This window comes from Toxotes jaculatrix, chromosome 3 (assembly GCF_017976425.1).
Source record: "Toxotes jaculatrix isolate fToxJac2 chromosome 3, fToxJac2.pri, whole genome shotgun sequence".
Lineage (NCBI taxonomy): Eukaryota > Metazoa > Chordata > Actinopteri > Toxotidae > Toxotes > Toxotes jaculatrix.
The window spans coordinates 27,252,550-27,323,844 of record NC_054396.1 but is presented as its reverse complement, the minus strand read 5'-3'; the positions used below and the strand labels follow the sequence as shown (position 1 = coordinate 27,323,844).

Genomic DNA, 71,295 nt, shown 5'->3' with positions numbered 1-71,295 from the left:
ATGTTTGAGCAGGCTTCAAAGCTCGAGATTAGGTAGCTAGCTGAATGTTAGTTAAATAGCATTTAACAGGACTCTGTTATAGTATTGACATTATTTTAGCTGTGGAAATGTACATTATGTCCAACATACCATGAAAGATGCTGGAGTACAAATTATTCCACCCACCTCATTGAATCTAATATGGCGTTTTGTTTTGTTTTGATGTTCTTGCAGGTCACAGAACATAGAACAGGTGTTCTAGCAGAAAGAAAGATGACTCTTTTAAACGCTCACACACACACACACTGTTGTGTGACTGCCATCGCCCCCTCTGTTGACCTCCCCTTGTTGAACTTGCAGACATATCAATACCCTCCTATCGCATTTTTCAATACTCCCCACCGCTTGATAACATTATCAGATTCACCAATCGATACCCGCCACTGTTGTATCAAATTATAGCTCTTTGTTATCAATACCCAGGAGTGTGTGTATTCAATTAGAAAGAAGGGACGATCAATAGCCGCCAGCTAACGAAACCAATCCTGAAGCCTTATCAATGCCAAGCGTCATCCTGACAAATGATAACGCACCCAGAGCAATAGGTTGCACTGATGATAACATTGCTTCACTCCTGGACCAGCAGATGGAGGCACATGCTGAGATACAGTACTGATACAGTTTTTAATCCAACCAGTGGTTTAATTTATAAGAAGTCAGTGTAATTTTAATATCAAATTGTGAAAAATGAGTTTTCCCTAATCTTTTTTGTATAAATATATTCTCTTCATTCACCAGTGTGAATTTTGGTCTTAATCTTTTGATGAAAATGATGATTAATTGTCTTAGTTTTAGTTACATCTTGGTAACTAAATGCAACCTGTATGTGAAGCATGCATTTGTCAGATCATCTACACAGCTGAAAAAAAAAAACAAGAGGGAATACTGGGAGTACTGGAGTGGCTGGAATCTTAGAAAAATCTCATCTGAAAGAAAAGGTATAAAGAAGTTGCTAAACTCTGAAGTGGTTGACTCAGTTTCAGTTTTAACTGTGTGCCTGGAGTACAGCTACACTCAGAGAGAAAATGGCTTCACGATCAGAGGAGGGTCTCTCCTGTCCTGTCTGCTGTGACATCCTCAAACATCCTGTTGTTCTGTCACGTAACTACAGCTTCTGTAAAGACTGTCTGCAGAGATGGTGGAGAGAGAAACCAGTAACAGACTGTCCAATTTGTAAGAGGAGATCATTAAAGACTGATCCACCTTGTAACTTGGCTTTAAAGAGCCTGTGTGAGGCCTTCTCACTGGAGAGAGACCAGAGAGCTTTAGCAGGGTCTGAGCCTCTCTGCAGTCTGCACTCTGAGAAACTGTCTGGACCATCAGGAGCCAGTGTGTGTTGTCTGCAGAGATTCAAAAACACACACTGACCACAAAGTCAGACCCATCAATAAAGTTGCACAGGATCACAGAGAGGAGCTCCAGAGAGACCTGAAACCAGTAAAGAAGAAACCGAAGCTCTTTAAACAAGTTAAAGGAAACTGTGATCAAACAGCAGAACACATTAAGGCAGATTAAGGAGCAGTTTAAGAAGCTTCACCAGTTTCTACAAGAGGAAGAGGAGGCCAGGATCACTGCTCTGAGGGAGGAAGAGGAGGAGAAGAGTCAGATGATGAAGGAGAAGATTGAGGCTCTGAGCAGAGAGATAGCAGCTCTGTCAAACACAATCAGAGCCACACAAAAGGATCTGAGAGCTGAAGACGTCTCATTCCTGCAGAACTACAAGGCTGCAGTCAAAAGAGTCCAGCAGCGTCCCCTGCTGGGTGATCCAGAGCTGGTCTCAGGAGCTCTGATAGATGTGGCCAAACACCTGGGCAACCTGACCTTCAACATCTGGAACAAGATGAAGGAGATGGTCTCCTACACTCCTGTGATTCTGGATCCATAGGAAACAGCCTTACAGTGTGGTTTACGGAGAATGCTGTTCTATAAAGGTGAATACAAAGCGTGCTCACTGCCAGGTACAGAAACTGTTCTGTCAGTGAAGAAGAAGCTCCAGAGGATCAGAGTTCATCTGGACTGGAACAAAGGAAAACTGCCATTCTCTGATCCTAACACACACATACACACCTTCACACACACGCTGTTTCCATACTTAACCACTAACAAAAACTTGCCACTGATCACTATACACGATTGACTTGTTTTCCATATTGACTGTTATTAAAAGTGACGAGGACTTGTGCTGTAAATTATGTACGTGTTCTATCATCAAGTCACTGGGAATGATTAAGACTGAAAAGACAATGGATTTTTTTAATTTACAGAGTATGACTTTATAAAGATCGTACTCTATGTATGATAAGTTTTCATTTCAAATTAAGTCACACACACAAGGCTGCAGTCAAAAGAGTCCAGCATCGCCCCCTGCTGGATGATCCAGAGCTGGTCTCAGGAGCTCTGATAGATGTGGCCAAACACCTGGGCAACCTGACCTTCAACATCTGGAATAAGATGAAGGACATGGTCTCCTACACTCCTGTGATTCTGGATCCAAATGCAGATCATGCAGACCTCATCCAGTCTGAAGGTCTGACCAGTGTGAGACGTGGAGAGACAAAGGCAAACTGTCATTCTCTCATCCTGATCCAACAACAAGCTGTGTCCGTATTTTGTAAAAGACTGTACAAAATGTCCTGAAATGTCCGTCCACTGAAGATATTACTGCCTTTGTAATAGCAAAACAGTGCAGTTAAACATCATGATGATTATGTGAGTAGTGCTGTACATGGCTTCAGTTTACCGTGTCTCACACACAGTTGACACATTAGTTGTGGTCCTTATCTAAAAGACTGGATCGAGTTGGCTTTTGGTTCTGTGTAACCAGACACCAAAGGCCGCCATGAAACACTTAACCACTGGGCTCACAGTGAAATTGTTTTTTTTTTTTTTTAAACTACTGTTTCCACCTAGCTGGATTGGAAACAGGACCTACTTGGATTGTTGATTAAAAAAGACAGACATCACATTCTGGTCCCACACAGGAAACAATGAAAATAATGAGACGGTTACAGAATTAAAGGAATAGTTCAACATCTTTTGGGAAACATGCTTACTGAGGGGGCTGGCACATATTTGTATGGATTAAACAAATATCATGTGTCATTCTCTGTGTCTTTGTGTTCCCGGTGCAGCTCAGTGATGACTGATTGAGGACACCTGTGTCAAGGTGTGAGCTGGGTCCATATAAGTGGCTTCTTATGCAGCCCACACGCTCTCTTACACCCCAGCACAAGACCCAGCTTTTTTGTTTGCTCTCTTATTTTACCCTTTTGTCTTTAGTTATAATCTTTTGCACCTAACCCAGTGTAGTGTCCCTCCTTCAGCTGCAGCTTTCGAGTAGTCATGATTAGTATCCAAGGTCATGAATAGCGTCAGAAATGAGGCTTAATTAGAATGAGATCTGTTAAGAAAAGGGACAGGGTTTTGATGTATAATACAAAAAAAAGATGAATTCCTAATGTGCAAATCAAACTCATTTGGGCTGACTGTCTGAACATGGAGGCTTTCACTTCTGATCTGTTTGCAGTGGAGGGCAGTAAGTAGCAGAAACCAAATAAAAGTGGGTGTGCTCTGAAGCTTTGTCTTCCTCTCCTTGGCTGCTCGTCCCTGTCAGGTTGTATTACGGGCAGCAGGTCGGCTGTTCAAGGTGACGACGGCCTGCAGAGAGATTCAGGTTCAGTCTGTCGGCAGCTCAGGAGATTTAACCTGCAGCTGTAATCACTATCGACATCAACAGCAGCCTCCTCCTTCCTGCTGTGTGCCTGAGCGTTTAAGTGGGCCAATTCCCACCAATTACAGTACTGGTTCTCCCCAGGCGCACTGCAAGATGAATTTGGGGGTGGGTGGTGATTTACGGCACCAGGTAAAGAAACATTTCTGCTGAACAGATGTATTACCATGTCTACTGTTTCAGGTTTTATCTCTAATTATGGCTTCTTTCTTGTGCCCTTGAGAATTACACGATGCCTACATCATGACATATGCAACACCAAATATATGTTAAACCAGCACTGAAAATAGTCCCCAGCAAAAGCACAATTTACTCCTGTTTGAGTTATGATTGATAAAAATAAATAAATAAACTTGGGGCAGAGTGCCACATGACATATGTTCACAATGAGAAAAGTATAGCATAATGCAGTGTACAAGAAAATATATAAAGGACACTGAAAAGCTCTGTCACTGAAAGTCTGTGTGGCAGGTTATGATACTGGTGCTCCTGGTAATCTCCACATATCCAAAATGTTGTCCAAAGTGTTGTCTGCCAAACACCTTTACATCAACAATCTGACAACAACAACAAGCAAACATGATCATAATCAAATTTAAATGTAAACTTCATCAGCCAGCAGTCGTGTTTTGGGAGTGGAGGTCCCCTCGCCACGTGGACCACAACACAGCAACAAGTGCCAGCTACAGATCGCACACAGAGCAGCCTGCACTTTAGTCTTTAAACCAAGCAGACTAAAACAAGCAACAACAGCAGGATGGAGTATTGAACATCATTATGAAGTGAAGACGGAGGGGAAACAGGGAAATCTAAGAGCTCAGCAGCAGCAGGAATTTTTTTCATGGGAAGACAGTCTGGGAAAAACACAACTACAGGAAAGAAAAAAGAGACAGAAGATACTGTAATAACAAGTATTAACCACAAAATATTAAATAGAATTCAAATAACTTTTGTAGAGGTCAGAGATCAGAGGACATTACTGAATGGATGTACAGATACAACAAACTGATTCAGCTACAGTAGCTCTGACTCTGCTGTGGTCGCTGGAGACTCATGCTGACACAGCTGATAGGAAGGATGTGTCTGATGCATCTGAGGCCTCTTTACAGTTGCAATGTGTGGTCATGTGCAGCATAACAGTAGAAAATGAGGATGACAGAGTACAGAGTGCGCTGTTACCTGTGAATGTGTGTGCTGCCACCACACTCTGTGCTGCTTGAGTGAAAGCTTCTTCCTCTTTATCTGTGTAATTGTATGACCTAAGGGGCAGTGTGTTGTGTGTGTGTGTATGTGTGTGTGTGTGTGTGTGTGCGTGCGTGCGTGCGTGTCAGGTGAGGTAAACAGACCCTGACAGCAGTAACACTCTCTGTAATGGGAACAACCGGCACGTCACAGTGGTGAAGTGGAAATGGTGAACTGCTCTCAGCTCCAGTTTGCTTTAATGGCTGAATGCAATTAAAAGTCATCTGTTTCAGTCGACATGGCTGTAGGTCTGATGTGCTCAGTCAGGCAGTGGGGCAGAAGACAGAAACAGAGGGACTGGGGACGAGCTGGAAGAGCACCAGTTACCACAATTTTTATTTATTTATTTTTTTTTACTTTTATTCTTGTCCTCATGCTTGGAACTTAACAGGAACAGGACTGAAAAACATTCTTGACAGTGGTGAAAGTGGGCAAGGATGAGGTTAATTTTATGATTTTCTAGTGAGAACTGGTCTTTTAAGGAGAATTTGAGGATTTTGAGAAGCAGTTAAATCCAGTAGCTGGCAGTAATGCAACTTCATGGATGCCTGCTGATGCAAAACCTTAAAGAAGAAGTTTCACCATTTGGTTTTTTTGTGACGGACTTTATAACTTGGATTAAAAGGGTTTTATGTATAAAGAATATTGCTTAGATTATTGTGCACAACATACACCAGCTGCATCACATGGCATGCATAATTTGATGCCTGTAGCATACAGCAGAGTGCCACAGCTGCACATCCTGCCGAGCTGACGCACATCAACAAGCCCTTAAGTAAGCATGTATGCCCGAACGTGTCCTGGCACACAAACATACCTTGCAAACCTTGCAATGAATTCTCACATTTACTGAAGACAAAATATGCATTTTTGTTGCATATTTGTGCTCAGGTTAGCCCCTGAGTTGGGTGTGGTTCATCTTTATGGTACCTGAGTGTTCTTTGTCACTCAAAGAGGAACCATGCCTGTTAGCTCAGAGTGCAGAATTAGCTGTTAGCTCCAGTGATCTGGTCAGAGCTCCAGGTTTTATGAAGGCTGTGGCCGGTTTTACATTGAAACTGCAAGAATAAATGTCACTTAAGGTCAGACTGCTCACGGGGTTACTGTGTGTTTCAGGCTCTTTAATGAACTGAATCAGTGAAAGATCAGCTGATTGAGGAGCAGACTGGCGGCTTTGGGTGGAAAATGTGTCACACTGTTATGTTTCCAATGTTCTAGACAAAAAGATATTGAGTCTCTTTTCACGAGCCTGTGTGGCTGATCAATAATAGTGATTAAATCCTGTTTCGACACTGTTTGATAGGAGTGAAGCTTTACCGCTAATAAATTAATTTAGCACATCTGGCAGATGTCCATTGTCTGGTATGTTTTGAGGAAAGAGCAAGATTTTAATGCATACGGATTTAATATAATACATATTATAGATAAATGAGAAACGATAATTGTGTGAGAAGGCCTCAGTACTATTAAGTTCAACCCCTGCTGTCAGTCATTTCTCTTGACCTGTAGAGCTAACTGTGTGTATGCCTTTGTTTAGCAATATCAATTCTGTTAGCTGCTGTTTCTCAGTCAAACATGTGTCATGTTAGCTGCCACGGCTGTCTGTCAAAGGCTGCGTACAGTTACAAAAAATAGGGGGAAGAATGTGTGTTTTATGCAAATAGCTGCTTTATTTCTTGGTAGTGAAAATGCTCACATATAAGCTGTTATGACTGTGGAAACCTGTTTTCTACGCCAGTGCTGTGCATGCATCTTCAGTTGTTTCGGGAGACCTGTCTAATTAATTTTCAAATTATTTCACTCTGCTTTCTGAGTAATTATGTTTTTTTCCTTGAGTCAGATGTGGCAGATGGCTCTAAATCCTACAATACCCATGAGCCTCAGCGGGACTTTTATGCTAAATGAAGAGATGTTTGGTTTAAGCACACCTTGGGAGTCTTACTTAATTTCTCTCCTTCGGTTTCTGTGCCCTCAGGCACATTTGACTTTTTATCAAAGAGCCAGACATTTTCTAAAACATTTGTTCATCCTTTCTACAGATGATTCAGAGTTTCATGTCCATCCAATTGTTCAAATGAAGGAGACATTTACTTAACTTACTAACTAGAACAGTGTTCTGTGCCTTGCGTACTGATGTGGATCAGTGATATAAGTTTTGACCACTGTGATGTTTGGTGTGTCTTGATAAATAATTTCAAAAAAGAGTCTTAAGCTGTTTTACTCAAGACAGCTACTTAGACAAACATATTAGGCTGCCCAGACCTCAGTGTCACCTCCTAAGCAGCGACGTTAACAGGTTCTGAAAACTGTATCTAAAAAATAATGTTTCCTAACCATAGGGCAACCTGATAAAATCAGCAGATCCACTTAAAGTTGTCAGACTAACATGGCGAGACAGACCATCAGTTGGGGCTGTGGTCAAGTATGTTGAATTTTAGTTTTTTGCATCCGTCTTGCAACCAATTTATTTTTATGCTCACTATTCCCAACAACCCAACTGACTCCACATTCATTCTTCAAGACACAAAATCCACCACTTTGTCCTCAACATGCCCACAGTTCAGAGGTGGCGTCCCTAATCACAGCAACTGTGTTAGTTTGGCTCAAAGTCCCACATCAGCACAGTCTTCCAGCGGCCTGGGTCCATCCTACCTTTCCTGCCATTCTCTGTCCATCTGAATAAAACATGCTACTGAGTCAATTAAATTCAAAACCACAGCAGAAGATTAAAAAAACAACCCCTGGTTGAATCCCAAACCTTATTAGTTTGGAGTATCCATCTTTTATGTATCACATCTGGTTCAGAATGGGCAGCGCACTGACATGTTGCACCACATTTTGTGGACAGTTTAGACAGTGTTACAGACCAGAAACAGTGGTGGGAGAAAGACTAACGTGTGTGTTAGTGTTTTTGTCTCTGGGTGAGTGTTTGATCAGACGGAAACACAATGGTTTTAGGGACTGCACAATTATAGAATGTCATTGCAAAGATGCAGACAGACAAATAGATGTAGATGCAAACACACTGAAAGCATTTTAGAAATGTTAGCACATCCTGAAGCTTTATACATCAGCTAACAAAAGGAGATGAGCAGAAAAGAAGAGGGGTCAGGGGTAAAAGAACAGAAGCAACATAGTTCTCCGAAAGTTTTGAGATCATTCAGAGATGGAGCAGTTACACACTGTATGTGTGTTCGTTGCAAACGAGCTAACAAGCTCGTTGGTTGTTCGTGGTGTATAAATTCAGTATGCACAAACAGTCCAGTGGTAAGTAGTGTGAGAAGCAATTGAGCAATCAGTCAGATCTTTGTAGGGAGGATCACGAATGGTTATATCTTATTCCCACAGTTAGTTGCCAAAGCTACATCAACGAAAAATTCTGAATGAAAATTTGATGGACAGAGACAGACAGGCTGATGTAAGTCAACTTACAGAAATAATAACTCTTAAATTATATATTAAATTGTGACTTTTTCTTTTTCTTGGCTGAAATGAACTTCAATAGAATAACAGTGCAACAATAATGATTATTATTTAAAAAAATGTGAAGGAAATGTTATGTTAAGAAAGTCATTGGCAGTGATGTAAAACTATTGAGAGCAATGAAAGTGGAAGTCCTCAAGGACATGAAGGTGTACACCTCCTGCTGTCTGGGTTTGACTCTCACATTAACGTCTTGAACTCTTTAACACTATTTTACCTCTTGAATAAAACAAGCACTTGGAACAACACAACTACAAATTAAACCACTTTAGAAACAAAACAAAAAAACAAAACAAAAGAGAGCTTGTCAAAAGTAGCGACTCCCTCCTCACCTGACCTACACCCAGAACCTCCTAACCCTTCCCCACCTGCCCCAGCCCCCCTCCATCTCACTGCTCTACCTCACCTTCCTCCACATGATGTTCGTCTTGGAAAGCAGGATTTAATTATTCAGCGATGTCGTGGGAGGTGGAGGAGATAGCTTGATGCTCACTCTACTTGACTGAATTAAGAATCCAAGGTCACGAATACAGAATGACCAGTTCATTAGTTTCAAGGATGCTGTGTGGTGAGCAGACCACAGTTAGCAGCACTCATTAATAAATGTATTGATCTGATATCTGCACAACTATGAAGGTCTTATAACTCTGCAGAGAGTCCTGTGCAAGGTCGCTGGTATTAGGAAGGGTCTGTGCATGTCCAACAATCTTTCATATGTGCATGTAGGAATGTGCAAATGTGCATTCTTCACCTTCTATTCAGCTATGATTATTTTTAAAGGAGAGTTAGATGAGAAGATCAATACCACTCTCACGTCTGTGCATTAACTGTAGAGCTAGAGTCAGGAGGCAGTGACTGCGTTCATATTTCATGCAGGAGAAATCTTTAAATCTCCTAAGCCTTGGCAAGAAGTGAATAAATTACCAAAATATCAGCTATATTACATATATTATTACTATTCCTTTAACAGTTGGTAAACTGCTCTGTGGCTTTGGTCAGCCTGAATCCACATCATTTACAAGAGATTCCAACAGTACAACAAGTCCCAAAAGATTGTTTTTTAACTTTGTCAAGTAAGGTCTTCTTTATATAGCACAAAATCACAATCACTGAATTGACTTCCAAATGTCTGAAAATAGCATGTAAGTCCTTTACAGAGAGGAAAGATGGATGCTATAGCTTAGACAGCTACTGATGGTGTTGCCAAGATAAACAGTTAATTGTGTAGCTATTTCTGCATTATACCATTTTATATGTTAGCCATATAAACTCAGTCAGCCTGTCTGTGCTGAGTTTTTTTTTTTCCAGAATCAAAATAATAAATTTTTTTTTTACTTTAATGGGTTTTCACATAACCCCCAGGGAATTAGTCTTTGTAATGTGGTATACAATAGGCTAGTTAGAATATACAGAGACAGATAGGGTTCCACAAAACAGTCATAAATACAGACTATTTCATGAATAAAAATACAGGCTACAAACATCATCATCAGTGCTCTGTATGTTGCAAAATCGACCCCCCCCCCCCCCCCAACACACCCACATGCGCGCGCGCACACACGCACACACAAAGTTCCGGGAAACGAAACGGCCGTTCACAGTAGGCCACCGGAAGCTATCCCGGCTTGCACTGAAGCGGCTAGCAGTTAGCAGCAGGAGATTGCAGCACAAACCACCATCAGCAGCAGCCGCCGCAGAAAACAATGGGTCGGCAGAGCAGCCAAACCACGCCGAAGCCGACAAAGGCGAGCGGACACAGGCGAAGCCGACACCGACGAAGCAGCAGTGTTCCAGTACCATAGACTGTATAAGACATGGACGTAGCACCCGTGACGTTACCCATTGGTATCGGGGAGTCGCTTTTGTGACCAAACCATGGGCATTTGAGCTGCGCCATCTTGGATTTTAGTGGGAGCGTACTTTCCATATTTGGCGGAGAGGCGGTTACTCTACGGGTCAGCCGGCCGAGAACCCGGCCACTTAGCTCGGAGCAATATTTAATATTTACCGGCTTTCACCGCTGCCTCCATCAACTATCCACTTACAGTTACAGCAACACACAAACAACTGCAGCCGCTTACTGACGGAGCTACTCTGTCCATGCAATGTCGGACTTTTTAAACAGAAAAATGAGACGAAATAAAATTGTAGCCTAGTATTCCCGCAATAAACGGACTCTGAGAGCACGGAACACACCGCAACAGCGTTCCTAACATTAGCTGCTCCGGTCCTCTATCTGTATCAGCAGCGACCATAAATCGGCAAAATCTGCAAAAGTCATAAGCCAGCGGCAAAATATGCTAATACATGCTAATTAGTGCAAACATCCAGGTAAAATAGTGAGAAATTTACTTACCGAAAAAACTGCAACACAGACTCCTTTGACGGTCGGTTAGTACAGTCTACACTACAACAAGCCATATATGTCACAAAAACCTATCCGAACATTGGCAAACAAACACGGACACTGCAGCCCCTGTCAACCGCTGGAGGTAGCCGGAGGCCTCTGGATGTAGCCGCCTAGCCCAGCCGATGCTTTAGCAAAGAGCTAACCAGCCAGTGCCTGTCTATGGAGCTGTCACTCAACGTAACCACGCCCTAATTTATGTAAGAATTTTAAGCCTAAATAACAGTAAAACGGTTGTGGTACAAAAAAAAAATGTAACTTAACTTTGTTGTCCAGGTGACCCGAGCCGTATGTCCAGATCGGCAGACGTCTTCCTCTAGGAGGGGGGGAGGAGTGAGGAGAACCGGGATTAGCCGCCGCCTCGGACAAAGCGACAAACAGGCACCGGGACGCGACCACAGCCAGGAAAAAGAGCGGCAGTTGCCACGGCGTCAGCGGGGCCTGCACTCGGACAGAAGAGGAAATGCAGCACTCCGGAAGTGAGTAGACCTCGAGGAGGAAATGAGAGAGACAACAAAGGAGGAAACCAACCTCTTTTTATATCCTCGCCCCCTACTCTGATAGGCCGATGAGCCTGGCAGTTCCCGCATAATAGAAACACCTGCATTAAACAGCAGCGGCAGAGCATGCCGCTACAGAAAGAAGAAAAGATCTGAACGTCCACACGTGTACATTTGGCAGAAAAAGCAAAGTTGGAAAAACAAGTTGTGATTTAAATACAATCTGCCTTAAATTCACAACTGGCCTGCTGCTGTGAAAGAAAACTACGTATAATTTGAAAAGCTTTTCATTCTTAAATCTGAATTATTTTAGGGCTCCATGGAGCAAACTCCAAAGCAACTGTTCTCCATCAGCCACTGACACAACTGAAAAACACGGTTAACACTCTTTACTCATGAAGTCTGTCATTTCCTCACTTTCTGAAACTTTAATCAGGAATAAAAATGTGAATTATTATTATGATTTTTTTTTTTTAAAGAACAGTAGGCTGTGGATTACAGCTAATTTTGTAGAAGGTATACAGAAAATCCAAACCAGCATGTGGCATAGGCCTGTGCCTGTTTATGGCAAAGACTACACCACATGTAGTGGCATATTGTAGATTAGAACCAAATCTCTGTGAAGTTAATTCGTGGACTCGGTTTCTGCCTTAAGAGTATCCAAGTGTGGAAAATAAAAGGCAGAAAAGGGGAAAAAAAGACTTTTAAAAGTAGTTTGGGTGAGCAGAGATGAGATGTGATTCACTAAAGAGAACTGAACTTGAAAAGAATATACATAGAAAAAGAAAATTATGCATAAGATGTAATACATCAGTACAATGATGCGCTAATGCTGCTTGGTAATCTTGGTCTTTGATCCAGATCACAGGATCTGAACAAAAAAACAACACAGAGCAACTTCAAACAAAGTACACCACTGAGGATTCATTGGCAGTGACTTATCTGGCCTCGGAGGAATACAGTGCATTTAGTGCTCATACTCCATAATGTGCTCTACATGTATTTATGAGAGTTATTTTGGAGTTTCTTTCATGCTTGTACACCAGTAGCCAGAAGGGAGACATTTCAGTCTGGATGAGAAGTCACTCTGACACTTACAACATTTATCACTCACCACAGAAACAAACAAAAAACTTTAGGCACATCAAATTACCATTTAGATTTCAAATATGTGGCCGATTAATCAAAATAATACCAACTTATTCTGAGTCTGTTCATCCCAGTACCTTTAATAATTTAGCAATGACACTGACGTCTCGATAGGATTTTAAACTCTGCCCCTTGTGGCCAGAAAACATGAGGAGAGGCTTGAATAGCAGTGAAATCAACCAGCTGCTCTTTTCAGGCTCCAGCCTCTTTATCTGCACGTATCAGTGTAATTAATGCATCAGACGTCATGGACTTGGAACGCAGATACGTTTGGCTGTCAAGAAGCTCACTGTGATTTAAGCACCTGACACGACACAAGTGACGCACACAGATTCAGACAAGTGCATGGATCTCTGCAGAAACAAACCGAAGACACACACGACTTCGTTAAAATGCACAAGTCACAACAACACACGCTCACACAGGGAGTGATGTACAGCCTGTAATCTTCATGACAGCTAGCATGTCCATGATTACACAGCATGTCCGTGGCAGTCATTAAAAAGATCTGAGACAATTACTTCACCTGTCAGCTCTGCTCACCAGTGTGTAAATGTTGATCTGTCCCAAGTTTAAAAAACAATCTATTCTCTTCATGAATCCATCGTGATAAATGAATTCAGTTACAACTTGTGCATTAACACTTTTAGTGCTGATTAAAAAAAAAAAAAAACTTTTGTCCCTGGGCACACAGCATAACACCATAAAATATGCAAATATATCCATTACTTCAGCTGTCAGCATGTGAATTTTAATCACGTCTCTTCTCGTTTTAATTACCCAGATCTCATTTCTTTGCAGATCTGCACTAAAAAACAATATAATGCTGATTGAAAAGCTCAACTTTAGACTCTCGGGACTACAGCTGCACAGAATCCATGAGTGCAATTGCTTTTTGGTGTAAACATCACAACATTAATCTTGATTTGGGCTCAATCATTTTTTAACGAACCAACTGCCATCGCACTATAATGAAGAGCAACAAATAGGCCTAAATAAAGTGATATGAATTCATAAATAATGCAAAAATGAAGTTGTGCCTCCCACTGGCCATGTGCAGAGAAAGAGAGAGATATCCCCATGGCATCTTCAGATGCTTCTTTTTACCTGCCAGTAATGAGCTTAGCTTGGAAGTTGTAACATGTGGGAGGTTCATGTTTCCCCACCTAACCTCCCAGCTCCACCCTCCCACCTGTGCAGACCCACATGCCCACTGGTACAAGTTGCTAGTGCAATTATGTTAATTGTAATATGCAACCAATCACGAGGCACCTGTACCTACACAGGGGCATTTTTTTTATCAGATCAGACCAAGATCAAGAGTTAAAAAAAATGGACTTATAGATATGAAAATTTGTTCCAATATTGAAGTTGTTTTTTTGAAAAACATTGCCACAGTACGCCCCCTGAATGCTGGGGAAGGTTGCAGCCATGTGGCATTTCTCAGAGAAACCAGATCAGTGCGTATTATTTCCCAAAACATCTAAAAAAATCACTTGTTTTCTTGATTTTATAACTTTATATTTTATTGTTTGCACATTGTCGTCCTCTTCTATTTCTCCTTTTTCTGTTCTCTCTTCTGTAAAACTCCTTGTTCCCACTGTTTTGAGAGGATGTGTTACATAAAGTTTACTTTCTTGACTTCAGGGTTTTAAGTTTGCTCTTCTGTTTCCTGTTGTTGATGTTCTAAAAGTAAGGTATTTCACACTTTTCTGGTTTTTATAATTCACCCCAAGTGAATTTTAAAATGAACCCACCCCAAAATCAAGACCCAAAGTTGGAATAAACTTGCATTCTCCCTGTGGCCATGCATAAATTACATGCTTCATCAGAATAGCAGCACTGTTTTGAAAAAGTAAGACAGTTACTGATTAGTTATTTTGCAGCAGTTTAGTCCAGTAAACAAAGTCAGCCTCAGGGTCTCTGCTCACGTGTGATTTCTGATGAGTTTGGATTTGACTCTTTCAGTCTAATTTGAGGCTGTACCTGTTGTCATATCGCTGTACATCTGGAGTGCTGGCATGCACAACACGTACCTGGTGCCAGGGTCACAGAGAAGACCTCCTGTCATGCAAACATGACAGGCAATGGCAGTCACAACTGGGGCTGATGAATAGTTTATTACCTACCTGCTGTCAAACCTCAAACATCCATCTGCAATTACACTCACAACCAACTTCAATTCATTCAAACAAGCAGGGTGTTTTTATGTACCTTAATATTTCAGGCGACATGTTTGTTCTGTTCATTATTTAGATTGTAGTTTCCTTCTCCATCTTGTGTCTCTGGTAGATAGCTACAGTTCTGGCTACAGTTCTATTTGTCTGAAAAGATTTGGGAGAAGTGTTTTATAGAACTTTTGCTTCATTTACATATTTAAGTACCTGATTCAGGCAATTAATTCCTGCTATTACCAACCAAATTTACCCACATTGATACACTCAACAACATCCTTCTTCTTTTCTTACACTATGGGACCTGTGGATTTGGAGTGAAAGCAGTTTCCAAGTTTTGTTCCTGGTTATCGCTTTTGCGTAATTTTGGATTGCCTGTACAATGGATTACCAATAATGGTATAATGTTAGTGTGCTGAAGACTTCAAAACATCAAACAACATAGAAATCTGGAGCACCATTATGCTACAAGTAACCATTAGAAGATGGTAATTTGTGGTCAAACATTACACCACCACCGCCCTGGACTGTTGACACAAAGAAAGTTGGGTCCATGCTAATTCTGACCCTACCATCTGCAGCCTCAGCAGAAAACCAGATTCATCAGACCAGGGTGCATTTTTCCAGTCTTCAGCTGTTCTGTTCTATCATCAAGGCTTTTATGTTCACAAAACTATATCCCTGTTTTATTTTTTGATGCTGTGCTTCCACCTTCTGAAGAACACAGGTATAACACCTTCAGCTTTGGTTTTAGTCTCTTTTGTCCTATGTAGGATTGTGATGCAGGAATAAAGTTGGGTTCCCACGTCATATTACGTTGGGTGCTGGCTCATTGTTTCATTAATTTCTTGAACATCTACATGGTTATTTTATCTTTTAAAGTCTTTTTCTGGTACAGAAACCATTTATTGATTAATCATTTAATCAGTCAACAGAAAGATTCATTACTTAAAACATTCTCTGGTACCAACTTCTCAAATGTGAAAATTTGCTGCTTTTCTCTAAAATGAATCTTTAGTTTTAGATTTGTACTTGGACAGCAAAAGCAATTTGAAGATGTCTACAGCTCTGTGAAATTTTGATGGGCAATTTTTTTTTTTTTTTTTTTTGGCTCTTCACAGAATTAAACAATCAAGAGTTTGTTGTAGACCTGCTTTTCAGATACCACATTTAACAAAGTTATCTACTTCTAACAAGAAACAAGAAAAATCTTTTGGTAAAAGGTTTATTTGTTTGTGGTGAAAAACCAAGAAAGAAAGAAAAACAATAAACTATGGATAAAACAAATGAGAGAATATGCTGAGTGCCCAGATCTACATGTTGTCATCTGTTCAGTTGTTTAATAAAGTTTCTCTTTCAAAGTTACTTGAGGTCAAGGGCTGATGAATGAACTGGTCTTGTCCTCACTTCCCCTTGTCCTCAGACTCAATGTTAAGCAACTTTAAATAGCAAGTGGTGTGGGTATATAAAGTATTTCAAACTGATATTATGCTACTTTTGAGCTACAGTTTGACAGCAACTTAATGTAGGTCAAATGTTATGAAGAGTCATGAAGTCGCCGCTGGATGGAGACTTCACACAGCCCCAGAAAATCACCTTCACATCTGATTTATTACAAACAGACTGGTCATTTAACGAATATAGGCGTTAATCTATTGATATTTTCCTTTTGTTGTGCAATATGTTACTAAACAATGCGAAAAAAAAGGTTGTGTAAATCCAAGTTGTGTAAGCCTTCTGTCAAGTTAGCCAAAATGAGCCCAGACATGTAGTTCCGGCCGGTGAGGGCTACCTTCAAAATAAGAGCAGAGTTGAGCCTGAGAGAGGGCATACTTAACGCAATTAAGTCTACAGAGCAGGGGTCAGCAATTAGGTTTAACGGTGATCCACTGGTTTTTAACATGACCCCAAGACTAAAAGAGACATGTGGTCATATTTTTTTTTTGTCTCTTTGTGGTTCATTTTGTGTATTTTTGTAGTCATTTTGGGTCTCTGTTTTCGTCTTGTGCCTCTTGGTTAATTTATGTCTTTTAAATGAGCTCTGTGACTTTCAAACAAGAAATATTAACAGTCACTTCATACAGAGGCACTGGCCCAGGTTCCCTCTGACATCTCAGTTCCCTGAATATAACATTTAATACTGTAACACTGACAGACCTCACTTACTCAAGATACAGTTTTCTGATAAATTGTGGCATTGTGACCCCTGTTTATGTAAAAACGTCTTCCACCACTGGCACTGCTCTCGGAGTTTTACATACTGAGTTGGGAATGCGTTTCGGTGGTTTTATTCTGACAGTGGTGAGCGGGACGTCCCGTGTAAATAAAATCCGGCACGCTTCACGCATGTCGTTTTTATTTTGAAGGTTCAGACCGGAAGCATTCTGTGCCCGGGTCGTCGCTGTTCCAGCAGCTCCCTCCAGCTCAGAGAACCGTGGACAAGATGGCGGCGCTACGAGTCGCGGTGCGATCGGGGAGTGGGAGAGCCCTCCTCAGCACGCCGAAAACTATCCAGACGCCCAAGGTACATTGATAGATTTGTAGTTTATTAATCACCCAGGGCAGAGTGTGTTTATATCCACAGTTTAATCCAAAAGCGCTGCTGTGAGGCGTCCTGGCACCGAGCTAATGTTAGCCTGATTTCTGTCAGCGGGGAGAGACAAGGTCACTCGTGTTCTCATTCATTTTTAGGATATTGATAATGACTGTGCTGCTTACTCCTCGCATATTTTATCGTTCTTAAAATGCAGAGACCGACACGGCGTCAGAAATTGCTGTAAGATGCACTATAGACATGTGAACCTTGGTTGTCATCGCAAAATGCAGCAAGCTAACCGGTTAGCTAACTCATGATGAAGTGTCAATCTACCGGCAATTTGACTTGCTTACTAAAGTTAAACTTCTACATCAGCGGACGGTACGTGGTTACAAGTCTGAAGGCCAGAGCGTGTGATCGCACTGTTTGTAATTGCCTCAGTCTAGAAACAACTTTCAGAAATGCAGCAGAGCTAATCAGTTTGCTAGCGAGTTAGCATTTCAAGGACTGAAAGGACTTCCGGCGACGAAAAGCCTCTTCAGTCGCGTGTAGTGTGGTATCCTTTATTCTTTATCTTTTAACAAACTGCCTTCTAAGAGTCCGTCCTGAGAACGGTTTGAACTGCCCGTGTTTCCCTGCTATGTGTTTGTTGATGTCAGCCTAATAGCAATAATACCAGTATGAAAAAACACCCTCAAATATATCCTATTTTAGAACTGTACATGTATTCCTAGCACAAGTATTAAGTAACATAAATTGGAAATATCCAAGCGACGTACAAGCACCTTTAAAAAAGCACTAAGCACAGCATTTGTGTTAATGTACTTAGCTTCTTTCCACCTATGGTTGACACTTAATAGGGCTGAGATAACTTATGTAGTTAAGTGCCCTTATGTCATTTGCAGAGTAACATCAGTTGTGACCTGGTTGAGATACAAGTAGAAGCTGGTCAACATCAGTATGTAGACGACTGTTCTTTGAACTTAATATGTGCTGATTGCACTTGTCCACTGGCTGATACAACTGCACGTTTTTATTATTATGTTAGTTATTTTAATTACAAATCAGTCTGCTGATTATTTTTCATAGACGTTCAGATACCTTGTCCTTGGCTGGAACAAACCAGGAATGTTTCAGTCTCAGTATATGATGTATATCTTAACACCTGTGCACCCCTACTTATAGGATTTAGAACAGTTTTAAACAGTTACTTGTCCATTGGCTGATGCAACTTTCCATCATTTAAGACTGCTTGGAGATAGTGGATGGATTGTTTGTGTGTGTGTGTGTGTGTGTGTATTCGTGCAGGGATGCTGTCACGTGACACCTGCTGCCCGGTTACAGAAACACTACTGAAGGGCAGTTTCATAAGGATGACTAGTGTGCACCCCTCAATCACGCACTATAAGCGAGGACATTAAGATGAACTGAACTTTTGAAACAGGATCCTCAAGAATAAAAAAAGAAACACACACATTTTTGCCATTTAGAACACAAGATAACGCAAGATAACGCAACACGTGATTATTAATCACGTGTTGAATAATCACCCATACCTTATCATACAAGGATGATTACTAATTGATATCTCATTTTGCTCCTGTTCCTCTGTAGGCCAATATGTCCTTCGCCAGCCTGCCGCGCAGCCAGAAGGTTGCCCTTACAACGCTAGGTGTGGTCACAGCCGGCGGGGCAGGACTTGCTCTGATGCTGCACCAGTCCGTCAAAGCCTCCGACCTGGAGCTCCACCCTCCTCACTACCCCTGGAGCCATGCTGGACCTCTGTCCTCTCTGGACCACGCTAGGTGTGATGGATGAACACACACAAACACACTCTGCAGTCTGCGGTTTTTGACCTGATGTGATAGTGCTGTTGTGTTTGTCTTGCTTTCACCACATTTTCAACCTTAACTGTTTCTCCATGTTCTTCATGTCCCTTCCTGCCCCTACAGTATTCGTCGTGGTTACCAGGTGTATAAGCAGGTGTGTTCAGCCTGCCACAGTATGGAGTACCTGGCCTTCAGAAACCTGGTGGGAGTGTCGCACACAGAGGCTGAGGTTAAGGCCATTGCTGAGGAGGTGAGGCTGTGTACACATAAAAAAAAAACAGTGACTTTGTTTTGGTTATTTTTAGAGCTAAACACTAAATCCTGCTAGTAGGTGGTGACACCTGACGGTGTCTGCTGTTACATTTCTAGAGTTCAGGCTTAAAAGATGTCTTCTGTGTTGGGTGCAGGTTGAGGTGGTGGATGGACCTGATGAGAGTGGAGAGATGTTCACTCGGCCAGGAAAGCTGTCAGACTACTTCCCAAAGCCGTACCCCAACCCTGAGGCGGCCCGGGTTGCCAACAACGGAGCCCTGCCTCCAGACCTTAGCTACATCGTGAATGCGAGGTAACTCCTAAAGAATAGAAAACCTGCACAGTTAATACTGAAAGGCATGAATTGGCCCGAAATCTGCGTATCCTTGGTATTCACTTGTTGAGTTCCCCGTCTCCACTCAGACATGGAGGAGAGGACTACGTGTTCAGCCTGCTGACAGGATACTGCGAACCTCCCGCTGGAGTGACAGTGAGAGAGGGACTCTACTACAACCCCTACTTCCCCGGCCAGGCCATCGGCATGGCCCCGCCCATCTACAATGAGGTGCTGGAGTATGAAGACGGTATGTAAAAATGTGTGTGTGTGTGTGACCTGTTCTTGTAATGCTGTGCGTTAAAATGAGGCATCTATACATTTTGCTGCAATATTTTTGCTTTAAACAGTGAGTAACGAGTTGAGTGGTCATGGTTCACTAGAAATACCTCTTATTTTCAGTTATTTAATGCACTAGAAAATCAGATTTTCTATTCAGGCAGCTTTATATACCAATACACATTCACTAAGAGATAAGATAAGCTTTTAATAGTCCCACAATGGGGAAATTACACTGTTACAGCAGCAAAGAGCAGATGCACACCTGCAGTGTCTAAACATGAAAATCATGGTGCTGGTTGTTATTTTGTCTGTTTCCATAGGAACCCCCGCCACCATGAGCCAGGTTGCCAAGGATGTGTGTACCTTCTTGAGGTGGGCCGCTGAGCCAGAGCACGACCAGCGCAAACGCATGGGACTCAAGGTACAGCGTACAGTGTATACCATGGATTGAATCTGGGCTGAGTACCATTTGAAATGTTCAAGTTCTGGCTCCTTTATCACAATTAGTTTGGGTACAGATACAAAACAATACAGTCCACAAACAGCCCGAGATGATGGAGTGCAGTTCTCTCAGTCTCCACATGGTGTCTCTAAAGCCGCTGTAGTGTGTAGTTACATTCTTGAGGAGGCACACGTCAGCTACAGGGTGGCCTACGGTGAGGCCACTGTGATTAAATACGTAGGTCCCTGTGCTATGTTGCAGCCCCATATCGCAAACTATAAAGAAACAAACCGTGAACATGGAGCTTGTCGAAGGATTAAACTTTCTGCTCTCATTCTCTTTCAGCTGCTGATGGGCTCAGCCATCATCGTCCCTCTGGTCTACTACATGAAGAGACACAGGTGGTCTGTGCTGAAGAGCAGAAAGATCGCCTACAGGCCTCCCAAGTAAAAGGAAACAAACACACCCCAGTCTGGGCCTAAAACCTACCAGAGAGGGCTGCGTTCAATGACCCCACAACGCTCACCTCACGATGATCATATGGACACAGAACAACTGACAAACACACACATGCCTTTCTAAGAGGGGGTAGAGAAATAAGGGTACATATATACTATGTTTATTCCTGCAGAAAAATGCCTTTTTTTGGTTGTTGGCATGGTAGAACCAATTGTGTGACAGATTTTGCTGTAACTGGAGTTTTGTGGTGCAAGTTTGTGTCGGGGAGTTGTGGTGTTCTTGAACGCACTCTCCACAAAGTTTGTTTGTTTGATCTGCATCGAGTCATTGCTGGTAGCAGTTCATGTCATGACATCTCGTATCAGAAACTTTTTCACAATTGACTGATAAGTTGATTGATTGCCCGTCTTTGTAAGATACTCAATAACCACACGAGCGCAGAGAAATGGTTGCCCTCAAATTTTATCCTGGGTGTGTTTGTAGATCCATCCTCCCCAGTCGTCTCCACGGAGTCACTCAGTGGATCGAATGCAACCTCTGAACTTCTGTTTTACTGTACAAAATAAATTATGTTAAAGGAAACTTTCCTGTGTGGCGGTTTGTTTTGTTTCTAGCAGCAGGAGTGGACGTTACTCACCAAGCTTTCCACCACTGCTTGTGTCATTCTGACTTTGTCATGTAAATATTTAATAAACACATGAACTGACAAAACTTTCCTATGAGATTAGAATTTGTTAACCTCCAGACCTCAGCATCATCACCATGCTGTAATTAGCAGAATTTTGACTGCTTTAAAGCACATGCACACAATAGCATTAACTTTTATTTATCCATAAGCTTAATTAGGGTTTTTGTTGTTGTTGTTGCAGTAGTTGTTTGCGGAGATTGCGGCGGATGTGTACAGTTGCGGTGTGTTGTTGCCAACCTGCTGCCTCTATCCATGATAAGTAGAGAGCAGAAAAAAATTACAGATTAAAATTATATAATGTTTTGTTTTCATGCAAACAATCAGGACAAAACAACAAGAAATCTGAAAATAAAAAAAAAAACAAGTTGGGTTGAGTTTCATGGTTCTAGCACATTTCTCATTGGAGGAATTAGACAGTGTTGACTGTCAATTGCTGCAACTGTCTTCAACTTTACCACTGTAAACTCGATTCGTATCAAACTCGCAATGTAGTTTAAGAATACAGAGTCCTCCTCCCATCAGTGGTTAGGATCATTGTAAGGCAGACAAGTTTTCATTTGTGCTGAGCAAACATTACTATGACGACGTTCTAATACTTGCTCTGAAATAATGCTGTCAGCATTTATGTTGTTTTTAATACAAAGACCGGAACACGCAGGCCCACCATTACCACTGACACTGACATATTTATACAAGGCATCCTGTTGGTTTATCTTTTACATAAATAGAAATGGAAAAACAACGGTTTGTGGTTTTACGGGAGATTACACGCTTGAACTATTTCTTGGGAAACAACAGAGCGAACAGGTGCAGGGACTGAGCACAGCTTGCTGAAGTCTTGTTGTTACACTGAAGCCTCCAGGTTAGCTGTGTCCCTCTTCTTCCAAGTCTTTATGCTAAGCTAGGCTAATAGCCTTCTTGCTGCAGCTTAGTACTTAACGCACAGATATGAGACTAATATCAATCTTCTAATCTCTTTCTCAGGAAGACAGTGAATAAATATATTTCTCCAACTGTTGAACTGCTCCTTCAACTGTGCTCCACCATCACAGTGAGGCAGAGTTTAGGTGGCCTTCCTCTTTACCTCTCATCATCACGTCCCGACATCCATCCTGCCTTTCACTGAGGGATAAATAAACAAGTGTGCTGTTGGTTTAAAGCTGCCGCAGACCTTCATTAGGAGCTAATCTGGTTCTGAAAAGCTTTTCCTCCCTGCTGCTTCAACCTGCATTCAGACACTACAGGCTTCATCTGCATCACAACACACACAGATTAGGCTAATAGCATTAGTGGATCTCACTGGATCATTATTATTGTCATCATTATCATTATTATTATTATTAATTTAAACTCAGTGGCAGACCTGGAACAGAAGGATGGACGTATTTTTAGTGTGAAAACTAAACTGATTTTCTACTTTGGTAATTTAGAATAAAAGGACTCTGCAATTCTGTTTTGTCTTTGTGTCATGGTGGCGGTTTTTTAAAAAAGCCTTGTCGTCCTAATCTCACACACACACATTCAGAATATGGCCTGAGGGAAAACTCAGAAACAGACACACACTCTCACATGTACGTACATGATTACAAAAACGCATTATGGTTAACTTCTTTTATTTCCTGAAAACGTTGCAAATGCTCTCTTTTTGCAGAACTGTGGCATTTAATTGTGAAACTAGGTAAACTACAAATTTAAATACGTCGTCTTTAAGTAACTCCGACACACATGCTCAGCAGAGATTAGCTGCTGTATGGAACCTCAGGGAACCTCATTCACATGGAAAACCACTTCTTAATTCTAATTGGTGGCCAGTGTAAATCCTCCACTCCCATTTAAACCAGCCGTCAGCAGACTAAATCATCCATTCACTCAGCAGTTTATTTTATTCCACACACCCAAATTCAAGGACCTACAGCATCAGTAAGATTTTCACTGAAGGCAAATCGACTTGTGGAACTAATTATTTTTTTCATGGTGAAATCAGAATAACTTTGTTTTGGTTGTTGTCAGGAGTTTTGTTAACACGCTGTGGGCTTTCTGCTCTCAGGGCTGTTTATTGATCAATTAGTCAGATCAATCATTATGGCATCCACTTGGGCTCCTGTGACCTCAGGGAGCCAGCCAGCATTTTCCATTGATCGGATTCTGGGTTTGGAGCTGGAAAGACCTGGAAACTGCCTGAAACTCCACCGACCGTGGGCAGGTGAGGAGCAAACGTTTTGAATTTGGACCGTTTTCTGCACAAGTGAAGGGTTAAAGAGAGATGGGTCTGTTTCTGTTTCAAGAATCAATCATCAGTCTAATAGGACTTGTGAGGATCTTATTATGGAGCTAAACACATTTATGCAATTATGGACACAGAATCAGACCATTATTATCGTGTATTTATAATATTTAAGTGCCATTTAATTCAGTGTTTTTGTTTATTTTAAATAAATGTACCATAGCTGACATCAGAAATAATGGCAAATCACAGTTTAAGTGTGGAAAGATCATCTTTGTAAACATTAACATTGTTACTGTACTCTTTCTGTTTATGAGGGTAAAATTAGTGATATAAAAATCTACTTTACTGAATGTATAAAGAGGCTCCTACAAAATCTTTACTCAGAAAAGATTTTGTAGGAGCCTCTTTATACATTGTCTTTATACATTGTCTGTTCATTCAATTCAATCTTCCAATATTTTTCTTTGCCTGAAAATGTTCAAATTGAAATGATGGTCTTGGATACTGACCACTGGCAACAGCCCACCTGTAAATCAACCCATGACTGTTAAAAATCCAGTTCCAATAATCTGACTGACAGGACAGAAATATTATTCAAATTACATGAGAAAATGGCTTTACTCTGATTGCTCTGTGCTCCCCTGTATACCTTCATTTTTCTGCGGTTTGGGGACAAGACCAAACTAAACAAAAAAAACAAAAAAAAAAAACTCTTTTTTTTAACTGCACCAAATTTTTATTACTGATGGTTAAATAAACCATCAAGGCAAATTCAAATACTAATCTTTTCATCCAAAGTCTGTAAAATTATCTTGATTTGGTTTAATGTTGTGTTAATGATAATTTCTTGTAATTATAGAAAGAGTTTTTAACCTGTGACGTTCTGCTCTTTTAGCAGAGAAAGAGAACAGAGTAAATGGTGCCTGCTCCAAACAACAACACAGTTATCAACAAAAACAACATCCTCAGCAGATGAATTCTCAAAGACCAACATCAAACTGGTATGTCGGACGCAGACCACGCACTGCCTTCACCAACAGCCAGGTAATCAAATGATTAATCAATCAATCAGTGAGCTAGTTAACTGGTCATTTAGATAGATCCTAAGATCGCTCCTTTGTCTTTAGTCTTTTAATATTTTTCCATTTCTCATTCTGTGATTGTGTGTGTCCTACAGGTGAATGTTCTAGAGACAGTGTTTCAGGTGAACTGCTATCCAGGTATCCAGCTGAGGGAGCAGCTGGCAGGGAGACTCGACCTGGACGAGGACCGAATACAGGTTCAGACAGCACACACTGAGAAATTAACTCTGAAACTTTTATTCTGAAATGATGATAGTTTTGCTGCTCTTACTAATTTTAACCCCTTAAATCTACACGCACAAGGTCACTGCAAAATCTCTCTGAGTATGAGCGTAAATAAAAATAAAGAAAAGACAGAAGCAGCAGATCTTCTCCCGCTAAATGATATTTCCTCTCTCTTCCTCTCAGATCTGGTTTCAGAACCGACGGGCCAAGCTGAGGCGTTCCTTCAGAGAAACACGTCTGCAGCTGGTCCAGACGGCCGTGGCTGACCTCGGAGTCAGACAACTGAAGCCTACAGGGGAGGTGCAAGGTGACATGGAGCTCGCCCAGCGGCTTGCTTCCCGTCTCCAGCTTCAGGTGGAGGAGGATGAGGAGGAGTGATGATAAAGGACTTGCATTCATCCTGTTTCTGATCTTGTGCATGATTGTTTACATGTAAATGTACTGTCCAGACACCATCACTTTCTTCCATCTTCTGACTTCCCTCCTTCCAAATGTGATGATGGGCAGATCCCAGTTTTGTCATCTTTGATCGTCAGGATTTGATGTTACATGAGGTGACACGAGACAGGATCCCTCTGACTGTCAGTGATACAGAGGAAGTATGTAAGCCTGTTGTCCTGAAGATTCGGCAGTTTGGGGATCAAACTTTGTAATGATGACATCTGTTCTGGTCTCTCTCTGTAATATAATAGTGTCATATCATGTGAATAGGTTTCTGCTTTCGAAGCTGTACAAAGTCTAATTAAAGTACTTGAATCTTGTGCCTGTTCCTTGTGCAACTTCACCATTTTCATTTAGACATGTCAATAATCAGTGTGATGGCTGTCATACGTCTTGTAATCGATAATCTTATAAGGGATCAGCCAAAAAATGTACTTAAATGCACTCTCAAATAACACTTCAATACACTTCAAGTAATTAATTCAATACGTTTATTTTCTTTTTTAAATTTTATTTGTTTTGTGTACTTACAGGTTTGTTTGTTTTCTTTTCACAAAGACATTTATTCACTGTGCAGACCTGTGTGAACAAAACAAACAAACAAAACAAGGTAAAATAAAATAAAATAAGGGGACAAATTACGCGGCCGGCTCTGATTGGTCCAGCCGTGCCCCGTGTTTGTCCCGGAAGTGAAAGCGGAGGACTGATGTGTGTCTGGAGTGCAGGAATCTGTCGGTAACATTTGTGTTCGGCGGTGGTTTTCTGCGTTGCAAAATGGACACGTTAAATAAACTGAAGCAGTTTGACGCTTATCCCAAAACTCTGGAGGATTTCCGAGTGAAGACGTGGGGAGGAGCGACCGGTGAGAGGCTTTAAATTTATCAGAGAGCAGCAGCCATTCAGACACACAGGCTGTTAGCTGCTGCGGCTAACAACAAGGCTAACTGATTCATTTCACGTTTTTATTTGTGTTGATTATCGGATATATTAAAGACATCAAGTCACAGTGTGAAATTCATCTTTATAGCACCGAGTAAACGTGAACAGCAGCGGAATAGACTCTTAAAACGTTTATAATTCAGCAACAAAGCAGCATTAATGCCAGGCTAATGATAAAAAATTAAATATTTTTACTAACATTAAAATACGTTTTAAAGAAACTTTCCTTTTGTCACCGTATATTTTCTTTAGAGGATATCACCACTGGTTTTTCACGTTTCAGCCCATGTATTTAAACATTTAACATTACTGCTGACTATTTTACAAACCATGCTGCTTAGATTTTAGAGGTGTATTTAAGATAAGATGAGATTTTATTGGTTCCCAGGGATCAATAATAGTATAGCAGCACAGAGTCAAGCCAAGAGGTAAGAAGACAGAACAGATGAATAACTATTTTATTAAAACACACACACACGTATATATGTATACATAAAAGAAAATTAGAGAGGTGACATTAGGAAAGCTGAATGTAATATATACATTTAAATACCTTGGACTATAGAGCTGCAACAATTAGTCAATTAAAAATTTATTTTCAAATGTGAGGACCTGATGCTTGTCTCTGTCTTATATGACAGACAAACTGAACACCTTTGGGTTTTGAGCTGTTGGCCAGACAAACTCTGGCAGCCATCATGTGTGAATTATAAAGTAGGTATAGGTATGAATAATAAGTACAAGATTCTAGGGCTGCAGGTATCACTTATCAACTCAAGATAAAAGGCTATAAGCTGTAGAGGATGGTGTCTTCTAAAAAAAATGAAAAGCAAACTACTGCATTAATGACGATCATTCTATAAAATATGATTTAAAGAAATGGTGGAAAAATGCAGTCACACTGAGTTTGAACCAGGATTCACACAAAGACCTGAAGAACTGATCTCTGACGTACACACTCTCCCCGTCTCTGTAGTGACTATCATCAGCGGCGTCATCATGTTAATCCTGTTTGTCTCTGAGCTGCAGTACTACCTCACCAAAGAGGTAAGTTCATCCTCGTTATCTGATATGTTGCAGGTGGAATTAAATTTGACAGTTAACTAAAATACTCTTGGCTTTCATTGTCTCAGTGTTTGCTACATTTAATCAGTTAACATTCTGTTTAGAGCTGCAGTGATTGCAAGGAAATTATTTTGCGTTTATTTTGGTCGTCTATTCATCGTTTGAGTCGTTTTATTGATCAAAAATGCCAAAATATTTGCTGGTTCCAGCTTCTCGATTATAAAGATATACTGCTTGTTGTTATCATACATGATGACAAACATTAGATGTGTTTTGCTTTTGGACTGTTGGTTGGATAAAACAAGCAATTTTAGCTCAGCACTTTTAGTCTCTGTGAAGCTGTGGTGGGTGTTTTTCATCACTTTTGGATGTTTCACTGACTAAATGATTAAAATGAGAAAGTAATTGGTAGATTCATTGATAATGAAAATAGTCAGTAGTTGCCACTCTATTTCTGACCACGTGTTCTGTGAGTTAATGGTTTGAACACTGACAGCAGCATTTTACTGGTTTGACAGAAAAAGTCAACTAACTAGCTTGTTCTCATGGTTTCAACAGTATCTCATGGTTTTTATTATCAGATGGAGTTTGCTCACTTGTCATGGAACTGGAGGTGTTTTTGGGAGCATTTTTAGGACTTTTTGTCAAGTTCAACTTTTAGGCCAGCATGGACGAGAGGTCCCAAAAGTGCTTAGAATAATGAAGATGATGCTGTTTATGTTTCCAAGATCAATAACTTATTTTATCCTTATTATTTTGCCGGCGATGAAGGGTTGCTTAGTAAATTATCCCAAATGAATAAACATAATAAAGGCTGCCTAGAGTTTACACTAACCATCTTTCTGTGCTCAGAGGTTTTTCCTGTCAGACTTGTCTGCTGAGTCCGATCACACAAACAATGAACGTAAATATGCTGAAGGTGTAAAGTCAGAGCACACAACTGTGAAATCATTATGGCAATCTTTGTCATTGTGTTGCCCATAGTTGTTAAACATCATAACAAATCTCAACAATTATTTATTTTACAGTCTGCAAAAAGTACATCAGGTTTAATTTGATGTTTCATGCATGACGGAACTAAAATCCTGTTTGTTCCCTTTAGGTCCACCCTGAGCTGTACGTCGACACATCGCGAGGAGACAAACTAAAAATCAACATCGATGTCATTTTCCCTCACATGCCCTGCGCCTGTGAGTAGCACTGCTGTTACCATGCTGGTTAAGCTAACACTTGAATGATACAAGTGTTAACCCTCGACCTTCCTCCATTTGTTTTTTTTTCTCCTATAGATCTCAGTATAGATGCCATGGACGTTGCTGGTGAGCAACAACTGGATGTTGAACACAATCTGTTCAAACAGCGGCTGGATAAAGACCTCAAACCTGTCACCTTCGAGGCAGAGAAACATGGTATTGACTTTGTACTGACTTTAAACCTTCTGACACTGTTTGGCAGCTGTTGGCAGGGATCCAGGCCAGAAATGGTGCTCAATTTAAAATAAATAAGTGAATAAATGAATAAAAGAGTGAGGTAAACAAATTAGCTAAGAGCTAAACGCTACAAACTACAGGGTATTCTAACTGGAAAGCGTGGGAGCATGTGTTTGATTTGCCAACACACTGTGTTGACAGATGACACTGGAATGCATGGCAGCAAAGGCTGAACCAGGATTTCTGCAGGACAACCCTGCATTTTTTATCCAGAGCCTCTGCATTGGGAAATTTTAGAGTGAAGAGTCTACCTAAAATAAGTTTGTTTGTTGACAATGATGATGATAATTTTGTGTTTTGTTGCGTAGAACTTGGTAAGGCTGACGATGGTGAAGTGTTTGACCCCAGTACACTGGACCCAAACAGATGTGAGAGCTGCTACGGAGCTGAGACTGAAGACCTCAAGTAAGGCACCCACCCACACACACACACACACACACACACACATTCTTTGTGTTTTCTCTAACACCTGTATTTACTTGCCTTGTGTCTGCCTGGTGTGTGTGTGTGCAGGTGTTGTAACACCTGTGACGATGTGCGGGAGGCCTACCGGCGGCGAGGCTGGGCGTTTAAAAGTGCTGACACCATCGAGCAGTGTAAGAGGGAAGGTTTCACACAGAAGATGCAGGAGCAGAAGAATGAAGGCTGCCAGGTTTATGGCTTCTTAGAGGTCAACAAGGTACCAATGTTATTATCTGTGATTTATTATTAGTAGTAGTATTTTAAAGATGTCAGTTTTTCTGTCTGGAGGACATTCAGCAGAGTTTGGGAAAAGTTTTCTTAGTTCCTAGAGTTTAAATGTTCAGAGGAAGGATTGAAATTTTCTGAAAATGAAACAGCATGACGTCGGTGAAATGTGGCCAGAATGAAATCACTAAGACAGGAGGGACATGCAGGTGCATGGAGACAGAGATGCATGCAGATCTCATAGGAAAATGACTGCAGTCCAAACGCACCAGGAAATGCTGTAACTGTAAAGTATGGATTATCTGGAAATGCTTAATAACATATAGCACAGCCTTCTTATGATTCTGTGCCTTTATTTGTGCAATATTATGACCTATATCTCAAACTTTCGTGGCTACCTTCTTGTACCTGTAATGTATTTTCTTTTTCCTGACGGTGGCCTTAAAGCTCTGTAGCATTGTAGTGGTATCAGATTATTTTTGTTAACGCTCATCTTCTCTTTACACTGTAGGTGGCAGGAAATTTCCACTTTGCTCCAGGAAAAAGTTTCCAGCAGTCTCATGTCCACGGTAAGACCTGCTGTCCATTCACTCTGTTCATACACAAACATAACCATGCAAAGATTTCTTAACACCCTGTGTCAGTTTTCTGTATCATGGCGTCAGAAACATGCCGGTGGAAACACAAGCAGCCCGTTCTGACCACAGTTCTTACCGTCTCCATTTGTTATCTCTGTAGCCTCCGTAGCCCTGATTTGTAGGCTCTGGAGTTACGCTGTAACCCCTTAACATACAACTTGTAAATTCAGATTAAGTTTGAGACCCCCCCTTCATCTGACATGTCCCGATTATAAAAAAAAAAGTATTCTTAGTTCACTGTTGCCTTTTCCCAACTAATATTTTTGACTAATAAATATTAGTTGGGAAATTGGAATTAGTTTTTGACTAATAATGATAAAGGGTGTTCAGAAGCTTTTGTGTGTTCATCAGTATCTGTTTATTCATCCATAAACAGATGGATGAATAAACATACGTTTGGTCTTCTACATAGAACCATGCATTCACATCCATTAGCAAACCATTCATTACTCATAACTCGGGGCTGCACAGGATCAGTTCTAGTTGCATCTTTTAATCTTAGCAGCAGTTATTGTTTCATTCATATTAATGTGCTAAAAATAGTGGAATTTTTCAAATGTTGTTGCCTGGTGTTTAATTGAGAACATCAGTTGTAGTTAAATGGAAAAGATGTTGGTTTAGGATGGAGGACAGTAGACAAAACTGTGCAGCCCTGCGCTCAGCTGGTCTCTTCAGCTTTGTGTCAGGCGCCAGCTCAGTTTACATCATCCTGCTAATGGTCATGTTCACACACACTCTGTTTACATGTCAGCCATTGTATTATTAACCCATCCGTTAGACTGAGTTGATTGAGTCCTCTGGTCTGAGTTAACAATGATGTTTCCACGTTTCACTGAGCTGTTAGCTGTGAAGTTCTTGAACTTTGATTTTGAACGCGTTTCATGTATTTTGCTGACATGGTGAAGCTAACCTAAACATCATGAGCTTAGCTGAAGGTCCTCTTAATATCTTCTCTTGAAGGCGTAAGCCACATCTCACATTCATCATCAGAGAACGGAGCATAATTTGGTTTAAAAATAAATGACAAAGAAACAAGAAATATGAAGACGTGTATTTCGCCTGACACCACGTCTCACGTCATTTTTCATACAGAGCAGGAGGGTTTGACTGATGCCAGGTTTCTAAAGCTGATGCCGGGGATTTCTGACTGATGCAATATTCTGTACCTAGTGTTTCTGTGCAGAATTGTTTTTCAGTCAAGGGTCAGAAAGACTGAGAAACATCATTTAAGCCACAACGGGGCTCTACAACTACACTGAGACCAAACTGATTAAATTCTTCTTTCTGCTCTGACGTGCAGATTTTCTCTTTTTTTTTACTTTAATCCAAACGAAATGCTTGATACAATATTAGTTGAGCTCTAAAATCCTCACATTTTTGCTTTTCCCTTGCATTTGTCTACATTTTTATCTCACTGCTTTGTTTCTTCCTGTCACCGCTGCTGCTGCTGCCTCTTGCTCTGCCATCGCTGTGTGTTTGAGTTTTATCTTGACTGGACTGTTCTGTTTTGCCTGCCTGCTAAACGTTTACCTCATCTGTACCTTAAACCAGAGCAGGAAATTAACAGCAAACAGCCATCACATGCTCAAATAAATCTTCTCTAGCAGCTGCTTCAGCAGGAAAATGCCACAATTTATGGGCTGCTTCTAATCTGAACAAAACAGAGGTTGCACACTAAAATAGAAGAAAAATGGCCTGTAAATTGGATTACTTTCCAAGCAGTCAAGCATCAGCTGAAAACTCAGTGCTACAGTAAAATTGTTGTTTGGTTGGTGAAAGTGAAAATGGCCGAAGTTCAAGCTGCACTTTTCACGTTGGCTGTAAGTTTCCTACCCTGAACACAACAGCATCCTCTGATATTTGGCTGAGTGACGTGAGATCAGTTAATCTGACTGAATGTGTTTGGATTTATTTGGTTTGATGTGATGCCTGAATGCTTAACAGCAGAAACAAGAGACAAGAATCACGTTTGCTGAGGATTTAAACGCTGCTTTATGTGTTTGGGGCTGCGTGATCACTCTGACAGAAGTCAAACACAAGAGGCTCAAATTTTTTCTTTTTTTTTTAGCACGGAAAAAAATATAATCCTCCTCGATGAGATTTTCTGCTGTTCCTGGGCTTGTAAATCAAACTGTACGTTTGAGTTGAGCTTTTAATATTTTGAAACCAACCAAATCATATCAATCAAACACAAAAACCTCTTTTTTTTGCCCCTGAGGTAGGTTTTAAAAATGTCCTCGTGCATCTCCGTTCATATCCTAATAGAATTAACTAGTAAAAACTATCCGGCATGCAAAATACCGAAAACCTTTTGTCGGAGTCGTGCAGCCCCTCACACACATTAACGTAACATGGTTTGTTGTCTGCCTGCGTCATTATAGTGACTCTTCTCTCTTCTTTCTGCAGTGCACGCTGTGGAAAGTAAGTCCATCTTTCTTTGCAGATTTTTCATTGATATCATTGAAAACCCTTAATCCAGCGTAGTAACCTGTTTGTTGATATATGGGGAAGTAGTGCAAGTGTACAGCGACTTACACCGCAGCTTATGCTGTGGAAAGTATGCAGCTTACTTTGATTTGTGGTTTCTACTTTTTAATAATAAATATTACTTCTGTCTCAGCATGTGGTTGAGGAAAAAGTGCAAGGGCCTCAGAGAGTGAAATGAATTGTAAGGCCAATGAGGTCAAAGGTCAGAGCCATGGTACCTGTGGACAGGAAGTGTGACATGTAGCTTCTAACTCTCAAATAAACTTGTGTGTGACTGTTGGCTTCAGCTTTATTTGCTGCCTTTCCTCTGTAAACTAATCTGACTGAATCAATGTCATGAGGACAGTAATCCGTCACAAACTGACCGATGACTCACATTTCTGACAGGTCTGTAAGTGAAGACACATTCACATCCCTTTGCTAAATGTGTGTTTCAAGCGTTTGTCATTAACCAGTTGAATAATGTGATGTGTTCTGTTTGTTTGTTTGCAGTACATGACCTGCAGAGTTTCGGCTTAGACAATGTAAGTAAAACATACAATATGACGATGAAAAAAAAAAAAATAATACTGCAATTTTAAGATAATTTTCTTTGCTACTTTTTCCTTCTGGAAGTCTGTGTAATTTTAGGAAAATCATGACCCAAAAATTGAGTTGACTGGCAGGTATTATATTCATAATTGTATATAATAATAAAAGTCTTAGTAATGATAATAAGAAAAGACTTTTGAGATAACAAGCTGTTCAGTTACATAATATTATCGTCAGTGGAGTCTTCAGATGATTGTCCCACTACCATGATCTTTCAGGAAAAAGAAAAAAAAAAACCAAAACGGACAGAAGACATTTTTAATGGACAGCCATCTTGATTCTAATTATTACAAGGGGTTGCTTAAGTTTGTCAACTAATCTTTGTGTCTGTCGTCCTGCAGATAAACATGACCCATCTGATAAAACACCTGTCGTTTGGTAAAGATTACCCCGGCATCGTAAACCCTCTGGACGGGACAGACGTCACAGCGCCACAAGGTCAGTCATTTAATGGTTTTACTCTTTTCAGCATGACGTTGGTAGGAGTAACACAATAAGCAATAATATAACAGTAACATAGAGTGTTACAACAAAATGCTATAAAACAATACAATGATAAATTTTGCACTAAATTACAATCATTTCCATGCTTAAAAGGAAACCTCCCCACTGATAATCAGAACTCATGCAGGTCTTTAGGAAACCAGATTTCATTGCATAGTTTACAGCGTTTTGCCAGGAAGAGACCCTCTTGCTTTTAGCACTGAAGGAGGGGTGTGTTTGTTTGGCTGTTGAGTTCACAGATCATCAGTCTTTCTCCAGAATCACTTACTCCACATTTAATGGTTCGGCTTCTCAGTCAGCGATTAAATCTCTCTGCATGTTTAACACTAACGGAACAAGAGGTTTGAACTGGCAGGAAAAAGCCCACTCCTGGTTTGACTCAACCATTTTTGAATAATCCTTATCAGCACAAATTTACAAAAGAAATCGTAACAAACCAGTTTAAGTACTCACACTAACAAACAAGGATGATGAATCAGGGTTTGATTAAACAGAGGAACTCACATTTTCTCTCCATGTAAAACCAAATATCTGGATAGCACAGGTCGACGAGTTCTCCAAGGATTGTTGAAATTCATTCCAGCTGATGGAGAATTTTCGTGTGGTCACTCTGAGCAGGATGCTGGAAGCATCAGAAATTATAACACGTGCACTCTGAAAACCCATTTGACAAATCAGAATTTTTATTGACAAAACTGGACTGCAGGTTGAGAGTGTGACAGCATCGAGCGAACAGAAATCTGTGGTGGTAGTTTTTTGAAAAGTCCCATAGCTGTACCGAGGTGCGGAGGTGGAGGGGGTCGTTCCTTGTCCTCCTCAGCAGCGGATGCCCATACCGATGGCCATAAAGGTGCCAAATGTGCCCCCGCTCTGCATCATGGTCTTCCCTACTCCTCCCATTAGCTCCCTGCCCCGCATTCCGATCCTGGGTACAGAAGAGACAGTGTCAGGATTTATTTGATCTCGAGCAGACAGGCAGACACACTCATATCTCATTCCATGAACTAGTGAGGAAATTAAACTACCAGTGTTAATGTACTTTAGACACAGAATGTTATTTATAAAACTCTAATAGTGAAGTTCAGTGTTTTCATGTTGTTGGAGTGTGGCCAATTTTCTGTTCAGAGTGTTAGAGGACCAGTTACAGCTGACTAATTGGTTCACTTGCTGAGTATTGTTTGGTTCACACTGGGTCCTGGACTAGAGAAGCAGGGAAAAACAAGTCCATATCTTCAGTTACATCAGGGACTGATAAGCTTGGAGCCATTTGACTCCGATGATGAAGCGAATTTGCATCCTGTTCTCAGTCTCTATCCCTAATGTACCATTGCTGTTTCTATAAAAGCAGAGCAGTGTAGCTGCACTCTAAACTAGTTCAGAGTTACCTGAGACAGGAGAAAGTGCCAAACATGGCCCCAGCAGCCATTCCCACTGCAAACCCCATCATGAAGCCCATTTTGACCCGATCAAAACAGCTGGGCTGGGTCTGGCCATACGGACCTACAGCCACTGGCATCTGGAGAGGACAGAGCAACAGACAGCAGGTTAGAGATGAGGCAGATGTTTTCAGTGTAATGTACAAGTCGAACTGATTGCACAGGCATCTAAATGCAGAGCAAAATATGAATTAGTATGTGAGGTTAGTATGGATTTCAGAAGCAGTGAAGCAGAAAGGTCAAATCTTTGCTCCAACTTCTCAATTGAGGATACACGCTTTTCTTTGTCACCCAGGATGGTAAACCGAATATCTTTATTAACTTTTGCGGAACCTTTTCACTGTTTCCTGGCTTATTTTATAGACTAAATACTCGATTAATCGAAAAAAAATAAAAGTAAATGATGGAAACAGCCATTAGTTGCAGCTCTGCTTTGTGTTTAGCTTGGTGCTAACCAACTTTCTCACGACAGTTTACATTAATCAGTTTACTTCTAATCACCTCCTGCTGACCATTCAGCTGACCAGCGATTACTCGGCTGACATCAAAGCTTTGAACGTTACCTTAACTGAAGACTAATGGTTGTTAAGCCGCTGGTTAACGCTGATCACCTGTGGATAATGATTTATGGCGTTAATCGTGTAGGTTAATCAGTTATTTAACCTGTAAGCTAGGCTAACGTTATCGAGCACGCTTATGCTAACGTTTCCGGTGTTCGAGCTGTTTTGCCAAAGCCCAAATAACAAGCGGCTGTGGAGCTTTTCTGCTGATTTCAAACATCAAACCTGTAACAACGTTAAATCTGTCAAGTTCACTCTTAATCCCACAGCATCGTTTGTTGTGTTAGCTTAGCATGCTAACTACTCGTCGCACGTCACCTGTGGCCTTGACAGATAAACACGACACGCTTCCCCCCAAATTTTTTTCTCTTTTCTCAGCATGTTCTCGATTATTCGTCCGAATTAGACCTTACCTTGAATTAAGTGCTTAAAACAGCGTTGGGTTTCTGATTCCTGACAGGAGGTTTGTCGTATTTTTGACCGCAGCTGCGTTTAAATGTATTTCTAGCAGACCTCCATAACCGGATAGAGGAAGGAGAGAAAGGTCGACGAGGTAAATAAAGAGGAGAAATAACCCGGAGGAGAAAATGAACAGCGCCGACCCGTGGCTGGTTGCGGTACTAGGAATGAAAGATTTAAATGATTTGTTCAATATGAGAGTGATTTTCATAAACTCACTCAGCTTTTCAGAGTCAAAACATAAGACTAACACACATAAGTCACATAAGTCAAACTTACATTTTCTGTTCAGTTGTTGTCACCAGCCAAATTCATGCACAAAAACTAATTTCTGTCTCTGTATCTAATGCTCTTGTTTTTGGATACCAAGTATATTGCATCAGTATGTATTCTTATCCTGTTAAGAGAGAGCTTTAGTCATCTCCAACCACTTATGTTGGACTATCACATTGTTTTTTTTAGTTGGAGCCTGTTTGATTATACACAACGATTTTAGTTTCAAAACGATTTATTTTTCTCCCACAGCCTCAATGATGTACCAGTATTTTGTGAAAATCGTTCCCACGATTTATGTGAAAACTGATGGAGAAGTAAGTCCTACATATCATCTTTTTCTTTTTTTTTGATGATGATTTTCAGTCTTTAATCTATCTAAATGTATAATTGAAGTCGTCTGAAGCTCAATGTTGCTATTTAACTACAAACAGCCCAAATCACTGAGTGTTCTGTTGCCATTTTATTTTTCCAGGTGGTAAAAACCAACCAGTTCTCAGTCACCAGGCATGAAAAAGTGGCCAACGGGCTAATAGGAGACCAGGGGCTGCCGGGCGTCTTTGTTTTATATGAGCTGTCGCCCATGATGGTTAAATTCACGGAGAAACAGAGGTAGGAGACACTGGAGGATCTCATATTTTTTGATGATGTATATCAATGTAAAAGTCACATATATTTTTAAAAAGACTGGAATTAGATATTAAGTTTTGGTTCAAGTAGTGGGGAGAGTCAGAAAAAAACTTGAAGTGTTTGTGGTGGAGACCACACTTCAGTGTAATGGTTTAAACACGTTTTAAAAAGAAATTTTTCACTCAGCTTTGGTAAAGTTATTGGAACGTGTCAGTGAAAGAAGGATGTGAACTAAATAACTCCTCTCTGTCTCTGTTCAGATCATTCACACACTTCCTAACAGGAGTTTGTGCCATTATTGGAGGTGTATTTACAGGTCAGTCCGTCTGTGTGTCACCTGAGATAACACACTACACTAAAATGTGGGTAATCGAAGCGGGTGAGGTCTGACACTCTGTCCTTCTCTGTTTCCTGTCTGTGTCGCGCAGTGGCTGGTCTGATCGACTCGCTCATCTACCACTCAGCTCGTGCCATCCAGAAGAAGATAGAGCTGGGCAAGGCATCCTAACAGCGCCCCCGCTGGCCTCCACGGTGCAACACAGACCAAGACACGGACACAGAGACAGGAAGGCAAAAAAAGAAGAAGGGCAGACAGGCAGAGGGAGAAGTCTGGAAACTGAAGCAAGCAGTTTGTTTTCCCTCCATCTCTCTCTCTCTCTCTCTTCTGTCAGATTGAGTGAGAGAAATGCAGACAGGTTTTAAATAAGCCAAGTGTCTTTTATATCTGGAAGAGCACTGGAGAGGATTTTAGGGGCCTCTTTGAATTTTCCTCTCCACTGTTAAATTGGATGCCAACAGGACAGAGTCAGAATCAGACACTGACAGGAGACTTTGAGATTGAACTCATGGAAAAAGGGAACGTCCTTTCCTCCATCCTGTTTACGCCCTGCTTCGGCGCTGGTCACCACTCAGATCATCACACTGAATGTTTGTCAGCAAATCTGTGGTTGAGCCTTCCATCACGAGGAGTCAGGAAGAGAGGCCAGGAGAACTTTTAAAGGAACATGTCACCCAAAACGTTTAGGTTCCTCATCAGTTAGTTACCCCACCTAAGCTGGACCAGACTGATGAAGACATCAACACCTTTTCAATTGTGTTTTCTCACAATAACACAAGACAGTTGTTTTGCAATCTATCAAACATATCAAAATTATTGTGATCACAAAATGATTATTTTGGTTATAAATAAAGGATACATCTGGTAAAATTCTACATTTTTCTTACTGTCAACAAATTCCATGAAAAAAACAAAACCAACACTGAATTTATTCTCCTAACAAGTATCATCGGTGCATCCAAGGCCTGATATGTCCTCCAGGTGCCATGAAAGCACATGAGTGAGCCATACTGTTGGACTGGGTGACATGTTCCTTCATCATCATGAACACACATGCTGTAGTTTATTTTAACTCAGATTCATTGACAATAACAAAATATTCTGTCTTATAAATATTTTACACATGCGCTCTTTATATCCATTTTTCTAGACCAGTCAGTAATTTAGTTATATGTCAGAATATTGGAAACATTTAACAACCCAGTCCTACCGAAAAAAAAAAACCTATGTTCAAAGCTGAGGAGGATCTGAAAACAGTATGAGAACACTGGTATACTATGACAGGTTTTTATGTTGTGCTTCTCTTGTGAGTCTTTGATGAACTTTGTGAAGCTGATTAATCAGGCCTCAATTCGTGAGTCGATAAAAAACATTTTGGGTGACTTGTTCCTTTAAAGAGTTGAGACACAAAAGATACTTGGGGGGGGGGGGGGAAGCTGATTTTCTTTTGAAGCAGTTAAAATAAGGACACGTATTTAAAAAAAAAAAGATTTTTGAAGTTGATCAGTTTAAAGACGTGTAGGACTTTTATGTGATATAACATTCTGATGGCACATGAAATCATCATCATCATCATCAATCATCTCTGTGTCCCCTCGTCAGATCTGGAGGTGGTTGCACACTTTAGTCTGATAATCAGAATGTTGTCATGTCCAGCGTGTCCCTGTCTGATCATAGACACTGGTCCAGCAGGTCAACACCAGTTTAAACTCACTTCATCTCGATGCAGACTGTGTCCAACTGGTGATTATCAAACTAACTTTAGCCCAGTGTCTGATGTGAAGTGGCGTGTTTTCACACATTCCTGTCTGATTGTGACTGACTTGGATGTCTGTCTCAACTTTGCTGGGACTATGTCCCCATTTTTAATCCCATCCAGGGAGACAGCTGTCTACGAGCACAACGCCACAGTTGTTCAGATCACTGGGAAAAAAAAGATGTGTGCAGCAATTTAAAGGTCTGGAACTATTTTCATGTTTGTCTTTTTGAAACTGCTGCTGGACGTCACCAGACTCATGAATTTTTAAATCCTACAAAGTGGCTTTAACATAAAAGAGATTTTAAATCTGAATATATGAAAAAAATAACTTGATATAATCAGAAGCTGAGAATCATGACGTTAAAGGCACCTGCTGTGTCAATGTAGCCAAGTATTTAAGAAGCCAAGCTCCTTCAGAGGACAGTCAGCTTTTTTCAGTTATGTGGCGGTTGAAGCAAAACCAACCATCTGCTGCCAAAATATTCAGCATGAGATTCGGTTTCTTTTGTCCATCGTCTTTAACTTCGTCTCGCCGGGCTGCAGCGCTCTGCCTTTCTTCCTCTCCTCTGCTTCTATCCTCACCTGCAGATTTTAGTCATTTAACTGAGTCACTTGAATGCTCAGTTTCCAGCACATAATGTTTTAAGTTGATTGCCAATAGGAAAAAGGATGCAAAGTGACCCCTGTCCTGGCTTTTCCTCATGTGATTTTACCTCTTTTTGTCTGTGTGTTCAGGAGTGTAAACACATCCACCGCTGCCTCAGAGAAGGGAGGGAAAGAACTTAACACTACATGAACCCCACCAGATTGAGTGTTGCACTGTCAGTGTTAAAAACTCAGATGAGATTTTCTAAGAAATGTTTTTAATATGGGCTAAAGGGCTGCTTCTGTTCTGATTTCTGTTTTTTCATTCTGTGGAATAATAGAACACAATCTGCTCTGTTAGACCTGCTGTTAACAATAAGCTTATGTTTTTCTCTTTCTTTTTATTTGGCCTTTATTTGGATGTTTAAGAATCATAACACAACCAGTAGCTTCAGATGGCCATCATCCTCTTGTGACCCTGTGAGTCTTTCAAACGCATTACCAAAAGCTTCAGTAAGTAAATGACAGGGCCGACAGGGAGGCAGCAGGAAGCTCCAGACCGCAAGATGACAGCGTGTAAATGTTGGGTTGATTCTGACTTTGTTCCTGACTCACATCTTGAGTCACCATATGAGATCCAGATGTTTCTACCAGTTTGATCTTCACCTCATGTTTATTTTTGACTGTCCTGAGTGTTAGACAGACAGAAACACACTCGGGCGGTGAAGATTGTTGGTTTAGAAAATCTTCCCTGAAAAGACCACACCGATGGTTTCACAGTTTTCGGTTCATTAGCTACAAATCAGGCGTCACTGCCATCAGTTTTATATTGAGCCTTTCATTTTAGTTCATTTCAACATGATAAGAGAATCAACTTTCCATCCAAAAGTCAGTCACCTTGTTTTTTGGCCATTAAAATAAAAGCTTTTGCTGTGTTCAAGGAGAATTGGAAATCCAAAATCTAAAAAGAGAGAGTCATTTTAAGTAGTTCAGTTTTAGCGAACTGGGTTGTTCAAAGTGTTGTCCAAACAGTTCTTGCCAAAGTCATTGCCAGAGGATTTTGTCCCAGTAATTATGTATATTTATTACTTAAAGTACAAAATCTTAAAACACTTGAGGCAGTCAGAGCTTGCAACACTGGATCAAACCTCTTTTTGTATGGTTTTAATGATGCTCACCTCCTGTTTTTACTCTCACTCAGTTGACACGGTGTATAATAGCAGATGTGGCTAATATCAGGATGGACTGAAAGGATGCGAAAAGACGTGGGTTCATAGTGAATCTGTGACTGAGACTAAAGATCATGTGACTGTGGCAGATTAACAACAAATATTCAGAGTATTATGGCTGTAAAGAGGCACTTTGATGATCATAGGTATCAAAGAACCTCTTCTCTGTGTTTAAAAAGCTTCTGAAATCTGGATGATGCTGTTTTATCATGACACTTCCTGATGATTCAGTTGTTGATGGTTGGTTGTTGCACCTTTTATCATCTAAATCAGGGGCAGGGGTTGTGTGTGCGTGTGTGTGTGTGTGTGTATATGTGTGTGCGTGTGCACACGTGCATATGTGCAGGTGTGTTCTGATGCCAGTTGCTGCGTGTGTATGAATGTGAGAGAGAGAAATGTATTTATATTTTGATTGTCCTCAAACAGTTTTTAAAATGACTTCAAATAAATGTTGAATACACCAGCTCCAACTGTGTGACTCCTATTTTTATTGATCAAAATTTAATCTTAGATCATGGTGACATGATCTTTGCTCCTGACGGTGAGTTCTGCCTCAAAACCTCTAATAATCCCAGGATAACCTGAAGTAAAATCTCAAAATGCAGCTGGACAATTTTACAGTAGATATCTGAGCTGCCCTGGTGATGCCAATCCATTCAGTCCATTCTCATCTACAGTCTGTTTTTCATCTTAAGGTGTCACCCATGTTCTTTATTGTCAGTTAAATAAACTTCTACTGCATAATTTTATCCACCTGACTTGCACTAGTGTACAGTGCATCATAGTATATTACTACCATTGTACAGTCAACATTCAGGAGATGGGGTCCTTATTATGGGTCTAGCTTTTGTCTCAGTTTAGGTTGTTTATTTATTGTATATACTGTAATTTAGACTTTAATTTTATTGTTTGTTATCAACCTCATCGTTTGATGTCATTCTTAAATAATTCCTGTTCTTTTCTGCTGAAATGTCAGTTTCCTCTTCAGTAATTTGAGGGTCCTGTTTCTACCTTTACCAGCTGCAGTTACATCTAGCAGCCACTGGATGGCGACCTTTACCTCAGATTGTCTAGTTTTTACCAATGTCCTCACACACACACACACACACACACACACACACACACACACACACACACAAAGGAGAACAGAGCATCTGAATTAAATTACAGCCTTCTTGAGCAACTTCCTGTGTGTGTGTGAGTGTGTGTGTGTGTGTGTGTGTGTGCGTTTGCCAGAGCCACGCAAAGCAGAGCAGGCCAGCATTTCAGTCCGCAGAGAATAGTTTGATACTGGAAATATAATTATGTGCCTGGGGCGTAGTGCCCTGTATGTGTGTATGTGTGTATGTGTGTGTGTGTGTGTGTGTGTGTGTGTGTGACATTAAAGTCGTCACATGTACATTTTAATGCAGAACAAACGTCATCCGGTTTGTGACAAATGCAGACAAGGCTGTAGAAGAATACGAACAATCATCAGTTTATTAGTGAGTAAGACCATGACCAAGGCTGGGTTAACCTCTTTATGGGGCCCCAGGGCAAAAATTAGTTGTTGGGTCCCTGTTGTCCACCCCCCTCCCCACCCCAATCATAGCGGTTTTATTGTCTCCCCAGGCATCAACCAGTACTCTAGATCTAAAATAATGAGCTGATTAATCAATTAACTCACTGACTGAAAAGTCACTGGCAACAGTTTTGATTAACTAATTGTTTTAATGTTTTCAAGGAAAAATGCCTGAAATTCACTGGTCCCTGTTTCTCAAGTATGAATATTATAGTAAAATCAACATTTTTGGGTTTTTGACTTCTGGCCAGGCAAACAAAAATATTGAGAATTCTTCACTATTTTCTGGCATTGCGTTCAGTTCATTGATTATTGTAAGATAAGATACTGATGATGAAAATAATTTTTGGTTGTGGTTTTACAGTTTTATAATGAAATAAAACTGCCTTGACATTATGTTTTTTGCCTGTTAATTATGTGACACAAAGAAGGGAAAAAAAGGAGGCTTCTTGATAAAACAGTTTACAATAACGCAGCTCAATATCAACAAACAATTAAGGTCTTAAACCTAAACATTGACACAAGGTCCCTCTTCATGACAGGGGGACCTCTAATAGATGATTTTGTACTTCAGTGGTACCAATTTCTGATTAATTTGCAAATAATAAAATTATGTAGACCCAAATGATCAGGAATCTAGGGTCCCTGGGCAGTTGTCTGCTTGGAAATCCAGCACTGAGTGATATATTCCCAAAAACCTGTGAAGCGATCTCAGTGATATATGGTGCATCATTTAACGATGGGCCAAGGAACAAAGTATTTGGCTTTGGTACAGATCCAGGAACTGTTTAGGGATTTCTCAATATTGTGAAATAGGACATTTTTACTGTTCTCGTATGAACTATTGCACTCATTTAAATGTAAATCATAGAAATGTATCTAATCATTTATCATTTTACGTGCTCTGAGACAATCCTGATGAAATATGAGGGGTGACTGATAAGCTCTTGGCTTAAGGTAGAAGGAGATGAGTTATACTGCTTTCATTATATTCACTTACAGTTCAACTCTTCGAGTGATTATACAGAAAGTTTGAAGTTAATAACTTTTTGTGGTGTTTCTCTTTGGAGAAGGCTGAAATTTTAAGATTCACACAGGACATTTTTAATATGTTGGGTTCAGTCTATAGTTAGACTGGGGTTCATGGTCTATTTTTGTATTTAGTGTGAGTTAGTGGGTTTTGGTTAAGGACTTAAGGTCTTTAGTCTAGAGTTAGGGTTAGACTTGAGGTTTAGGTTTCTGTGTGTATTTCCAGGGTATTTTTTTGGTTTGAAATGTACTGGGTCTAGAGTTAGGTTTAGGATTTAATTTGAGGTTAAGTATTGTGGGTTTATTTAGATGGTGGGAGGATTTAGACTTTAGGTTATGGTTGGTGTCGAGACTTTAACTTGAGGTTTCAGGTTTAAGAAGATGTTTTAGGCTGAGATTTGCCTGAAGGTGAAGCCGCTGGTCTCTTTAAGTTCCAGTGATTCATCCCAGTAACATGGATGTTCTTGAAATGTTGAACCACTATCTTTGCTACTGAGGCTCATACTTACATGTTGTGACTAATCTATTGAGGTTGGACATTTGCTTCTGCAAAGACAATCAGGCAGTGTAGCAAATTTAACTCTTGATAGTTCTCATGACTGGCTTGAAGGTCCTGGCAAATCAAGGGAGGTATATTGAAGATTTGTTTAAATAAACTCTTTCACTTTCAAAACATAAACTAAAATTATCTGGGGGACATGAATGTGTGTAAGAGTTTGTGCTAGTTCATCTGGTAGATGTTGAGATGTGAAACCCTTAGAAAAGGGAAAATCACTGTTCTCCGTCTTTCTTGTGCTAAGCTAAGCTGACCAGCTGCATATTTATCACACAAAAATATCAGGAGCATATCAATATCCTTCTCATCTGACTCTTGTCAACAAAGCATGTATGTGTATTTCCCAAACTATTGCCTGAGGTTTCATACCCAGTTAGTTTACTTTTTTTAACTTTCATTCTCCCTTTAGTCCAGCATACAGAAGTAGCCTAGTAGTCAGGATAATAATCCCTCCCTTGTGTGATTTATTATTTGTTTGGTGAGAATCACAAAACCAGACAACAACAAACTTGAGAACATGTAGAAAATCTCCCTTTTAATCTAACACCCCCCTCCACCCTACAGCTGACCCACACCCATATCTGGTTGTGTATTCACATGCAATAGACACACATACACACACACATTTTACTGTAACCTTAACCTAACATTATCAGAAATCATTTTCTGGTGATCTTCTCCAGAGCATCTGGACCTCACAAGTGCAATTACAGTTGGTACACACACACACACAATAAAAACACACCACAGACTGATGTGCAGAGGGTCAGACAGAGTTTGTCTGTGTGTCTTGTGGCTGTGTAGCTGACTCCAGATGTGTGCTGCAGGCAGCTGGAGTCTGCCTGAAGTGACAGAGTTTTTTTGTCTCCTGGATTCAGAGGCAATGATGAAAAAAAAAACCTTTTGGCTTGTTACGTGAAGTCAGATATTTACTGAGCGGTGGCATAAAATCATATAACCAACATAACATTTTACAGGCGGTTAGTGCATTAGCTAGATGACTATCTAACATGGTAGCAAGCCTAGATAGTTTCCGCGCTAAAACAAAGCACATTTAAGAACATACACCCGCATTTCCTCAGTCTACAGTCTTGTCTGTACTTGAGTTCTCATGAACTTGTGAAATGACATCAGTAAAAACACAAGGACTGTCCGAATTCAGAAGTCTACATTTAGCCAAGAATGGTTCAAATCTACACAAGTGTTTCTGTTCGGCCTATTTTATCGAGGAAGCTATGGAAGCTGACTGTGAATGTCTTACATCAAAAAAAGCTTTCTCTCTTCCTGGTTAGCTTCCACATTTTCCACATGTGTACACCCCACTGCACATGTGCACTAGCGGGGATTCAGGCCTAAAACAGCCCTTTAGTAAAACAGTGCAGAGGGCTGCGTTGGTGGGGGCAGGCTGTTTGAAGTATTGGTGAGACAGTGAAAGATAATCCAGGAAATCCCATTCGAGTAACAGATTAATGTGTTTAAAGGCTTATCAGAACAGTTTATAATACTCAGACAGGATTTTTCAATCCTTGAGACTTATCAAAGTGACAACTACTTTAAATTCATCGCAATGATTGTGAGATAGATGGTAAAAAAATACGTAAGTAATTCATCTTTACAAAGTAGTCCACCAGGAATGTCCGCTTGCGCATGTGTGATTAGTCAAAGCAGCAGTGACGTCATGTTGCATTGCAGCAAATATTGAGCCAAGTTCAACTTTTTTGCCACACATCCATACTTTGTTTTATCTGGGTCCCCTGCGTTTGGACTATGCCAACAGGCTGCCACCATCCAAGTGAATAAGAGGGCTGTGGCGCTCCTAACCACAAGATCCTCTTGATGAAAGATAAAATTGCTGCTGCTGTGATAACTTTCCAGATTTGTAAAATCCTGTCTGTGGGTATTACAAACCACTGTGCTGTGTTTTGGCCTCTAAGAAGCTTTTAAACATATAAACTCATTTCTCCAGCTGAACTTCCTGGATGTTATTTCATTGTCTCACCAGTCTATGAAACAGCACGCGCCCTCCAGCACAGCCCCTTGTGTTGTTGAAGCCTCAGTCTTTTGGCAACTCGCAGTCAATGAGAAAAAAAAATCCAGTTAAGTGGACTTTTAAATTGAGAATATGTTGTCATAGAGAAGTTTTACTATGGGAATGCTGATGTCCCAAGTGGAAACAACTGTGTATGGATGTGTCTGTGTTTGGATTATTGCAATAACCTTCCGTCAGGGAAGATGAATCAGAAACCAATTCATCAGTAATGAATTGCAAATAATGTTGAGAAGCATTCAAATGCATTGGGAAAAGAACAGTCTATTTCTATGAAAAGATCTACTGAAGACAAATCACTGTGATCGGCCTCTCAGAGTCTCTAATATCCTGTTACCGCTAAATGATGATGCTTCCCACCCTTTGGGAAAGAAGGCTAAAGAACATTTTAATTTCTTTTTTAACATCATTTCATAAGATTGGAATTATTTCCCATCCCATCCCAGGAGCTTCCAGCAGGCTGACGTACTTACTGGCACGAGTGTATAAACATGAGATAAGATTAAATGTTACAGTGGAACTCCTCACACTCACACTGACCCTCAGATTTTTCCCAATTCTTTTCTCGATTGTCCGTCTTCATTTACTGGCTCTCAAGTAGGTTTGTCTTTGATCGTAAATCACCAAGTCTTTGTCTCTATCAATAAAAAAGCAAAATGGTGCTCAGCATGGTGAAGTTAGTGCTAGCACTAGCATGTTAACTTTTTCATGTTAGCAAATAGAATGTGTACAATGTTAAAAACTTTAGTTTAGCATGTTAGCACTCTACCATATGCTAATTAGCACTCAACACAAAACACAAAGCAGATGATTTGTAAGTATTTGGTCCTAAATTATTGAATTTATTGAAATTACTGATTAAAATTTTGACCCGCTGATGGTACCGGATGATTTTATTGTAGTCCATCCAATAGCTGTTGAGACACTCACTCAAAACCATAAATGGGAACCTCATGGTGGCGTTAGAGGAAAAGTCAGGATATCACCACATTAGGATTTGTCATCTGGAAAAAATGAAAGTATGTGCTGCACTTTGCTCCAGTCTGTTTTATAAATGTTGAGATAAAGTTAAAGCTAAAACAAGCTAAAAACAAAATAAAACTAAAACTATGAGATAAAAGAAGCTGAAAAGGTTCATAGAGCTGTTTAATTGGTGAGAATTTTCTGATTTTGTCAGGGTGCACGGGTCATCTGGTTCATCTTAGATATAAAAATTATTTATGGGTGGAGATTTAAGGAATAGAAAAAAAATTACAACATATAATTAATTGTAATTTAAAGCATTAATCAACCTATTCAAGAAAAAAAGGCAAACCAGTGAGCCCTTCTGAGGTTTAAAGGGCATGAAGCATGTACATACTTTCCCTCTGTGTCAGCTGTGTGTGTGTGTGTGTGTGTGTGTGTGTGTGTGTGTGTGTGTGTGTGTGTGTATGTGTGTGTGTGTGTTGGCGCTGTATTCACACACTCCTCCACCAACTTCCTGTCTTTGGATTATGATACCATCAATGCGAGCCGCTGCCCTGTCAGCTGGGATCTACCAGCTACGGATGTTAGCTTTGGGATTTACACACACACACACACACACACACACACACACACACACACACTGGCTCTGGTAGAGAAAAGAAAAGGTGTAGTCAGTGGTTCTGCTGACCAGATGTGTTGCTTTGTGAATCAGAACTGAACGTGGAACAGTGGGGTCAGAAAAAAAAAAACACACTTACAAACAAGTCTTAACTCATTTGTAAGTGATCTGACTCCCTGCCTGCCAGTAATCTGTTATCTTCTGTGTAAACCCTGGGCGTGTGCTTCATCCCTGCTTCGGTAGGTGGTGAACTTCCCAAGCGTAATCACTGATCTGATGATTCACATGTCCAAAGCCGTCTAGACACTGAGGTTTAAATTGGCCTACATTCAGTTAAGAAGTGAACATTTCTGGCATCTAAATGATTATTATTCAGTGAAGCAAGTTCTACCTACAGATTTAAATATAGTAATTTAAGCCTCTAGCAGCTGTAGTAAATATGACGGGAGCAAAGGAGGACGTAAGGTGATGTTGTAGAAACAAAGTCCACATTGGGAGGACATTGGACTTTGATGCAGGAGACTGCTGTTCGTGTAAATTTGGATTAGATGGTAGATGGAGATAAAGGCAAAATGTCACGCTACGTGTCAGCAGTAAAAATCAAGCATGTTTGAAATAATCTTAATGAGAGTGACAGTGGACAGTGACTGGATCACTGTGCAAAGATTAGGATCATTCACCACCACACACTGTATGACTTTAATACCAACAGAACCAAATGGGAGCAGATTGGGTTGGATCATTTATGGCACCAAAATCAAAGTGTGTGTGTGTGTGACTGTCAAAATGAGATCTTATCATATGTTGCTTTACAGTTGTGTCCCAGGGCCCTGACTCATCAGTGTGCTCATAATTCTTAATCTTGACATTTAAATCTGTTTCACCACACAGTAACACACCCATCACTGAAGACAAGAACAATCTGTATAGTCTTACTCTTAAGTAATCGTAAGTTTTATAACCACCATTGGTTTGTTTTTACAGTAAAATTCTGCTCAAAGGCACAAAGGTTCATCTGAAATCAATCGAGCCCAGTGTTTCAGTCAGTGTGTGTGTGTCAGCTCGTTAGGTACATGAGCTACAGCTGAGTCTACCATTCAAAAGCCCCAGTTTCTTGCAACACACAGGCTCCATTTACACCTCGTCAAGCCAAGAGATCTGTGTCCTGGTATGATTTAACCACAGCGAGTTGATGCTCAGTAGTTCAGTTAGCAGGACAGACATCTCAGAACTGATGTGCATGTGGCGCGCAAATTAACCACCTCAAAGGATAAGGTTACAAAAAAAAAAAAAAAAAAAAACACAAACAATTCAGCAGTCTGAGTGATTTTGTACTAAAAAGACCATAAAAGAGCATAAATTTTTAAAGATACCCAGACTGCTGGAGCCTTGTATTTGCTTCAGATAAACTCTGAAATATACTTTTGCAAGGAACAAGTGCTGTGGATTTTGTGTCCCATCACCTCACTCTTATATCCTGTTGTTTTCAGCTCATCTGAACTCTCAGTTCAGCATACATTGTTGGCACAAATCAAACAACTACAATAATCGGACATTGAGGGCAGCATTGAACCCAGTGGAGGTATGTTTGAATAGAAAACAGGAACAGGACTAGAATAAAATGATTTTGGACAGGGTGACTGAGCGATGAACTTCCTGTACCGATTTCCTTTGCCAACCAGATGCAGACAGTTTTTGAAATGACCGTACTTCCCTCAGAGAGAGGATAGCAGAATATGACTCACTGTGTCGTCTGAAGCTGGTTCATTTCCTTCCTTAGTAAAATGGAAAATATCAAACATGAACCAAAATGCAGCCAAAAACAGTCCACCACTATTTTATTCAGATTTTTGCAGGCATTAGTCTGCCTCTGATCCACAGTGACTCACAGTGTGGTTGTTCTGTGTTTTATAAGCTCATGGAAATTACTTCCGCAAAGAATCACAACAGATGAATCAGTAGAAATGTTTAAAACTCTGTTTAATGGGCCATGGCTTGGCACGGCGAAGCACACGCCATAGGTGTTTACATTGATTTTTTTTTTTCCTTCTTTCCTTCCACGCAGCTGTTTGGCATAAGAAAAGAAAATTTCTTTTTTAAAAAAAAACCTTGAAACTTGCTGCTGACAGATGATGGATCACAGTGAATCGGTGATAATTTGGCTTCAGACAGAGCTCTGAGTTGATGCAGCTGTGAGCAGGAACTCTTGAAATTGTTTGAGACTTTAACATAAGAAATCATCTATTCCTCTTCATGACTTAGCTCCTGTTTGACCATTGAATTAGAATTTAGTTTGACAACATGACTCGTTAGCCATTTATTCGTTTACAGGTGTCACTTTCTTCAGCACGGTTGCCTGAAATGAAGGAAATGAGTATAACAGTACTTAATAGTAAAACACAACACTGTCATACAACATGGGTCAAAGCATCTGCACCTATCTTTTCCTATACAAGCCCACAGCACTTGTCATTGTTGACATGCTGTGCCAGATCAGGACAGGCCGATGTACTTTTTCCCAGCAACAACAAACGTAAGTCAGGCCATAAGTCACTGGACAGTTAAGTCACATGATCCGTACGAGTCTGTTTGAATTTGACTTTTTCAGATTTTTCTTTAATAAATCAAAATAAACTTTTCCACCTCAGCAAAGCGTAAAAACGTTTTTGTTTTTTGTGTGTGTGTGAAATTTTGACTTTTTTTCAAATATCTTGCATTTCCAGTGGGGTTTTTTTTTTGTGCAAATTGAAAATGATCATTATAACAGTTGTACGGAAAGATGCATCCAGAAGAACAGATCAAAGAACAGTTCAGCCTGACAAGTTTTCAGTCTTTGAGTCTTATTTTGTTTTTCTTGTGGCTTTCAACCACATTTCACAGTCTATGTCAGCAAATGTTTGCTGGAGCAACCTGGAGAACTGACTGACTGTCATTTGTTCAACGTACAGTTTCTCATCAGTCATGTCTGTGTGGGTCCATTTACTGCCTGAAGATTATAACCATATGGTCATCAATGCAGAAATCCAGTGTAGTACATATAGAACTGTGTCCACTGGCGGGGTCCATTCTGGTGTATTCTGGGGACTTAGGTGTCATAAACACCACAGAAGAAGACACATAATCCATCATTTTCAAACAAAGTCACAGAGGCTGGAGTCAGTCTAACCCTGCAGCTGAACAACACTGCCCAGTCAACAAGGGACTTGTCAGTCATGTGACCTCTGTTTACAATACCTTGTTTGTCTGTAAAATGCTTGGAGTGAAAGTGAAAGAGCCAGACAGAAACATACAGCCCTCAACTCCAACCTGCAGACTGCTGAGTCTGAGCTTTGACAGCATCGCCACAAGCTGTTTTATATTTACCGATGAGCAATTGAGAGTCACTCCTGACTCTTTAATTCTTCCTGTTCGTTTGTTGTTTTGTTGTGGAGGGACTGGAGGAAGCAGACGCCTCTGCTGTGAGTCAGTCCAGCATCTACAGCTCTGAGAAGGGAAGTTAAAGCTTCTTCAAAACCATACACATCTAAAAAAAAAAAAAAAAGAAAAGAAGAAGAAGAGGAATGAAAGTTCGTCATTGAATGTTCTCCAAATATCAAGGAGTCAGTCTGTACATGTGTCTGTCTGACTCTGTCTGTCTGACTGTGTGCAGACTGCTGACAAATCTGTTTGTTTACGTACAATCTGAGGTCTAATGCGGATTAGGGAGCTTCCATGGAGGTCGGAAATAGATACGCACATCCAAGTCATGTTTTACTTCTTCATGAGAAAATTGTTAGTGAGTCAAATGGTTTGTGCAGTTGAACATGCTTCCAAACCTGGTCTGTACATGATGTTTTAAGGATAACTGACACAGAGTAACCTAACCCAACAAACACCCAAATCCATGCACCACCTGATGCTCTCCAATGGACAAAGACTGTATCTTCCCAACCGAGAGGGAAACCTGGAGACTTCGACAATAGAACCACTGTCCTCAAAAACACAGACTGAGTTTCAGCCACCGACAGGAGAGTAAAACCGATAACAGCATCGGTCTTCAATCACTTGCGAAGATGATGATTGGGCACGAAGACCAGCCATGTCAGTGTCGCAAGCATGGTCAAATTAAACGCCTTAACCTATCAAATGTCTTTACGTTTTCAGTTATGATACACAATACTGACCCGGTCCCAAACTTCTTATGGGATTATGCATGTATGTTGTGTGTTCACCTGCATGTTACATGTATCCATCTGTGCGTCTTGACATTTGTAGATGTGTGTGTGTGCGTGTTATGTACAGTATGTACGTGCCAGTGACCCTGTGTACATCTGGAAGTGTGAGAATCTTCTATCTGCTGGTCAACTGCTTCTTCTTTTCATAGCTTCCTGTTCAAAAAGAACATTAATTCAATGTTCATTTAAGAGCGGGAAGTGAATTTGTGTGTGTGTGCGTGCGTGTGTGTGTGTGTGTGTGTGTGTGCATGTATATTTTTGCCTGCAAACGTTGTGAAATCTACGCTTTGGTGTTCAAACATTTGTGTGTGTGTGTGTGTCGATGACAGAGCGAGAACTTTAAAGGTCCACCTCCCCTTTAAATCCCTGCAGCTGAGAAGTTCTCAGAGTTTTTTGTTTTTTTCTTCTCCACACATCGTTCCACGTGCCATGTGGACGCCACGTCAGCTGTGTCAGCCTGACTCTGCACAGTGGGTGTGCATGCCTGTGTGTTTAAAGAGCTCTGTATAAGGCTGTCTCCAGCAGCAGGGAGCAGACAGAGTCCATACTTCATCACCACACTCTGGATTTGGATGCAGATGTGAGTTTAATATTTTCGTAAAGCTGCACTGAAACGTCTCGCAGGCTCAAAGAGTCACTTGGGTGTTTGAGTTTACAGCCTCTGTTGTTTCCTGCAGTAAACTCCATGAAATTAAATTAAAAAAAACAACAACATGGATGATGCTCTCCGTGAAAACTGAAGGCGAACACGTTTCTCAAGATGGAGAGATCAGGATGTCCAGCAACTAAGACATCAAAGTTTCAGCTTTTCATGTTGTTCCTCATGTTTCAAGTCAGTGCAGACTTTTTGTCTGTATTTAACTATCACAGTGTTTCCATAATAATAACCAAGTACTGTAAACATAAACATAAAAGAGTCTGTAGTCACTCAAAGTGGGTGTCACCGCAAGATCAGACATGATCATCAGAAAACAATAACATATGCTGTCAGTGAACATTTTATTGGTACATTCAGCATCAACATTTCTGCAGCTTTGCGAAGCATAAACACCATTTCCTCATTATGTAAACAGAAAACGTGCCGGATGACACATTTCCTCAAAAATGTATTTGCTGTTGAGTGAAGAGACAGGAGGTGGATGATGGAACCTTTGTCTGTCAACTCTCTGACAATCTTTTCACTATTGTATGTAATTTTTTCCTTATTAATGAATTTATTATATTTATTAAGTTGTCTCATACATTCATTCATGCATCTTCTATACTGCTTGATCCGTCAGGGTCGCGGGGAGCTGGAGCCTATCCCAGCTAACTATGGGCGAGAGGTGGGGTACACCCTGGACTGGTTGCCAGTCAATTGCAGGGCTTGTATATAATATATTGTTCACTTTTTATTTATCATTAATTACTTACTAGATCAATTACTGATAACTACAGATAATTTATGACATCAGTTTATGATATGTCTTCTTAAACTGTGATTATTGTAATTTTTTCCATTAAATTCTATGGCATTTCTTTGACTATCTTCACTGTCGTTCTAGACCCAGACATCTAGAACTCTTTGATTAGTCAGAAGTTCTTTTTCTCTTAATTCTTCACAATTAAAGATGTCCTACTCATATGTAAAAATATTATATGACCAGTTAGTTGTATACATGTATAACATACAAGATTTATCCAGTTGATGTCCAGTAAAGCTCATTTGTCTATGTATATATAGAGAGAGAGTTACTAGTGCAAATCTCCTTTATACAACCTTCAAAAAAGTGATGAATATGTATAGAGGGGACATTTAAATGGATATCTACAGAGCAGAGTCAGGTGCAGAGCCTGTGACGAACCCTGACAAATCTTTTTTTCTTATTTTATTTTGGTCTCCAAAGTGTCGAGGTAGCGAGCTGCAGCCAACACATTCCTGCCTGAAATAGAGCGAGTGTAGGGTTTCACCGGCTTGACCCGCTCAGCTGCATTGCACAGATTGTATCCTCGGCGATGACATAGTAGCACATTTATTCTCGGAGAGCACTGTGCGCTCCGAACGGGGCACGCCACGGCAGCATAAGCGCAGGCGGGGCCAGCTGTTGCAACGCGGGCAGCCAACCAGAGGCCTTGGCGCCATATCTGCTGAAACCTATGATCAGGAGTGAAGGAGTGCAGCGTGGATCACTGGGACAAAGTGATTTACATCAGTGTTACATCTAAACCCTCAACATTTGAAAGCACCACATATTTTTGGCTTTGTTAGCAGCAACTGTCCAAACTGACGTTTATTGATTTGTTTCATTCCATCTTTCTTCAAATATTTCTCCCAAGAATCAATATGATGCACAGCAAGTTGAAATTAAACCTGACAAATATAGAATGACTCTGCGGCCAAACACAGATCAGGCTCAGTGTCACTCTGCAAACACTTTGTCACGTCGACTGAAGAGAGAAAAAAAAAAGAAAACTACCGCCAACCAGCTGTCCAAAAAGTGTTGCTGCTTTTCCCAGAAGATCACCCAGTGAACCTTCAGAAAGGGGAGGAGGAGGTGGAGGGAGGTGGGTGGATGGGTCGTCAGGTTCTTGGGTTCAGTCCCGGTCAGAGAGAGAGGGAACAGCAGGGGAATGTGAGTGTGTGAGTGTGTAGCAGCGAGGGGATGCCAAATATGGCGAGGGGAGACGAGCATCCAAACATGTCTGACAGCTACAGTGTGTTCCCTTCATACTGCTGAGGATGAGTGTGTGTGTGTCTGTGTGTGTGCGCGCGCGCTGGAAAAAGTTGCTTTTATTCTTTATTGGTATCAGCTGATGTCAGACATGTTTTACGCTCTCATCCAAAGACAAAAACTAAGAAAAGCAGAGATTACAGAGATAAGGACTGATCCTCCACACAGCAGACCAATCACGGTGCGCAGTGAATGTCAGAAAGAAATTAAAGAAATGTCTGGACACACTGGAAAGGTGTCGGGGGAGGAGGTTTCTGAAGTTATCTGATCGTCTGTCAAGCAGATCTGAAGACGCACTCTGGAAATTATTGCATATTTTTGGTATGTTTTTGGAAAAACCCTTGCAGGTTTATTGCAATTAATAAACTGTGAGAATGGAACTGAAAAATCCTTCCCACTCGTTTCCCTTTGATTCCTGTTGCAGTACAGTGTCCTATTGATTGACTAGGTGAGGCTCTGCAACCAAACACGGTTCAGGCTCAGTGTCACGAAAACATTTCCCGCCAACCCACTGCACACACGTCTTCTCACGGTGTCTGTACCTCTTTTTCACGTTTCGATTTTCATTCAAAGAAAAATAAAGGGGAAGCTGTGCCTTCAAGACGTTGGACAGACTGCGGTAGTGGTCTGGATTAAACTGTGTGTCTGCTGAATGCAGAAATGATTCAGCACAAAAGAAGCTACAATAGGTCATGGCCCACTCTCAGGGTTTTTGATGATAAATGAACAAAATAATCAGCTAAAATTCTCAGATGAGCATCAATATTTGGTGTCAGGGCCCACATGAAATAATTTGTCTCTACATTTCCCTTTATCTTTCTTCTTGAAGTCCTAAAAATAAAGTCCTCTGGTAACACCACTCCACCACACTAACCCAGATCTCCCGCCCTGTTTCCACTCCTCCTCCTCCTCCTCCTCCTCCTCTTCGTCCTGGTTCGTTCCTGAAGTTCCTAGAATCTTCCACAGTTCCAGTTTCAGGGAACGTTGGGAACGTCAAGAAGCTGCCAGCTCCAAAAACTGTGGTTGGCCTGAGACGACGTTCTGTTCTGTCTCTCTCTCCACATGTAGTTCACATGTGAGATTATCTGCTGCCAAACACTCTTTCTGTATGACCATCTGGTGCATCAGGTGCCCTGCCCATGATAGGCTCTAATCAATATATATATATATATATATATATATATATATATATATATATATATACAGTATATATGTTTATTTACATTTACATAGTATTTTACATATTATACCATGTCAAAAGCACTTTGTATCACTACTGAAAGTACTTGGTGAGATTTTGACCAGTAGTGGTGCTATGGAGAAACTTTTTGTGTGTGTGTGTGTGTGAGTACACAACTATTTCCCTTAATTTTCTAAAATAATCACAACAAAAAAGGTGACTATACTAATCAAAAATAAAAACAAACAAGCTACTGAATAGAGCAAAAAGAGGAAAAAGGGAAGAAAAAAATGTTTTGATGAGTATGTTCCTGTTTTGTTTGTGTCTCGTGCTTTATCGGCACATGTGGGGAAACGCCGCTGAGAACATGCCATTAAGCAGCAATGCTCCAACAAAGGTCAGGGAGGAAAAATATTGCCAGCTACAGAGTGTGGATGTAAAGCATACAAAAAGAAATCTGTTCAGCACATGTTCATGACGGTGGAAATGCTTTCAACATGTTTGTCTTATTGAAACACACACCCCAGTTACTCGTAGCCACTTAATGCATTTTGAGTGAATTAGACAGTTATCCGATATCAAACTAGCCAAACATAATTGCATCCAGGAAGCCCTGGGGAGGCGGTTTGAGACGCATGTAGCCAGATATTGAAAAGGTGTAAATGCATCCGTCTCTCCGGGACGCATTTAATGACACAGGCACCAGCCTTTTAAAAAGCTGTATCAACAGCTTTCTTAGCCATCCAGTCCCTCCTATGGTATAGAAAAAAAAAATGTCCACTCAAGTATCACAACAATTTCAGCAATGAATGGATCCTGTGACAAAATGTTCCCAAACTGAGATGAGCTAGAAGCAGTGACATTAAAACATCCTGGAGTTTCTGCCCTCAGTAATATAATAACCAACCGGAAAAACAGGCATGTGATGTGAGACACAGAAAAACATGTCGCCATAGGGCTGAACGGGTGTTCGATCACACAAAGGAGCATCTGTGACTGTGTGTTCAGAGGCCTACGGGGGATTAACTTCAGCTCAAAAGGACAGTGTGTTTTCTTTGTCTGTGTACAGTATTGGCGGAGTGACAATAGGAGCAGTGTAACTGAATGACTGTACCATAAGCGGGGCAGGCCGGTGGCACAGCAGGCAGAGAGAACTCACCCTGAGCCGGCGGCGGTTCGAGCCTCACTGTTGGCTCCTGTCCAGTGTCAGCCGCTTTATTCCCTCAAAAATGAGCATGAAATGTCATGAAAATCATTTTCAAAAGAAGAAAGGTTTGATTATACCACAAATATTAGAGGGTTGCATCAGGAGCAAATATAAATGTCAGAGCAATTTTTCAGGGAAAATCATATTATTTATCATGATAATCCAAGAACTACTTTTTAGTGGTGTGGGGTGTAGCACCGCCATCACATGGGGGCGGCACAACCATGTAATATTACTGTGTGGGGAATTGGCAAATTGGCGCCCCCTGCAGCTGCAGGCGCCCTTGCTTGCTGAGAAGGTGCCGTGCTCAGAAGCTGTGTGAGGACGGGAAAGAGGAGGGGGTCCGCGGGGGACAGTTCACCTCTGGGTCTCCAGACAAGCAGAGAAGAACAGATGAGAGGAGGCAAGAAAAAGCAAAAGAGGCTGAAGAAAAAGAACTTGGAGGGACGGTCACAAAGAAGAGAAGGGCTCAGGGTTCTAAGGCGTGTCAGAGGAAAGGTGTAATTAATTGTTCACAGGCACAAGCATCCTCATCGGACTGGCCATCAGAGTCGGGGGTTATACTCTTCTCCCAGCATGCACTGCAAGCATGCATGCATAAGAGTGGCACCCTGACTCAGGGTGGTGGCTGGGCTTGGGAGAGTGTGGGGGCCGTCCCATCTCCCAGGTTCTGTGAATGCATTATGAAAACAATACAGCAATGTATTGATATTAGAAAATGTGTTTTGTTATTTGTAGTTTTGAATACTTGAGTAAGTATTCAAATGGCACGTAGGGCATCTCGCCCAGGGAGTAATTCAATGTAGAACTGCCACGGACTGCTCTGGCATACTTTCACCTAGAAACACCATTCAAACTTTAAAATGTAGACACAAGTCCTGTGTATTCGAGGTGTATTCAACTTTTTTCCTAAGTTGTGTAGTTTTTTGAACTGTGACCCTTTAATGATCCTGTGTGGCAGGAGCAGCTACCTGCACATAGCTGTATAAACTGCATGGTTTGCTTACAGGGGCGATGTACCAGTCAAAAAGACAGAAAAAAGGAAGAGGACGGGTTTGTGTAAAAGGTAAATGCTGCTCATTGTTCCTGTAAACGTTCGCAGGGTGTTCTTTAAGACAGAGATGTATGATGTCTGCATGCAACAGTTCTCACACTTGCGACACACATCGTCCAGAACGTCCTATACCTGCTATTTTAGAACAGTAAGAGGAAGAGAAAGCGGGGCGGTTGGGGTGATAGAGGCCTCTTCCTCTTCCCTGTTCATCCTGTTGCAGAGTCATGAATGAACAGGTCCCCGGCAAACTGAATGGAGAAGTGGCGTGTGTGTGTGTGTGCACACACACGCCACTTCGATGTCTTATCATTCATGTTCATTCAACAAATGTGTTGTTGTAGTGAAGTTTGCGTTCCCTGCTGTCTTTAACACATTCAACCCCCACATTCAACCCCCAGGCGCCCTGGTAGGCAGCCCTCTGCTTCAGCGTCTCTAGTGCATGTGCATGCGTTGTGTGTTTCGTTCACTTTGTTCAACCTTCGTTGAGGGACAATAGAGGAATAAACTTAAACCTAAAACGTGAATGAGCTGCTTCCTGGTAAACCATGTGACGCGTATGAAAGTGCCTGTGAACGTGTGAAAATGTGTTATGTGTGAGTATATATGTACAAGTGTGTGTCCTTATCTTTCACAGTTCAGTGTGGTTTGTTCTGCTCTTTTTTCTGCCAAGGTGAGAAATCTCTAAACGAAGGAGAGGGGAAAAAAAAGGGCAGTGATGGCAGCATTGCTGAAAATATTGTCGCTACTACGGCGCCATAACAGCAGCTGAAACATTTGGGGAGTAGCTGCAAAGTCTTCTTGGTTCAGTTATAATGTCACATGCTTTTCAGTTCTGCTGTATCTCTGTCAGTTTCAACAGCAGCAAAAACTCATCACGCTGGCGTCATGTCTGCTGCCACTGATTATCTCTGTTTTTTTTTTTTCTGAAACTCCGGCAGTTTGTCTTTATCATGACTCTCAGAGTCTTTGACAGCCTCTTTTATGTTTGTCAGTTGTCAGTAAGAACAATGCAGACCCAGTGATCAGGCAAGGACACAACATAGACAACCTGACAATAGACTGGAGTAACTGGGCAGGTATACTGAATCATGCCAGACACCAGTGTGGAGATCAGGTGGCTGGTAAAGGGCGGGAAAAAAACGCTTGGGGGACAGAAAGGCAGGTGGTTGTCATGACACAAAATCAAAGGCAAATTTCAGCCTGTGGTCGGGGTGCCATTGTGGCCCAAGGAGCCGACTGTGCAATGCAATGTCCCTGGCTTGAATCCAGGGACATTTGTTGCATGTTGTTCCCCATCTCTCCCCTTCTTTACTGTAAGTTCTGTAATAACGGCCAACATGTCCTCAGAAGTACGCTAAAAAGAACATGTATATAGGAGAAGTTTAGGGTTTTAAGCACTTCATATGTACTCTATCACCTGTGTGTGTGGAATATCTGGAAGTCTCTGTTGGCTTTATTCTTACAAACAGAATAAAGTAACCTATAAACTTAAATCTTTGAGGATGTTCAGGTAAACTGTGTCTGATTCCAAGTGACTGTAGTTGCTGTTGAATGTTATGGACATATGAAAGACTAACGGTTGATTACATGCCGCTTAGCGACAGCCAGGACCTGGAGAGGCACGGAGGCTTTTGTGTTTGTCCATCGATTTATCTGGGCGTCCAGACTGATCGTCCCATGAGGCCTTCACAGCTGCCATCTTGGTTGCTATGGTTACGGGTATAGCTGAGAGCACAGACTGTGTTTACCTGCTCATACACACACACACACACTTCACACATGAACCATTCTGATGATGTGTGTGTAAACATGTCTTTTTATGGCTGTGTGGACAGATTTTGTTTTAAAACCATTATTGTCAGGACTTTTTTTTAAGACCAGGTTTTAGGGTTCAGGTTAGAATTAGGCTTAGGTGGGGGTTAGGGTTAGATTTCAGGAATTAGGCTAATGTAACTAACATAAGACGAGTGTATCTGTGTTTGTTCATTTTTTTTTGGCGAGGGTGGGGGTTCTGAGGAAAAACCACTTTCTCTAACGTTTCTTCACTTTACGAGAAGTCGGAGGTTTCAGTAACTTTTGTCAGATGAGGGTGTGTGTGTGTGTGTGTGTGTGTGTGTGTGTGTGTGTGTGTGTGTGTGTGTGTGTGTGTGTGTGTGTGTGTGTGTGTGGCGGACACAGACAGAAGGAAGTGGGATGCATGTGTGAAGTCAAGTGATAGTGTGTGTGTTTGTGTGTGATCACATACTCTATGTGGCACTACACTATCAGCTTTTTTATCAATAAGCTTGCTTCTTGTGTGGGTCTGTGTGTCTGTCTGTCTGTGTGTCTGTGTGTTAGGACAGCAGTGTGTTGTCACTGATAGCACTCCAGGGATGAACAGTGTGTTTCTGTTTTCCATAGATTGCCAGTCAGGATTCACTTATCTGCCCTGACACAGCAGGCAACTGATTACACACACACAGAGACACAGACACACACTCACTCACACACACACACACACACACACACACACACACACACACACACACACACACACACACACACACACACACACACACACACAAGCAACTGATTTCCCTTCTGTTGAAACACAACAGTGGCACACATAGACATATTAAACCATTTCCTGCAGCAGGAGGTCAAAAATCAACTTACAATTACAGCATGACTGGTCGTTTTACCTGTCACTTTTCTCCTTATCCAGTTTCCAGCTGCCTCCATGTAAATTATAATGGATTCAGTAATAAGTTTTTTAAAAAATCTTTGTATCAAAATTGTAAAGAGAACTTGTTGGGCAGACATGGCCCATTTCAGATCAATAGATATCAGTAATATTATAGAGCTGCGACTAACGATTATCCATCCATTATCAAGAAACCTGTCGATTGTTTTTCCATTAAACGCTTGGTCTCTGTGTGTGGATCACTTTCATGATGCAGATGGTAAAAATGAGGCTTCACCACTATGGAAAAGAGAATTGGTGTCCATTGATGGTGACATCATGTCCATCTCAACAGTAATTCGGATAATGCCAAATATTTCCAGTTATCATTAGTAGAATAAGAGAAATAACCAAACCAATAAACTAAAAGCCGAACAGGAATGTTGACTTCACATTGACCTCCCCTGTCCCATCTGTGTAGTCTTTGTTTGATTCACAAACGCACACACACACTCACACACTCCTTTGTCCTTATGAACCAATGCGATCACTCTGCGTTTGTTTGTCAATACATGCCAACACACACACACACACACACCAGTGGGAATCTGTCCTGTAATACTGTATGTATGTGTTTGTGTGTGAATTTCTGTCTCTGTAATTATTTCAGTTCAATGATCAGCTGATGGAGCTTCAGGATTCGACCTCCGGCAGGTTAAACTGTTCAGACTCTCCATTCTTCAGGGGGACGGAGGCTCTGAATGTGCTGCACTGTGCTGATTCTTTAAATGAAAACATACAGTTACAGTGTCTGCATGCTTCTCATTTGATTTACGGTTAAATACAAAGTTTTGTGACAAAAAATAAATAAAAGAAAAGGATAAGACTAACATTATTATGTTCAACTGTTTTTCATATTGTAATGTAGTCCCTATACCTCCAAGACCAAATCACAACAGCTTCATGTTAATAAATCTACACTACCATTAGGACAAGGAGGAGTGAACAAAATGTCCCAACTCTCAAGGTATAAAGTTGTACTTGGTCCACACAAAGACAGAAGTCCAACAGCATGCAGACAAACACATTTGTATTACTAGTTTTGGTGCTGAATTTCTGAAAATCCCACATAGTCCCAACACAACCGTAGTCACCATGTTTTCACTTTTGCCTGCTTAGACCTCTTCTCAGGACTGTGGGGGTGTCCACTGTGACTGGTTCAGTGATATCTCCCTCATTCTCCTGCACTGTTCAGTAGTTATAGTCTTTTTTTTTTTTTTTTACTTGATTAGTAAATAGTTTGTAAAACTGGATTAACTTGATTAGTTAGTGACTTGTGCAACAAGTTCATCACTGGACAGCTCGTGGTGGACACATGGAGAGTCTTTGTGTGAGACATAAACACTGGATCAGAGCCTCTTTTTCCACTGATATTAATATATATTGTTTGAAACTCACAGAACTCAGTTCAGACACAAAACACCTACAAGGACACGCAAAATGACGAAATTATGACACAACTTCTATAAAAGCAAAATCACAAAATTTAGACTTAAAAAGCCAAAATGACAAAAAAAGACAACAAAGACATGCAAGACACTTTTTAGGGGATTTGGTCCATGTAAGGACAAAAGTATAAGAGAAAAGCCACACGCACACACACACACACACATGCACACACACACACACACTAAGCCCTGGAGAAAGTACAGCATAATGCGCTTTTACATGTTCCTGGCAAGGCTGTGGTTACTCCTTTTGATGACTACCACCAAGCATGGCGAACCACACACACATACACATACACATACACACACACACACACACACACACACACCACATGAAGGCAGTTCCCAGAAGGAATGCTCCATGGCTGCCTGCCATCCTTTCTCCTTCTTCCAGCAGCTGACTGAGGTTAGACGGACACTCGCTTCCTTTAAAATCCTTGAAGGAAAAACTCCACCCAAAAAACCACTTAAACCCTTTAAAAACCAGCTGCTGGTGGTCTACCTTAGATTTTTGGCTCTGTTTGGTGTTTTTGTTGTATTGTTCTATTTCCTGGTTGTGATGTCAAGTCCAGATATTTCCAGTATATTGGCAGAAAATCTTTCCGTGGTCTGAAACAATAGTAATTGTCAGGTTTTAGTGTCAATTTCTAAAAATGTTTTGGAACATTTTGTTGTTTAAAAACAAACTGAGCTCATGGAATTTATTCACTTTTGATGTCTACTTTATTTCTTGTCCCCCGCCATGACACCAAGATGCAGAACAAACTAAATGACTGAGCGTGCAGACACTAAAAGTGCTTTCAAAGTGAATACAAGTCAAAAATTTTTGCCTTTTTTTTCACTGTCAGAACTTTTCTAGGAACCCAGGAACCTTTGTAGAGTCTTACCTTTACCTGCGTCTCATTTACCAGGATTTATTCTGTTATGTGCTGGCTGAGGTCGACATATAGAATTTGCCCCACCTGGTCCAACTACAGTGTTCGACAGAGCTCGTCAGACAGTACTGATGTTTCAACCCTCCGTTACTTTGGTTTTTAGTTTCTTCCCTGTTGTACTTTTCTATTTTAAGTTGCCGCTCGTGTGTGTGGTCTCCCCTCTTTCTTCTCTCTGGAGCAGGGTTGGGACAGTTGCTCGGGACTTAGCGCCAGCACTGCGATTTTGGGTGGCACTCTTTTTCCTTGTTTTTCCACCATGATGTTAACAGCCCATGTCGTCTTCTTCTGTTTATTGGAAGCGACTAGGAAACTTAAAACGGATCACTGCCGGTGCGCACGTGGATGGGTTTTTCTCAGGATCAGTTTTATATACAGCTCTACAACGTGACAGCACTAACATTTAGACAGGCTGTGTGTATGAGTGTGTGTGTGGGTCTGGTCAGATTCTGTGGTGATACTGTGAGAGCTATAATTTCAAAGGAATGAAGGGAAGACGAGGACATATCTCTTTCTCTCTCTGACCTTAGTGGCCTGACATAATTACAAAAAGTTTCTAATTTTGTCCCATTCCCTCTACCTTACTTGTGGTAAAAGTTTTCTAACACCAAGAGGACGTATTGATATAAATGATGTTGGTCGCTGATATATCAGACTAAATATTCATCTGATATCAAATGTCAGATATCTACAGGGTTGACTGATTGTCAGTGAAGTAACTGAAGCAATAAACAACACTGACATATCATCACCTTTTAAGTGTAAAGAACATATTAGCAAACAGTTTCTATCCAATGATCACACTCTTTTAGCTCTGTAGTTGCTAAATGTGAACCGAAACAGCAAAGCTGTGTGAATTTGAGGGGCAAAACAGATCCAGGTGATGATTCTCTGTAGATTCATCACTAGGTGGTGTGACCTCCTTCATGCTGTCACAGTGTTGCCACGTTGTCATTTGATGCGTTGTTATTGTAAAATATCAGTTATAGCTGCTTTAAGGTTGGAGTAAGGCTGCGGGGAATGTATGAACATCAATGCATTATCCTCTTAAATGACAAGAACAAGTGGGTGTTTATCAGACGGGTCAGTAATCTGTACCCAAACAGCTCCTCTCACATATGTCCAACACTGATGAAACCTTGAGTAAGGTCTTAACCCCCCATAGCTCAGTGCTCAACAGATAAGAATGTTGTTGTACTACTTAAAAAAGACCCCCAGGGGCCACTAGACTAGTAACAGCTTACTGTTATCAGGAGAAAACTCATCTCTCCAAAATGTCAAATGTTTTAAGAACTACCATAAACATCCTCGCTTTAATTACATGACAGTGCGTCTTTGGTATTATTTTGAGGGGGTTTTATGAGCCTTTGGGGGGGTTGTTAAATTTTGTCTTCATAAATGGCAAAGCATGTTAAATTGTTTGAAAGCACGCCGATGCCCAGGATTAGAGAGAGGAGGTCTTAAGATGTCACATGTCTCTGAAATTCTGCTCAGGGCCTCAAAAATGCATATCATACAGGAACAGCTTTTACCAAATTCTCCTGAAAAAAAAAGACGCCATTGTGAGACTGATCACAATTCTCAAATGTTCTCCCTGCTGTGCGTGCGTGACATGGATGTTTACGTTTGACAGTGCAAATGACAAGTGGCTTGTCCTGCTGTGAAGCACGCTGAATTTCATACTGAGCGCTGTAATCTGAAAATTAAGCAGTTCAGTTCAAATCTCAAGTATCTCACAAGAGGGATATATTCAAACAAGAGTCCATGTGATTATGGAACTGAAAGGTAGTTTATGGTATATTTGAATTATGCGCATAAATATATTATTATTGTTATTCACATGAAATAAATACAATTTTGAACCTTCTGACTATAGGCGAGAGGCGAGTAGAGTAGCCAATTAACCTAATGGGCATGTTTTTTGGGGGATTGTGGGAGGACAGCGGAGTACCCGGAGAAAACCCACTGAGACAGAACATGCAAACTCTGCACAGAAGCGCCCAGACCGGGGTTCAAACCTGGAACCCTCTTGCTGTGAGGCCACAGTGCTAACCACTGCACCACTGTGCCATTATTTAAATTGATTTAATAAATTATTATAAACTAAAAGTTCTTTCTAAAATCCTGCCATCCCAGTAAGAGTAATCATGCTGCATTTTTCTATACACTTTGCCCCCACTGCACATGAAATCAGTTACAGTAAGGCAGACTAACCAAGACAGAATAAATAAACCCATAATCAAACACACATATTCCAACACAACATAAAGTCTACTGGCTTGCAGCCTTGACCATTGCAAAGACGACCATACTGAATGAATTTAGGCAGAAACAGGTCAGGAGCATCAGTTAGAGGAACTGGTTTGAGTATTTCTGAAAATGCTGATCTCCAGGGATTTTCACTCTCAACAGTCTTGAGAGCTTTTACTCAGAATGGAGCCAAAAACCATCCAGTTAGCAACAGCAGCATCTGCAGAGGAAAACACCTTGTTAATGAGAGACATCAGAGGAGAATGGTCAGACGTGTTGGAGCTGATAGAAAGGCGACACTAACTCGGACAAACACTCTTTACAACAGCAGAAGACCACATCAGGTTTCTCTGCTGTCAGCCGAGAACAGAAATCTGAGGCTGCAGCGGACACAGTCTCAACAAAACTGGACAGTTCAAGACTGGAAAAATGTATCCTGGATCTGATGGATTTCTGCTGAGGCTGCAGATGGAAGGGTCAGAATTTGGCATCAACAGCATGAATCCATGGACCCAACCTTCCTTGTGTAAACAGTCTAGACTTGTGGTGGTGGTGTAATGATCTGAGGAATGTTTTCGTGGCTCGCTTTGGCCCCTTAATACCAATCAATCATGGTTTGAATTCCACAGCCTGTCTGAGTGTTGTTGCTGAGCATGTTCATCCCCTTTATGGCCACAGTTTACCATCTTCTAATGGCTCCTTCCAGCAGGATAATGCACCAAGTCACGTGAACATGACGAAGTTCTGTGAACATTCGTTAAATTGCTTAAAAACAGCCTTTACCTTCTCTGTTCATACTGAACTGAGACCTTACAAATAAAAGAACCTGTGTTAAAACCTAAAGGGAGGCCACGCTCAAAGGAAGCCTTTAACTTTAAAATACAAAAAGATTGATAATGATGTTATTTTCCAAGAACTGTGAAGGTTTAAATTGCAAACCTCTCTGCACAAGCTCAGAACCAGCCCACAGACCTGAGTTTGAAAACCTCCCTCTTTAGTGTGTGTGTGTGTATGTGTGTGTGAGAGAGAGAGAGCTTATTCAGTAGCTGCTGCTTTCTAATTAAAGTAGTCACACAGACAGACAGACAGACAGGCAGCAGCAGCCTGTCTGTCTGTCTGCATAGGGGAACACTGCAGGATGAAGAGTCCTAATAAGGAGGAGATCACAGTGGAGGACACACACACACACACACACACACACACACACACACACACACACACACACACACACACACACACACACTAATCCCTTTCCCTTGCTGTCTCTCACCCCTGGGGTTTTGGCTGTCTGTGTCCTATCAGCTTTGTTTTGCGCCTGAGTTCACTGGGCCAGTCGACCACTCAGTTTGTCGGTTTGTTGGTCAGTCAGTCAGCTGATTAACCTCCTACCTCGTCAGTCAGACATGTTACCATTTAAATGGGGAAGAAAATAAAAGGCAATGGTTCTAAGTAGCTGCCACAGATTATCAAGATATGACCAGTCATTTTTACAAGTTAGTGAGTCAGTCACAGGCACTCAGTGGTAGAGAAATTTGACAATTAGTCAGAAAATCAGTGAGCCAGTTGAGATATAATCTTTTCATTGTAATAGAGAGAGGACTGATTTCAGTTGGCATTTAAACCAGCCAGTTCAGAAGTTACTGAAGTGAGGTCCAGGGTTTTCACAGGGATTTTTCAACAAGACAGTGAAAAAAGTTTCTCTCTGGAAACTGTGTGTGAACCGTAGTGGTGTACACAACTAATTTTCCGCCACGTTGCAACTAAAATTAATTTCGACCTCAAATACATTGACACCCGCAATCCATGTTCAATGGGAGTCTGGCTTTGACAAACAAGTTTGGACAATTTCAACGCAGAGAAGAAGAGAGGAAAATGCCCAGTCTCTGATTCGACCAGAATTTGTGTCAAAATACTAAAACATTAGTTATAAATTTACTGTTGTGCTTGATTATATCCCATGTGGTCATTTGTAGCATTGTATTTAGCCACTTTGTGCTGTTCTTAATTTTGTGCACTGCTTTGCACAGACTGTTCGCTCTGGCTCATTTGGTCTAAAACTGTTATCAAGAGAATTTCAGTTGGGCCACATGAAAACCACATTGGTCATTTAATTCTTTGCAAGTTAGTAAAATGCACTTGTAGATGTTTAGTGATGTGTTTCAGCTCACTGCAAAAGTCTCCACACAGATGGGGTTTCATATACAGCATTACAATGGGTCAAATTGCACGTCATCACAGAATCCAGAACCCCGTGAACTGTGATGGAGGTGTTTCTGGAATGTTCAAACCCAGCACGTTTCATGCTGGAGAGCATTGTGTACTGTGAAGCCTGGACTCGGTGCTTGAATTCAAAACTTGTTGTGAAGGTGTTAAAGAGCAAATGTAGCTCAACTTGACTTACAATTCACTCATACTGATATTCAGCAAGACATGCAGCTGATTTTACTGTAGACTGCACTGTCAGTTTAACGGTTAAACTGTTACAGATGTGTTTGGGTGGGATTTAAGTGAAACAATTCTGAAATCCCAGAATTAACCACTTGGTTAGAAATTAAACCAGTGAGTCACTCGGCCCGCCAGGAGGTTTAGTATTCGAAGCTGAAACCAGGCCAGTCAGTCAGTCTGCCAGTTGGCCTGTAGGTGGCACATTAACCCACTTATTCACTCTTCACTTCACACAGAAACCCCCTCTTTGCCTGCTGCTATAACAAAATGTTCTATTCTGCTCTGCTGCTGTGATCCGCCCTACATCAGCTGCTTTAGACAGAAACCTCATCCTCCAAATGTGGAACACCAGATTTTTTCTTTTCTTGTTTTTTTTTTTTTAAGGATTATGCTGCATTTCCCCTTCGTTTGTGGAAATGTGGTGTGCATTTATACTCAGCAAAAATAGTTTCCACGTGACAGATTCCCAGCGAGTCTGTGATTATTCCTTAAAGTGCAGGATGCATGCAGAACAGGCACCAGCATCAGTAAGAATAAACACAAAGGAACTGTTTATTTACACGTATGAATACATGCAGCGGTGTAATGGAACTTAATTAACCAGCCTATTGTTGTGTGTAGAGCGGACTTGATGCATATTTTCACCACAAGAAAAGCAGTGAATATTATAACAACAGATAAAAATAATAAAGTCGTATTGTATACATGCAGCATGTCTTTTTATAGACGTACATTTGTTGTATATAAGGACCACCAACTCGACCTTCTCATGTTAAATTTCATAAGAAATAGGCGTGTCCGTGTATTTAAAGAGCTGGATATGCATGAGTGTGTATGGTCGGCACAAAGACGATGAGATCCCGTTGCAAGATTCTTTGGAGCTTGCTGAGAACTCACGTGAATCGAGACTGACTCGCACTCCGATTGGCCGACGGGTCTGCACGTGTACCGGCGTATCTTGTCCGTTATGTAACGTGCACTGCACAAGAGAAACATGTGGGGCGGAGAGGGAGGCGTAGGGAGGGCTGCGGCATCTGAGTGGGGCTGTTCGGGAGTTCATTCATCCCAAAGCAGAACCCTTTCACCCATTTACTACAACTTTTTATTTGCATGTTATTATTTCGTGTGTTATCTCCATGTTGCATGTCCAATTTGATTTGCAAAAAAAAAAAAAAGAAAAGAGAAAAATGTGTAAACTGCAAATGCACATAATGTAAACCCCGTAAAAATGTGTCCAGGGCAAAAATATAATTTAACAGCACAATGCTCGGTAGTCTATATAACAGTAAGTAATCCTTTATGTGTTTGAAAGTAATTGTGCATGAGCTGAAAGTGCAGCACAGACTGTTTTGCTTTAAAATAATGAGGATGACAGTTTTAGTTAGTTTGTGGTTGCAGTAGCAGTAGTAACAGTAGTAGTAGTAGTAGTAGTGGTAGTGGCAGGAGGAGGAGGAGGAGGAGGAGGGAGGATTTGGGGACAGATGGACGGATGGTGAAATACCAGTGCAAGAGTTTGGAATTGGAGGACAACGTGGCTCTGAAAGCATTCCGCCTGCCTTTGTGCCTGGCTCTCTGTCAAATCACTACACTTCACGCTATAGAGGGGGAGAAAACACACTGTTAGAGTCCCTGCCTCATAACATGCCGCAAAAATACCAAACCGCTTACTGTGCCCACTACATTCCATTCCTCCTTAAACTTTTTTTCTGCAGTGAATCATACATTTTGACGCACCGCTTACTTGCCTCTTTTATTTCTGAATACTGAATAAAATATGAACTTTAAAGAGCTTTACACTGCCTGCGCTATAACTCTGGGCTTCAGCTGACGCTCTGAGGTGAGACAGACAGACAGACAGGTAGTAAGACACCCGGCTTCTCTGCACAATCCACGTGTGTTTGTCCCAAATTTTACCGCCATCATTTTCCTGGAATCCCTGACCGCATAATATCACTCCACCTCAGGAAAACATAGTCCCCCCACTTCAGTGCCATGCAAACCATACATGCAATCGCCGCCGGTTTTCCCGCTTGGACTCGATCGAAACGGCAACCGACGGCGGTCATACGGGCGACGGGTCGGATAGTCTTCACCGACCTGTTATCGATTTTCATTTTTTGGCGCGATTTTTTTTTTTTCTGGCGGAAGGACACGACGAGCGCGCCAGCTGTACATAAGCCGAGCAGCCCGGTCGGCCACACCCACTCTGTCTGAGCGGAGGAGGAGAAAACCCCGATACAAACGCACCATGCTGCCCGGTTCCAACTTTAATTTCACACGCAGAAAAAGTCACTCAAGAAGACTGGTCTAGCTCTACATTGCCCTCTGTGGACTTTATCGGATATTTTTTCGTGACATTTTCCTGATTTCCCTTCCTTTTGAATTCCCCTTCTGTAAGGACAGCTGAAGGTAAGGCAGCCGGGACCGGGGATACCAAATGTTAGCTAACTTAAACATTTAAAGTCACTTCATTTTTGTGTGTTTAATGGTGGGGGTTTTTTTTTGTCAGTTGCTTTGTTGGCTGTTTGCGTTGCACGGCGTTTGAAGTGGTGAATCGGAGAAAGAGTGCAGGGTTCACGTGGGTGCGCGGCGTTGCTCAACCCACGCCGGTTTTAAATGACCCTTGCAGCGTGTCAACCTTTGGATATCTGTAGGACTTTGAGCTTTTGAACCATTGACTTTGATTTTTTTTTTTTTCTCCACACGGAAACACTGAAGCAGAATGGCTTGTTGCATGTTATAGTATTTTAGTCGCGTTTAGAAATCTGGTTTAAAATCCAAATTTTAAATTTGCGGATTTTAAGTTTTCATGTTTTAATACAACTGTTAAACGGAGTCTGGTGCAAAAGTACATGCAGCCAACGCGACCTAATGGCAGAGAATGAAGCCCCGGCTAGTCTGAATTCAAAACCTCATTCAGAAATCAGTAGTTTTAATGTCACGCTCCCGTCCGTCTGCAGTTCCGCACCAGCTGTGCTCAGTCGCCGGTAGTGTTGGTCAAAGGCGTGCGTTCACGTCCAATAAACAGTCGGTTACTGTTATGTGGAGCGGGGTAAATGTCATCATAAACACCATTAATTACTCATTTTTACTGGCTTGTTTCGACGCGGACTGGTCTGTGTTTAGGTTTTGGCTCAGGTTACTCAGGCTGTGATGGTTAAAGA

General features: G+C 41.0%; 5 protein-coding genes and 1 pseudogene across 7 annotated transcripts in view; 5 read left to right on the top strand and 1 right to left on the bottom strand.

Moving 5' to 3' along the window:
• Positions 1-1,064: 1,064 nt before the first annotated feature.
• On the top strand, positions 1,065-3,185 carry LOC121179500 (annotated as a pseudogene).
• A 13,921-nt stretch (positions 3,186-17,106) lies between these two features.
• Positions 17,107-21,440, top strand: LOC121179456 (cytochrome c1, heme protein, mitochondrial). The gene is made up of 7 exons (XM_041034329.1): positions 17,107-17,248; positions 18,875-19,065; positions 19,213-19,339; positions 19,497-19,654; positions 19,765-19,925; positions 20,278-20,378; positions 20,745-21,440. Exons 1-7 carry the CDS (start codon positions 17,168-17,170, stop codon positions 20,847-20,849), a joined length of 924 nt encoding a protein of 307 aa, XP_040890263.1. The 5' UTR covers positions 17,107-17,167; the 3' UTR covers positions 20,850-21,440.
• Positions 21,441-23,628: 2,188 nt separating this feature from the next.
• Positions 23,629-25,458, top strand: LOC121179499 (homeobox expressed in ES cells 1-like). Its single transcript, XM_041034388.1, has 4 exons — positions 23,629-23,749; positions 24,669-24,817; positions 24,951-25,052; positions 25,264-25,458. Exons 1-4 carry the CDS (start codon positions 23,629-23,631, stop codon positions 25,456-25,458), a joined length of 567 nt encoding a protein of 188 aa, XP_040890322.1.
• Positions 25,459-26,217: 759 nt separating this feature from the next.
• ergic3 (ERGIC and golgi 3) lies at positions 26,218-41,647 on the top strand. 2 transcript variants are annotated; one of them, XM_041034324.1, is made up of 14 exons: positions 26,218-26,383; positions 27,437-27,507; positions 28,628-28,715; positions 28,815-28,934; positions 29,324-29,420; positions 29,529-29,694; positions 30,214-30,271; positions 32,747-32,761; positions 33,320-33,351; positions 33,760-33,856; positions 36,903-36,967; positions 37,126-37,262; positions 37,541-37,596; positions 37,709-41,647. In XM_041034324.1, the coding sequence occupies exons 1-14, from the start codon at positions 26,296-26,298 to the stop codon at positions 37,786-37,788; spliced, it is 1,170 nt and encodes a 389-aa protein (XP_040890258.1). In that variant the 5' UTR covers positions 26,218-26,295; the 3' UTR covers positions 37,789-41,647. The 2 variants fall into 2 exon arrangements, with proteins under 2 accessions (XP_040890258.1, XP_040890259.1); XM_041034325.1 differs by lacking the exon at positions 32,747-32,761.
• romo1 (reactive oxygen species modulator 1) lies at positions 34,584-36,465 on the bottom strand. 2 transcript variants are annotated; one of them, XM_041034344.1, is made up of 4 exons: positions 36,332-36,451; positions 35,922-35,969; positions 35,308-35,438; positions 34,584-34,847 (listed from the first exon to the last, which is right to left on the bottom strand). In XM_041034344.1, exons 3-4 carry the CDS (start codon positions 35,436-35,438, stop codon positions 34,739-34,741), a joined length of 240 nt encoding a protein of 79 aa, XP_040890278.1. In that variant the 5' UTR covers positions 35,922-35,969; positions 36,332-36,451; the 3' UTR covers positions 34,584-34,738. The 2 variants fall into 2 exon arrangements, with proteins under 2 accessions (XP_040890278.1, XP_040890277.1); XM_041034343.1 differs by lacking the exon at positions 35,922-35,969 and having other exon boundaries at positions 36,332-36,465.
• Positions 41,648-70,348: 28,701 nt separating the features above from the next.
• mych (myelocytomatosis oncogene homolog) overlaps positions 70,349-71,295 on the top strand; it is a 6,092-nt gene continuing 5,145 nt past the window's right edge. The window contains exon 1 of the mRNA XM_041034327.1: positions 70,349-70,540. The gene's annotated coding sequence lies outside the window, so the exon portion shown is untranslated. The remainder of the gene's footprint in view (positions 70,541-71,295) is intronic.

Coding starts and splice junctions, on each gene's coding strand:
- ergic3 (XM_041034324.1), top strand. CDS start 26,296: ATGGACACGTTAAATAAACTGAAGCAGTTTGACGCTTATCCCAAAACT. Junction 29,421..29,528: donor GCTGAGACTGAAGACCTCAA/GTAAGGCACCCA, acceptor GTGTGTGTGCAG/GTGTTGTAACACCTGTGACG. Junction 33,352..33,759: donor AGAGTTTCGGCTTAGACAAT/GTAAGTAAAACA, acceptor GTCGTCCTGCAG/ATAAACATGACCCATCTGAT.
- romo1 (XM_041034343.1), bottom strand. CDS start 35,438: ATGCCAGTGGCTGTAGGTCCGTATGGCCAGACCCAGCCCAGCTGTTTT. Junction 34,848..35,307: donor GGCACTTTCTCCTGTCTCAG/GTAACTCTGAAC, acceptor TTCTGTACCCAG/GATCGGAATGCGGGGCAGGG.
- LOC121179456 (XM_041034329.1), top strand. CDS start 17,168: ATGGCGGCGCTACGAGTCGCGGTGCGATCGGGGAGTGGGAGAGCCCTC. Junction 19,655..19,764: donor AGCTACATCGTGAATGCGAG/GTAACTCCTAAA, acceptor GTCTCCACTCAG/ACATGGAGGAGAGGACTACG. Junction 19,926..20,277: donor GGTGCTGGAGTATGAAGACG/GTATGTAAAAAT, acceptor CTGTTTCCATAG/GAACCCCCGCCACCATGAGC.
- LOC121179499 (XM_041034388.1), top strand. CDS start 23,629: ATGGCATCCACTTGGGCTCCTGTGACCTCAGGGAGCCAGCCAGCATTT. Junction 23,750..24,668: donor ACTCCACCGACCGTGGGCAG/GTGAGGAGCAAA, acceptor CTGCTCTTTTAG/CAGAGAAAGAGAACAGAGTA. Junction 24,818..24,950: donor CTGCCTTCACCAACAGCCAG/GTAATCAAATGA, acceptor TGTGTCCTACAG/GTGAATGTTCTAGAGACAGT.